The following is a 70,149-nucleotide window of genomic DNA, read 5'->3' as shown; positions in this document are numbered from 1 at the left end:
GATACTGAGTGCTAACTGTGCACCTTCTCTGAGACTGCCGCACCGCGGTCTTCTAGTTACTGTTTCGGGGGTTGCTACTGACTCCAAAATCAGCCTCTCAAAGTGAGAACTAATCCTCTCAAGTAGGCTAGAGGCCAGCAACTGTGGGCACCAAATGCTAGCTCTCTAGGGTGACCACACCCTAGGGTCTGGGAAGGAAAACACAGCAGCTGGAGAGGGAGGGGGTTCGAATGAGCAGAGGAGAACCCCATAATTGCTCTCTTATTCTCCACTGACTGTGAATTGTACCATCACCAAAAGATGCTAGGATTCCAGCATCCTCCTAGACTCTCTCTGAGCCTTCCTTATGTAGCCTAGGTACAATCAGGACCCTTGCCCGTGCTGTTGGATCAGGGATGCACGAATGTTTAAGAACTACCCCAGAAACATTCTCCTGTTTCCCCAGAAACACGCCTGCACACTGGTGACCCCTAAGGATTGTTGACAGCAGCAGCTGTTCTGCAGACCAACTAATGTCCCACCCACTGGTATCCTACTACAAGCCCCGCCTCTTCTCCTACGCACTTCCGGGGACGCCTTGGAACTGACAATCTCTGTGCTTTGCAGACCTAGCAAAGCCCAACTCACCCTTGCTAGAATCCCGCGCCCCCCCCCCCCCCCAGCAAGCCCGGCCACCAAGTGGCGAGATCAGCGGAAAGAGCGCAGCGCCATGGAAGGCAAAGGCAAGGTAAAGAGGCCGAAGGCCTACATGGTTAGACACAACCGGCGTCGCCGCCGGCTGAACCCCATCCCCTTCCCAGAGCTGTTTGATGGCGACATGGACAAGCTCCCGGAGTTCATCGTGCAGACCGGCTCCTACATGTTGGTGGACCACAAGATCTTCGACACCGACGAGCTCAAGGTGACTTTCCTCATCACCCGGCTCAAGGGCCGGGCCCTGCAGTGGGTGATCCCCTACATCAAGATAGAGAGCCCCCTGCTGAACGATTACACCGGCTTCCTGAATGAGATGAAGCGGGTATTTGGGTGGGAGGAGGATGAGGACTTCTAGGCCTCTGGCAACCCTGGCCTGGGGTTGGGGCGCCTGGAGGGTGGGCTGCTGCTCTGTTTGTCCTGTGGCTGAAGCCAGGGTCGCTGTGTGCCCCCCCTCCCCGCGCCTCCCTCCTGCTCTGAGAACTCCCCCACCTAGATCTCGCATGCGTGCCCCTGTCTCCTCCTGTGTCCTACCTTTGTTCCAGGAATAGCTCCCCAGGCTCCTGCTGCTCTGTCCCTGCCAGGTCTGGCTCTGGAGACCACAAGGCCTCCCACTGTTGACAGCTCAGCCCAACCCTGACATATTTGGACACTGTACTGGGCTCCAGCTGCAAGATGGGCTCCTGTCACCTAATGAGCAAATCACCTGCCACCTGATGGACAGATCACGATGTCCACTGCCTCCTATATGATGGACAGACTGTACCCACCTGCCTTCAATGCCTGCGCTGACTCTGCCATTTCAAGCCCCTTCACAAACCATCTGTGGACTGACTGCTGCCCTTAACTGATCTGGACTCACCTGGGAGGTACCTGGGCTTCCCACAGCCCATGGACATGGATTCACCTTCAGCGGGACCCATTCCCTCCCTGGTCCCAGAAACCTCTTGTCTCTCATTTTGTCTTGTGGACCACTTGGTTTTCCTGAGAGGCCGGTTTTCTTTCTCAATTTGCAGCTGTCTCTGTGATGTGTGTGCCTTTGTTCAACACAGTAGCCCCTGGACTCTTTCCTTCTTGTCTGCTCTACCTGTACAGAATCCTTTTCCTCACTTTGAATAAATATCAGATGCTATTTCAAAGGCCATGGAGTCTTACTTAGTATAGCATCTTACCATCCCTCCCCCACTTTTACCAGTTTTGCCCCTGCAGGTGTCTGCACATGGGATCCATGTCTAGTTCAGGGGGTGAGCATGTCCTGAGGTTCACTCTTCCAGCATGCTGCAGAGACATGATTCAGCTGGGAGCCAGGCTGGTGGCAGCCTAACCGACAGGCAGTCACAGAAGGTGGACCTTTATGTCGTTCAGGACCTGGGCCTTCATCTAGTTCTCCCCAAAGCAGGCTAAAAGTCATAAAGGTGTCCTTGGCTCCTTAGACAAAGAAATGGTTCCTTATAGAAAAGAGAGTCAAGTCCCTGGAAGAATAATAGCTAAGTGACAAACCAAGAACCACCAAATTTGTCCCTGAAATTTGAAAATGTATTTGAGCCACCATTCAGGGGTCCAGCAGAATTGACCTGTTGTGTTAGGAAGACCGTGGACATACAGGCTAACTTGCTTCTGTAGGGCATGGGAAATTGAATGCCAGCCTCCGCTTAACCCTGCAGTTACAGATGTTATTGATTATCCCTGGGGTAATACACGGTCTTTCCCTATAGTGGGACGGGGCAATAATGTTCAGATTTCCTTGAAGAATCAGTAAATCTATTATGGCAAATAAACTCTACTCTCTCCTATATTACTAGAAAAATTAGTTTCCCAATACAACCAGACAATCCTGAATCACCTTGCAGTATCCAACGTATTCAGTTTCTAATATTTTTGGTGGATCTCCTGAGCCTGTATGATTGAGCAAATACCTTAGTGCGTTTCTTCATGTTTATTCCTTTCTTTCATTTGAACAGTGACACTTTGGTCATTTTCCCATGCAGTGGTGCATACATATCCCATGGAGTCTCTACTAGAATATATCATATTTTGTCTCAGAAACACCCCCATCGGCAAATTGCACCTTCAAAATGTCCACAAATCCGAGTATTATTCAAATTAAATGGAAACTTCAAAGTGTTTCATTGAATGGGCTCTGTGGTGTACAGGATTCTTTTTTTTTTTTTTTGGTTCTTTTTTTCAGAGCTGGGGACAGAACCCAGGGCCTTGTGCTTCCTAGGTAAGCGCTCTACCACTGAGCTAAATCCCCAGCCCCCGGTGTACAGGATTCTTAAGATTTGGGGTTTCGTGTGTTTGCCTTTATAAAAGCAAGCTTGTAGACATGTCAGAGTGTGGTGCACTAGCATACATGTGGTCCTCAGTTTAGTCAACCCCAGCATAGAAACTTGAAACCCAACTCGGGTTAAGGGTGCATAAACATGAGCCTGCGTTACACTTGGTGAAGAGTTAGGACAGAGGATTATTAATCATGCTTTCAGTTTTAAAGAGATCCCCTAGACAGTTTGGGAAGCCTCTGTGGAGTCTGGCACATTGTCTATGAACTACCCAGGCCTAGCCCGTCTTTACAGGTGAGTGGAGTGGCTACAGATCTGCCAGCCACCCTTTGGGTAATGCTGGGTATCTCCTATTCTCTTCCCCAGCAATGCAGCTGAAGAGACAGCTCTGCGGTGCTCTTCCTAGTCCTGAATGGTTGAGTGAGGGAATTTTCCTAGTCTACAGTGCTCCTTTCTTACAAAACTTCCATGATTCTGCAGGTGTCCTGCATGGGGTGACAGTCCAGGTGAACCATTCAGGTTCATGGGAGCAAGATTAAATAAATATGGAACAAACAAAAAGGATCTCTAATATCATTTAGGAGTGTTTTGCAGCATGAGAGTCAGTGCACCATAGGCATGTAATATGCATTAAACCCAGAAGATGTGAACACACACACACTGAAATTTGGCTTCCAGTCCCTATGTGCAGCCAAGAGTATATTGAGAAGGAACCTGATTGCTTTGGGAGAGCAGTGGGTGCTTTGGCCTGCTTAGCTGTGTTTCTACCTCATAAAAATTATACTGTTCTACTTACAAATGTCTTTCTGCCTTTGTTACACACTCTTACCCTTACAATTTTTCTTAGCTGTGTTTCTACCTCATAAAAATTATACTGTTCTACTTACAAATGTCTTTCTGCCTTTGTTACACACTCTTACCCTCACAATTTTTCTCTGTTTATTTGAGATTCTATTCTTTTTGATTTTATGTGAGCTAGTGTTTTCCCTGCATGTCTGTCTTCAACACATTCCTTCAGGTCCCTGGTCTCAGAAGAGTGCATTGAAGTTGGAGAGGGCTGTTAGATACCATCCGGGCTCTGGGAACCGACCCTTTTCCTCACTGCAGTTCTCAGAGGCTGCTTGTTCTTAAAGGCTGAGACAGGAACCCAGTTTCTACTGCACTTGTTACCCTGGGGTTCCCTTTGCTTCTATGTTCTCCAAGCCACCCAGGTTTTAGCCCGGGAACCTTGCTTCACAAGCTCAGAGGAACAAGAGGTCTGTGAGGAAGGATGATGAAGTAAGAAAGAAGCACATTTAATATGTTTTGTTTGGTTGAGGCCAGAAGTGACCTGATCCCTACAATTGACATAATTTTCAGGCCAATTTTGTGACTCTAAAATCCTCACAAGTTTAAGTAGTAGTGCAAAGCAACCTTTCATGATTCAGGATCTTTAGGTCCTGTTTCTCGGGGGACTCTGACAAAGATACTTTAAAAGTGCTTAACTTGGCCCTTAGTCCCTGAAGTCAGCTGTTCCCATAATGTGACCTTCAGGACAGAGTTTGAGTAAGCCAGAGCATTCCTGTATAAGGAAACCATCTGCTTGTGCCTAGGAGCCTGTAACAATCCAGGGTGGGGAGGTGACAGAGACAGATGAAACAGAATCAGATAGAGAAACAGATATGAAGGGAGGAAACACACACACACACACACACACACACACACACACACACACACACACACACGGGGGCGGGGAAGAGAGAAAGAGAGACAGAGATACAGAGAGAGAGACACAGAGCAAGATAGAGAGAGAGAGAGTGAGAGAGAGCATGGAAAGACCCTTTCCCATTGAGAGCAAATAGATATAACGACCTTGTGGCTCCTCTAGGGGTTTTTCATGTACAGCTCTGTTTTCTAGTGTGGGAGACTTGGAGACCACCTACTTCAGCAAAGCATTCCAGACAGGAAGGACAAAGATCTGTAAGGCACACACACACACACACACACACACACACACACACACACACACACACACACATCTAATGGAAGGAAATGAGTTAATGGAAGCCAAGCCTAGTGTGGTCCCAAAGGGTTGCACAGCATGGGAGTGGCCACAGCAAAGAAGGGAGGGAGAGTAGGAACACAGGAAATAGTAAAAGCATTGTGGGAACAATGTTGGCCCCTACACAGGGCTGTCACAGCAAGCAATCACAGCCCCTGAAAGTGCTTGGATTTCACTTGAGGGGAGGAGAAAAAAGCCTGACTTGTAGTGGAGAGAGTGGGAGAGAAGAAGATTTGCCTGCAGTGTGAGGACCTAGCTACTGGACTGTAACTGGAGTCCTGTCCAGCCCACTGTTGTCCATGCTGGTGACTGCATTCCCTCAGTCTTTCGGTCTTGCTCTCCAAGCTCTCACTCATCTCAGGGTCAGCAAATACAGAGTGCCCAATGGTCTCACTACAAGCCAAGCCTGCTGCTCAATGCCCAGGTGTCTTCCCCAATCGCCACTGCCACCTTATATAGCAGAAAGCCCAAAGGAGCCTGCAACCTCTTACCCTCTGTCTGCTGTGGTTGTTTCTCTGTCAATAAAGCAGGTTTCCTCCTGACAAGAAGGAAGACTGCCAGATTCTCACAAGCCTGTTGAACAAGCAGATGGTATGTCTGTCAACTGGGGTTTGGGGTAAAGACAACTGTGGGCTGTGGTGTGCAGTAGAGGAACATATAATCACAGCAGAAAGGGGTATATTTTAGGGGAATACATGAGGTTGTGGGATTATGGAGGGGAAGGAAGAGGGTGGGCAAGAGGAGCTGATGAACAGAAACAATCACAGGATCTGTCAGATGGCTCAGTGTACAATGGCATTTGCCACCAAGCCTTGAGTTTGACCAGTGAATGCCTTGAGAGAGAAGGAGAGAACTGAGACATGAAAGTTGTTCTCTGAAATCGGTGTGTACTGTGCCATGGGTACAACTCCACCACACACACACACACACACACACACACACAGAGGAAAACCACATACACACATACACACAACACACACACACATGAAACACACACACAAACAAACAAATACAAACACATGAAAACCACACACACCCACACACAACACACACAAGCACACATGAAATACACACACACACACACGAAAACCACACACACCCACACACACAACACACACATGAAAACCACACACTCACACACACAGGAGAAAAACACACACATACACACACAAAAACCAAACATACACACACACGCACACAAGAAAACCACACACACACACACATGAAAATCACACACACATACCCACACATACATACACATACACACACATACACACACATATGAATACCACACACACAAACACACATGAAAACCACACACACACACACACATACAAATGAAGGCCACACAAGGGCACACACACATACACACACATACACACACACACATGAAAACTACACACATACACACACACAGGATAGGCCACACACACACAAAAACAACACACACACACAAGAAAAACTACACATACACACAGGAACACCACACACACACATACACACAGAGGAAACTCCACACATGTACACAAACACACAAGAAAACCACACTCACACACACATACACACACAAATGAAACCACACACACACAGGAAAACCACACATACACACACCCACACACACAACACACACAAGCACACATGAAATACACACACACACATATGAAAACCACACACACACACACACACATACACCCACACACATGAAAACCACACACTCACACACACAGGAAAAAAACACACACACATACACACACAAAAACCAAATACACACACACACGCACACAAGAAAACCACACACACACATGAAAATCACACACACACATACCCACACATACATACACATACACACACATACACACACATATGAATACCACACACACAAACACACATGAAAACCACACACACACACACATACAAATGAACCCACACAAGGGCACACACACATACACACAATACACACACACACATGAAAACTACACACATACACACACACAGGATAGGCCACACACACACAAAAACAACACACACACACACAAGAAAAACTACACATACACACAGGAACACCACACACACACATACACACAGAGGAAACTCCACACATGTACACAAACACACAAGAAAACCACACTCACACACACATGAAACCACACACACACAGGAAAACCACACATACACACACATACACACACATACACACACATTCATACAGATACACACATACACACACATATGAAAACCATACACACACACAAACACACATGGAAACCACAGATACACACATACACACACATGAAGGGCACACACACGCACACACACACACATGAAAACCACACACAGGCCCAAACAAACACACACACACACACACAGAGGAAAAGCACACACACATACACACAAAAAACACACACATATGAAAACCACACACACACACACACACACACGAAGGCCACACACGGGCACACACACACATACATGAAAACAACACACACACACACACACACACACGAAACCAAACACATGCACACACACACAAGAAACGCCACACACACACACACACACACACACACACATGAAAACAAAACACACACACGAGGAAACTACACACACACACACACACACAGGAAAACCACATACACAAACATACACACAGAGGAAACTCCACACATACACACAAACACACAAGAAAACCACACTCACACACACATAAACACACAGGAAAACCACACACACAGGGAAACCACACACACACACAGGAAAATGACACACACACGCACACACACACACACACGCACCACACACACAGAGGAAACTCCACACATACACACACACATGAAAAACACACACACACACATGAAAACCACACACACACATACATACACATATACACAGATACACACACATGAAAACCACACACACAAGAAAACCAAACACACACACACACACACACAAGAAAACCATACACACACACATGAAAACTACACACACACATACACACAGATACATACAAATATACACACACATACACACACATACACACATATGAAAACCACACACACAAACATGAGAAAAACCACACACGTACACACAAACACACAAAAAAACCACACTCACACACACATACACACACAGAAGAAACACACACAAAAGAAAAACACACACACATACACACACATGCATACACATACACACAGATACACACACACACATGAAAACAACACACACACAAGAATACCAAACACACACACACACACATACACACACATATGAAAACCACACACACAAACACACATGAAAAACACACACACACACATGAAAACCACACACATACACACACACATGAAAACCACACACATACACACGAACACACAAGAAAAACACACTCAAACACACATACACACATTAAAAACACACACATACACACACATACATACACATATACACAGATACACACACACACACACGAAAACCACACACAAGAAAACCAAACACACACACACACACACACAAGAAAACAAAACACACACACACACACACACACGAAAACCAAACACACACACACACACACACACACACACACACACACAGGAAAACAAAAGAACAAAGATAAGGATATAATATCAAAGAGCTGGTGTATGATAACACCCTTATTTTAAGTTCTTCTGAGCATGAGTAGAATTATTCTGCACTTATCTGTTCTTCTGTGTTTGAGTGTAGACTACAAACTGCACATGTGGAGGTCCCAGGACAGGTTGGGGGAGTGGGTTCTCTCCTTCCACCAGTAGGTTCCAAGGACTGACAGCACCTTGCTGAGTTTGGAGCTTGCCTTTATCTGGGCATAGCCATCAAACCTGCCACAGAAGCACATTCTTAAGATAGACTCCAGATTCTATTGTCTAAAGCACAGTACATGGAAACACTTACCTGTTTGAACCTGTCAGGATCTCTGCTCAAAAAGAACATATTCAAATTTTCATTCTCATAAAAAATATGAATGACTACACACTTTTTGCTGTTACAATGGTGGACATTTTCTGTGATAACCTGAAGGTTTTGCTTTTATTTTGTGGCGTTTTGTTTCTTTGTTCATTTTGAAACATGGTCTTGCTCTGTAACCTTGACTGTCCCGATGCCCATAAATAAGTCCAGACTGGCCTGAAACATCTGTGGTTACAGGCCTCACAAATGTTGGGAGTATAACTGTATCCCACCACACTGACTATACTTTCAGTGAGGAGAAAATATTCCCAACAAGTTCATTTCTCAAGAATAATGGTCCCCTCTGGTTTGGGGCATGGTTTTGAGTGCACCTCCTTTCTCTCTCCAAATGGATAAAACTTTAAGGATTTTTTAAAATTTGTTTGTATTCCTCCTTCTGCCATACCAATTGTAATATATATGTACACACACACACACATATATGTACATGCATATGTGTGTTTATGTCCGTGTATGTAGATAGGTTTATGTAGATCTGTGTATTTACTTATATATCTATGTATATACGGATAGTTGCACATTTCACCCACTGTGATCCTCCAAATCATGTCCTTGAAGCCCATCTGAGAGTAACAGAGGAGTCTGGCTCTTCTGGCACACGTCTGTAATCCCAGCACTCTGGACTGGATCCTGAGGCAGGAGAATCTCGGGTTTGAGGCCGGCCTTGGTTACATACTAAGCAAAGCCAGCACTGGGCTGGGGAGATGACCTGGTGTATAAAAGCACTTGCTGTGCAAGAATGGGGAACTGAGCTTGAGAACCCAGAACCAGTTATAACCAGACATTGGCATAAGTACATGCAATCCCAGCATTCCTGTAGAAAATGAGAGGTCTAAATGGGCAAATCCCTTGAAGCTAACGAATGACATAGCCTGGTGTCCAAAGTGGGAAAACCACAAAGAGAGCCCAACCTGTCTCTCCCCATCCACAGTTGCTGTGGCCTCCATGTGAACCCTGTTGTACAAACAAGCTTGCTTCCACACACATGAATATACACCCACCCCTGAACCCCCACAGAGAGAGACAGACAGACTGAGAAAGATGGAGAGACAGAGAGACAAAGGAAGAGAGAGAGGACTTATAGTGGCTACATTAGCATGCATGAGGGGGAGGCAGAAGGACCAACAGTTTAAAGGAACCCTGGCTTCAATCCCATCACTCAATGAGACAGAGACCAGCCTGAATTACAGACCAAGTTCCAGGGCAGTAGGGTTACATAGAGAAAACCTGTCAGTGGTGGGGTAGGGAGACATTCAAAGGACTCCAAGCCTAGTGACCCATGCCTTTGTTCCCAGCACTTGGAAAGAAGAGGCAGGCAGATCTCTGTGACTTTGAGGCCAGCCTGGTCTATGTAGTGAGTTTCCAGACAGTCAGAGCTACATTGGGTCTCAAAACAAAGCAATCGAACAAATAAGAAAGAGTTAAGGTCACCTTGTTTACACAGCAAATTTGAGGGTAGCCTTGGCTATGTGGGACAGTGCCTAAAAAAGTCAGGAGAGGGGCAAACAAAGGTAAGAGACTGAACCAAGGAGGGCTGTTTGCTGTTTCCAAAGAAGGTGGGGAGGGGTCAGGGAGATGGCTCAGCAGGGAAAGAAAGCACTTTTCATGTGAGTGTGATTTCCTGTCCATTTCATGTAGTAATTTAAGCAGCTGACGCTATAAAGACGAGGAGCAAAATTCTTGCTGGTGTGGCTGTAACAGGACAGCCCACCTTGGCCATTCTACCAAAACTACAACATCTTTATTTGGGGAATTGTGGGGTTTCTTTTCACTGTTCTGGTTTGCCTTTAGATGGGATTTTGCTGCATTGGCCAGGGTGCTCTCAAGCTTGCTGGGTGCAATGGGCTTCTTAGGTAGCTGGGGCTATCTGTATCCTCACCCGTGACAAAACATGCCACTGCATAATTCGTGAAAATGATGCAGGGAACTATGTTGGTGGAGGCCGAAAATCTCAGATCTCAGTAAGTGGAGGCAGGAGGATTGTATGATCATGACTAACCTGGGTTCTATCATGAGTTCTAGATGAATCTTTGTGTGATGCCTAGCCTCGGTTGTAAACTCAACCACTTCTGTAATCAAAGAAACCCCAGGTTACTGGGCCCACTTGGGAAGGGTTTTTTCTCCTTTGGGTTATTTGAGGTAGGAAGACCCACCCTCCATTTTGCACCTTCTGAGATTAGATCCTGAATTTGGTCTTTTTTGGATTAGTTTAGGCAACACCTTCTGATGGCTGCCTACCCAAAAGGACATGGGAAAGAAATGACTTTGTTTTTTGTCTGCTTTCTCTGACTGTAGCTTGTGAGTATCCTCCTCAGTGGTGTGTGAATCTACGTTTTCTGCATTTCAGTATACACTGGAGAGCACTTGAGGCAGCCAGTCTACTAGATTAAAGTGTTGGATTCTTGGAGTTTCTCCATTTTGTTGTTGTCTGTTTGTTTGTTTCAAGACAGGGTGTCTCCTGTAGACTTTTCTGTCCTGGACCTCTGTCTATAGACCAGGCTGGACTTGAACTCATAGAGTCTCTCCTGCCTCTGACACCAGAGTGCTGGTCATAAAGGCATGAGCCACCTCCACCTGGATGATACTTGGGATTGCTGTTGGGAGCTAGTCATTCTTGGATCAGCTAGAACAGAGCATATAAGGTATCATAATAATTTCCTTTCATATCTTGATAGATTGTTGATAAACATTTACCTAGATGGGCAGCTGGGTAGATAAGTAGACAGCTGATAGAGAGCTGATAGAGGGATAAAGGTAGATTTGCTCTATCAGTTCTGTGCCTCCAGAGAACTGTGACTAATATGTTTGGCTATCTGTGCTTAAACTCACAACGTGACCCAGACTGGCCTTGAACTTGTATACATTCTGCTCACCTCGTCCTCCCAAGTGCCAGGATTACAGGCATGTGATTCCACACTCAGTTTGGTAATCCTAAAATCATAATATGCAGAAAGGTATGCTAGCTGTGCCTTACATACACAATTATCATCTTCAGATGAAAGTTGTTTTCATGCCCGTTCCTTGATACCAGTATGGATACATATTTGCAAACCAGAGAATACAACCCTGGTAACAGAAATACCTTATTATTGCTGATGATTGTTATAAACAGGGTAGAGGGGACAAGATCTAGCTGTCACAATGTAAAACTGGGGCTTACTCTTGTGAGCATAATCAAGTATATAAAGACAGAATTACCTTAGCCATTCAGAACTCTACATTTTTAATTTTTCTGAGATTGTAGTATAATTACATCATTTCCATCCTTCTATTTTCCCTCCAACTCCTCCCTTGCATCCGTCCTTGCTCTCTTTAAAAGTCACTGCCTTCTTTTATCTTGTACAATTAAACACACACACACACGCGCGCGCGCACACACACACACGCACACACACATATATATATATATTTGAACATATAAATACACCCTGTTCAGTCTGTATAATGATACTTGTATGCATGTTCTCAAGGTTAGGCCTTGTGAGAAATGATAACTTTGGTGACACATTATTCTGAAAGCTTCTCTTACATTGTCAGAGAAGGGCATTTTGCTGGGCACCACAACCAATGTTAATAAGACACCTTGAAGTCACTTAAGAGGTAAGACTGCTAGACTACATGTACTCAAATGGTTTAACCTGCCTTTAAGAGAACAGTATAAAAACCAGTCTTACTTGCGTTTCATTTACCATGGGATCAACTTTTACAGCCAAGCTGATACATAGCTGCCATCTGAAGTTTTTTCCTGTTGCTTGCTCCTGAGGGCAAAGGCAGAAGTTGAAATAAGCTTCTGAACATCTACCTTACAGGTTGAAAGCATCCGTCCACTTAAGGATACAGGTTGGTGAAAGATAATGTTAGCTTTCTGGCTCAGTTGAGATCCTTTGGATCCATGGACTGAATCCCTTGTAAAACTCTGCTAATGAGTCCTGTAAACTCTCCTCTTTCCTTCCTCATGTGATGCTTTTCCCTCAGTACTATTCAATAACACAGAGGGGAAAGTACATCCCTTTAATACCAGCACTCAAGAGGCAGAAGCACACAGGTCTCTGTGAGTTTAAAGGCCAGCCTGGTCTACATAGAGACTTCTGGGACAACCAGGGCTCCATAGAGAGACCCCATCTCAAAACAACAATAAACTAAGAAAAAAACTACATATCAAACCCTTTCTAAGGAACAGACACATATGGCTCATACAAGAGGCAGACATATAGGGGACAGAAAAGAGACAGGTACACACAGGGACAGACACACAGACTCAGGTACAGACAGATCCACAGGACAGTCTTCAGGAAGGCACAGATTCAGACTCATACAACATTCGACAGAAGACATGGGAGCACGAAGTACAGAATTCTAGCATGAAGTCTAGACTGGCTCTTAGCTAAATGGTTTCAAAATGTAATTGCTTTTAGTTCTTTCCTTAAGGCAACAGCGATGTGCTGTTGGTAACTGGGACTTAATCACTAGTGCCTATAATATATGCATATAACCAATTCGTGGTGCGCTCTTCCTGGAGAAGAGCTTCTGCTCCCAATGTTTCTTTGTTACCTCTGGTTCTGTCTTTAGCACTGGCACCTCTGGAGTCCCCCACTTTTCCCTAGCAAGTCTATTGATGTCCTCCTTGATGTTTCCTGTTTTTGGTGAGACTTAATGGGCGTGGCTTCTGACATTTCTAAGGGACAAGACCTCACAGCCTATTTCCTGTTCCTCTGGCTCTTACAAGCCTTCTGCTTCCTCTTCTGCAATGGTCCCTGGACCTTGGGTGCAAATGTTAAGTTATGGATGTAACAGCTGAGACTGGGCTCCACAGTTCTGCATTTCGGTTGGTTGTGGAGTTGTGATGATCTCTGTCTGTAGCAGAGAGAAGTCACCCTGCTCAGGGGTGAGGACTACACTTCTCTGCGGGTATCAAAATAAATATTTAGAATGTTGTTAAGTAGGGATCCAACTGGTTTATTAAAGTGGTGTTTTTAGGTTTCTTTCCAAGGTCCATGAGTTTGACAGCCCTGGGTTTCCAGTACCAGGCATGAATATTCTTGATATGTTTTGTGCTCATTTAATTTTTTGTGGTTTTTCTCTGACTAGCATATAGCTGTGTCACTGTTCCACACTACTGTACATCTTGTATGTAAAGACGCATAATGAGCACCTGGGAATTAAAGTCCCCTGGACAGCAATCAATGTCACTTAGTAAGTGCTGTATATGTAAGTATAAATCCGCATCCCCCTGGCTTCTGATCACTACAACTTTGTGGTGGAATGTATATTGTCCCCAAAATCCCATTATTGGATTGTGCCAAAATGATCCTCAATACAATCTTGATTCACCACCATAACATTGCATAGCTTCCTTTCCTTTCAGGCTCTACTCTCCTATAGTTGGGAAAGTATGGTTACTGGAGTTTCACTTGTACTACTTCATATATCACTTGCATTGAATTCTTGGTCAGAATCAACATATGAAGTGATCCAAACTCTCATGGTTTGAATGATAAATGGCTCCCATAGTCTCTGGCGCACTTGATCCCCAGTTGATGGTCCTGTTTGGGGAGATTTCGGAGGTATGGCCTTCTTGGAGGAGGTGTGTTACTGGGCGTGGGTTTTGAAAGCTTAAATATTTGCCCCATTATGAGTTCCCTCCCTGCTTCCTGCATGTGACTTCTCTGCCATGCTCCCCCACCTTGATGGAGGCTGATGAACTCCTATCCCTCTGGAACCTTCATCCAACAGTAAAGCTTTCTTACTGTAAGTTGCCTTGGTCCTGGTGTTTTTGCATAGCAATAAAAAATTACCTAAGACCCAGGCCAAGGCTAGTATACAGTTGTTTTCCAACATGATTTAAATTACACTCTTGTCTTTAATATGTCCTACCACTTTCTTGCCCTTACCTGAATTTTGGACAATTTTTATGTCATTTCTAATCTCCTAATGATAAACTCAATTATTAAGTGTACATGTCAACTTCATAAAGCCATTTAAAATAGAGCTTATCATCTTGAAAATTTTGCTTTAAAAAGTTTCTGTCTATATGTGTATGTGTGTGTGTATGTGTGCCTATTGTATTCATGGAAACTGTGTTCATATAGTGTCTGTGGTGGTTAAAAAAGAGCATTGGACACTCTGGAGTTGGAGTGCAGACATTTATGGGCTGTCTTAAATGGGTTCCAGGAAATTCACAGGTGCCCTCAGCAAGTGCTCGTAGCCAATGAGCCATCTTCCAGACCCAATTTTTAGTTTTAATAATGTGTGTATCTCTGTCCATGGGTATATGCACGAGTGTATGGGTGTTTATAGTGGCCAGACAGGGACATGGGATCTCTTGGGGTTGGAATTACAGGTGCCCTGCTCAATCTGGGTGTATTGTCTGGTCCTCCAGAAGAGTTATGTGTCCCTTTTACCATTGAACGTCTTTCTAGTGCCCCTGCAAAGCTATTTTAATCTCACTGTTTTTTATTCTTGTTGATAAATTTAATTTTAATTTTTGAGACCATCTACATCTCTTCGTTTTGACATATCATTGTGCTATGTGCACTAAAACAGGAGCAATGTGATGTTCTGTAACTGAAAAGACATTCTTCCTTCTTGCATTTTCTCCCTAATCCATGGGCAGTGTCTGCAATCTTTGTGGTTTTAACATTTGCAGAGGAGCATACAGTAACTACATGTCACTACAATTAAAGTATAATTGCCTATAGGAAATACTATGATATGAGACATTTTGAAATGTGAATTGTTGGTTAAAATACTCTTTTCTGGGGTCTTATATAACTTATATTCATGGTGTTTTATTTATGCTGTCAGCATACCTTAGTGTTTCCTCTAATTCTTTTGAAGATTTTCACGCTGGCTGTTCTGTAGATTTTCTGTCATATATGTGAACATGCATTCCTTTGGTTTTTCTGACATGTAATCCCAACAGTTGGCAAGCATGAAGATTGCCATGAGTTCGAAGTCATCCTGAGCTACACAGTAAATTCCAGACCAGCCTTGGGTATACAGGGAAATCCTGTCTCAAAACCAAGAGAGAAAATATAATTATATGTAGTAAAAATGAATATCATTGACATGTATCCAGATAGATTTTACATAAGAATACTCCAGTGTAAGTAACGCCCAGATCAACCTGTAAAAAAATTGACTTCTGCAAGTTTTCCACTTGACTTTCATATTTGTACCAAGGCATGCATATACCCTTCCTCCCCAAATCTCTACAGACATTACAGTTTTGAAGCCTGGACCTTATGGTTGGGTTTAGTGGGGAGAACAGATACATAATATGCACACACTCTGAGTTTGATCTCCACACAAAAGAACCACACATTAAGGCCTCCTTCCTACATCATTTAAAAAGTATCTTTAATTATGTGTATGTGGGGCTGCAGAGAAGTCTTAGCAGTTAAGAGCACGTGCTGCTCTTCCAAAGGAACTTAGTTTGGTTTTCAGTCCTTATACCAGAGAGCTCACAACTGCCTCTACTTCTAGTCCAATGCATCCAATGCCCCTGGCCTTTGTGGGCACCTCCTACCACCACCACACACAACACTAATAAGACACACAATTCAAAAGAATAAAAATACAATTTGAAACTTATGCTTGTGTAGTTGGCTGTGGTACCTGTAGAGACCAGAAGAAGGCCAAAGTTCTTTGAAATTACAGGCAATTGCAACCTGTGGATGTGTGTGCTGAGAACCAAACTCAGGTTTTCTGAAAGAGTGCTATGTGATCTTAACTGCTAACCTGTCTCTCTAACAATGCACATGCTCCTGCTTTTTATAGTAAATAGTCTTTTGTAGACACGAGTTATTAGTTAAAGTGCTTTGGTTCCCATCGGGTCACATGCACACTGCACCCGCCCAAGAGTTCTCTGGATTCTTGAATGAAAGACAACACAGGCCAAGTAATTTTAATATGCCTTGACTAGTGTTCAATGGCTGGGCACTTCTAAACCTCCCCATGGCTAGCAAACACTGCCCTCCAGAATTCCTGAGTTAACATCTTTTAAAATCTATATTTCATCTCTGTTACCACAGACCCAATCAGGAAAGTAGCTCCTAGGGACCCTCAGGTCTGGAAGTGTGGCTTTTGGGAGCTGACATAAGACAAAGCATTAGGACTAATTCCTATGTGTCTTTATTTTTATTATTTTTATTTTTTCATGTATATCCCTCCTTTCAAAGGTCATATTCCAAATCTGATACTAACCATTCCCCACTTCTTGTCACGTATGATAATACAGTGTGTGTGTGTGTGTGTGTGTGTGTGTGTGTGTGTGTGTGTATGAGTGTAGACCTTTGGAGGGAGCTTAATATTTAACAAAAATGATTAAACAGTTGCAGTTTTCTGCATGTGAATTTTTTTTAGATACAAAAATATTTATTAAGTTATTCAATAAATTAAATGCACAGCTTTTAGGAAAGGATTTCTATAATATACATGTTTAGAAACTTTTAAGTGTTTTTTATACTTTTAAATGACCATCTTTTCCAAAACTTTTATATATAGGAAAGGAGATATTTACTGATCTTGTTATTACCAAGGAGACATTTCAAAGATAAGGAAAAGGGACTTCAGGATGGATATATTTAAAGCAAAATGTCAGAAAATATCAACAAAATAAAAATTAATAAATTTGAAAACTTGATTTTTAATTAACTAGTTCCTTTTATTTTTGCATTGTCAAAAGATTATCAATGCATGTCCTAAATATATGAATACTTCATTTTTCTTAGTATTATCCTAAAATCTTGGAGCCCTTGCAGTGCAGCGCATAGCTAGTACCTTGTCTTGAGGCAGCTCGATTTTGGCAAACAGTAAGAAAGCACCTGGAGGCCACACGTTAAACGTCATACTTTATTGAGTTTCTGGCTTTGCCTTTCTTCCAGCATCACTCCCCGGGAGATCCAAGTTCCTCTAGTTGTTTTCTTTGTGTAGTTTCTAGCTCTTCCAGTCTTTTGCGAAGGAGAGAGAGTTCTCTTTGATGCTGTTCTTCCTGCAGATGAGGGGGAAAGGAGAGTTCCACTCCAGGAACTATAGCTGAGGACTGGAAGTTAGCAGGATTGACCGATGCTGCGGGAGGCATGTTAGGAACCAAGATTAGACTTCGAAATTCATTATGTCTTCTCTGTATGTCCTTTAGTCGTTTCTGAAGCCTTGTATATTCTTCAAATGGAACATTTTGTCTATTTAACACCTGGTTTTCTGTCTCTAATTCTTCTTTCTTTGCCTCCAAGACTTCCACTTTCTCCTGCAGTCTCTTCAATTTATTCTCATGAAGAGATTTTCTCTTTTTCTGAGCAGTTGCTGCCCGCTGCAGTTTCTCTTTTGCTTGATTGTACTTTTCCTCTCTGTCTGTGATACGCTCATGAAGCTTATGCTTTTCTTCCAACCACTGTATCTGCTTTTCCTCCAGTGTCTTTTCAACTTCTAGTTGCACTTTTTCAGCTTGGCTTCTTAAATGTCGGCACTCTTGCTTTAACCTCTCCACCATGTCCTTCAGCATTTGGTTTGAATTCAGCAAGTCATTCTCTGACTGCGTCAGTGAGGTCACTTGGATCTGTAAATGACTGATTTGCTGTTTCAGTTCAGAATTTTCAAGTTTTTCTTTCTCTGCTTTTTCGGTATTCACAATTTGTTGTTGAAGTTTTAACCTAATGCTCTGCAGTTCCCTCCGGGCTGCCTCCTCTGCCGCCTGGGAGGCCCGCAGCTTCTCTTCACACTGATCCTTTTCCGACTGCCTCCAGACATCATGCTCCACTTTCATTTTCTCTAAGTCTGATAATCTGTTCTCAAGTTCTAGCTTTTCATCTTGCAAGACCACAAGTTTCTGGTAACCTTCTTCCTTGGCAGCTTGTACTTTACGTATTAATTCACGATCTTTTTCCACCAAGAGCACTTTGTGGTGTTCAACAGTCGACTTGAGAATTTCATTGTCTGACTGCAGTCCATCGAGTTCACTTTGGATCTTATTCCTCTCTCGCTCTAGCTCACTCTTCGCTCTTGCAGCCTCCAGTTTGACGTCAGTTATTTCGAGCTTGTTTGCATGTTTAAGCTCTTTCACCTGACTAGTCAGCGTGCTTATTTCTCGGTCAGCCTTATGCAATTTACTAATTAAACAGGTGTTTTGTTCGTTGCTTGATTGTAGCTCTTTTTCTAGGCGTTCAGCCTGTAGTTTAGCTGACTGCTTTTCAGCCTCCAAGGATCTGAGAGTGGCCTGCATCTCAGCCAACTGCCTCACTTGTATTCTTTGGACATTTTCTACCTGAGCACCAGAATTCTCTTTCTCAGCCCTTAATTCTGCTACTTCAGCCTCTAAACTTTTCAATTTCTGAAGCAAATGGGTTTTTTCTCGAACAAGTTGCTCCACTCGTTTGCTATCTCTTGTGGGATCAACACTAAGCAGCTGGTTATGTAGTTCCTCTTTATCCTTCTCCAGTCGTGCAACCTCTGACTTGTATTTCATTTTTTCTTCTTCTGCAATACGAGTAAGCTCTTCCTTCTGGTGTTCAAACTCTGACTTGAGGAATGTGTGCTCGTAGCGGAGCTTGTTGTACTCAGCTCTGTACCTTTCCACTTCTTCATCAAGAGTCCGAAAACGTTCTCGCATTGGAGCTTCTAATTCTTGTTGTAGTTGGGCTTTTACCAATTCCAATTTTTGTGGTGTTAATATCTGCAGTTTCATTGCTTCCATGTCCTTAACTTTCTCTACTAATTCCCCCCTTAACTCTTCAAGGAGCAGTTGGAATTTTTCCTGGTTTGTTTGTTTTTCATTTAACACACGCTTAAGTTCATTTTGTGATTTTACATATTTTTCCTGCAACCTTTTGTGTTCAATTTTCAGAGCCTGATAATTATGTTTATGATGTTCACATCGTACCCTTTCATCTATTAACATACTTTGGAACTCAGGTTCAGGATTCAGCCTACTGTCTCCTCCGGGTGGAAATATGCTAGGAAATGTGTCCATATTTGTAAGGTGGCTGACATGTAAGGACTAAGCTGTGGCGTTTGTATTGTGTTAGTTCCTTCCAGGAAGTATTTCCAACTTCTTTCCTGCTAAGGTAGAATCCCAGGGGACCAAATCATGCCAAATTTACACACGGTCCTAGCAGCGTGCCCTAGCACAGCAGCCGCGCTCGCCCCCCTGGGTCCCCGGCACAGCTCCGACCACCGCCACCCACACCGCTCTGCTCGCTCAGGCATTGGGGCCGAGGGGTCCAGACGGTCCCACCGGCTGGGGTGTCGGCCCAGCCCGCCACGTCTGGAGCGGTCCAGGCGGCCGCTCCCGCCGCGGGGGTGGAGACAAGCCAACGAGCCGGGCTGTACCCGAGGGCACCCACTCCTAGGGAAGGTTGAGGTAGCCCGGGAAACTCGGAGGGCCGAGAGGGCGGCGGCTGCAAGCCCGGCTCCTTCTCTGTGGCCCGGCCTCCTCAGCAGACACGCCGCCCCCTCAGCCCGCCGCCCGCCACTCCGGAGCAGACCTGGTCCCGAGCCGCGGCGGCGCGCCTGTGAATTTTTTTTTAACAAACATCTAAAAATCTCTCCACAAATAGAACATGTATCTCTCTTTTTATTTTATTTTTTATTTTTATTTTTCTTGGAAATTTTATGTTTACATTTCAAATGTTACCCCTTTCCCCCCTCCCCCTGCTTCTATAAGGATGCTTCTGCTCTCACTCATTCCATTGTTTTATTCACACTGTAATCTAGGGTCTCCTAGAACTTACCATGTAGGCCAAGCTTGCCCCAAATTAACAATTCTTCTGCCTTAGCCTCCTAAATGCTGGAATTAGAGGCATGAACCATAATGTCTAAATTTCTTATTTATCATAAATTTTATTTTATTATTCTTTGTTTTCTTTTTTTCGGAGCTGAGGACCGAACCCAGGACCTTGTGCTTGCTAGGCAAGCGCTCTACCACTGAGCTAAATCCCCAACCCCTATTTTATTATTCTTTACATTTTTTACACTCCAGACTTTATCCTCCTCCCGGCCCACCGTCTGACTGTTCCACATTTCCCCCATCTGTTGGTTCTGGCCTTTTTATGGGTAAAGGCCTTACTATGTTGTGCTTCCCCAGTTCCTACCTTTAGGAACTGAGAGACAAATTACCCCAAATGTTGGGTGTGTGGGCAGCTCAAAGTCACAGCAGAATTGCTGCCAATACATTCTAGCTGTAGCAAGAAATATTATTGCCTCCAGATAAAAACAATAACTAGTTAGTGTGGAAGTGCAAAAGTGGCTTTTCTCAATTCAAAATATTGGAACGGGCATGCCAGCATTGAACATCTCCATGTGGCTAGGGAGGCCTGCATTCCATGTTTCTTCATGTTTTCTGTTTGTTCAATCCTACTTTCCTTACTCAATACATATGTTGTTAGTGACAGTCTGTTTCCAAGGGAACTAAATTTAGCAGATTATGAAATAGGATTTTGGAGCTTAAACTGCTGGAGGATAAGAAGCAAACAGTACATCACTGTGTTGTTAAGGAAGTGATAAAAACAAGTAGAGGTACAACTGTTAAAAGGCTCACCAGCAGTAAACCAAAATAAAATTTGAAGGAAAGCAAGTTTACTAGCAGGTAAAATAGTTCAAGTTATAAAGATTTTAAATTATAAAGATTATATAACTGAATGATTGTTACCAGAGGCTATTGACAAACTTAACAGGTTCAATGAAAGACTAAGGATGATTGACAGTTAAAGTGAAGTGGGAAGCCAAAGAAAACACTCAGTTCTCTGTAGTAAATGACTCTAAAGCTAAGGACTGGGCTTGTGAACTCTCCTTTCCATCCAGCACCATGCTAATCTCTCCATGAACCAGGCTTTTTCCTACCTCTTCTGATCTGTAAAAATCAGCGAGTTTACAAATAATGCACCGTTGATTGGATATGAGACCCTTTTTATTTCTTTGGAAGAAAAGGTCTCATTATGCAATTGAAACAAAACTGAGATGAAAGTCACAAGGAGCCAGTGTTGACAATGAACTCAAATCCTTTTGCCTCGGATACCTGACCAAATGCTGGAATTCGAGGCATACATTGCCATGTCCTGTATCTGGTACAGCAGTGTGCACCACCACTGCACAGTGCTATCTTAGAAACCCATCAGAGGAAAATCTGAAGATGCCAATCTATCTCTATCTCTATATGTATATTAGTGTGTTTTATAATTAGCATACAAAGCTATGGCTTTCACTTAGGTATGTTCATATATTGTTGTTGTTAGAAATATAGTACATTTACACAATAGAACTTCATTAGGACATTAAAATTTAGTAAACACTGGTTAATGTTTTTTTTGCACCACTGTACACTAAAGAAGTTAGCATCTAGAGAAATCGTAAGAAATATGACTTGGACCTTGTGCCATAGCTCTTTGTACCCAGATCGCGCTGGGAGAAAGCCGGTCTCCCAGGAGTGCTGACACACTTGAGAGCACAGCTGAAACCACTACTTTTGCTCTGAGGGACCCGATCAGAGCCAACAGGACACAGGAATCAAGGAGCAGTCTGGGGCAGGAGCCTTCTGGCTTCCACTTACCCTTGGACCTGACCCTGTGACACAACTCTCTGGACACAGATCCCACTGGGAGAAGGCCAGTCTCCAGGAGTGCTGACATAGAGGCTTACAGGAGGGTCAAGCCACTGTCAGAGACAGCAAGGCCAGCTAACGCCAGAGAGAGGCAAATGGCAAGAGGCAACAGAAACCAAGGCCACTTGGCATCATCAGAACCCAGTTTTTCTACCACAGCAAGTCCTGTATACCCTAACATATCAGAAAAGCAAGATTCTGATTTAAAATCACATCTCATGAGGATGGTAGAGGACTTTAAGAAGGACATAAACAACTCCCTTAAAGAAATACAGGACAACACAGATAAACAGGTAGAAGCCCTTAAAGAGAAAACATAAAAATCCCTTAAAGAATTACAGGAAAACACAACCAAAGGGGTGGAGGAGTTGAAAAAAAACCCAGGATCTAAAAATGGAAATAGAAACAATAAAGAAATCACAAAGGAAGACAACCCAGGAGATAGAAAACCTAGGAAAGAGATCAGGAGTCACAGATGCGAGCATCACCAACAGCATACAAGAGAGAGAAGAGAGAATCTCAGGGGCACAAGATACCATAATAAACATTGACACAACCGTCAAGGAAAACACAAAACGCAAAAAAATCCTAACCCAAAACGTCCAGGAAATTCAGGACACAATGAGAAGAGCAAACCTAAGGATAATTGGTATAGAAGAGAACAAAGGTTCCCAAATTAAAGGGCCAGTAAATATCTTCAACAGAACTCCAAATAGATTGGACCAGAAAAGAAATTTCTCCTGTCACATAATAGTCAAAACACCAAATGCACTAAACAAAGAAAGACTATTAAAGCCATAAGGGGAAAAGGTTAAGTAACATATAAAGGCAGACCTATCAGAATTGCAACAGACATCTCACCAGAGACTATGAAAGCCAGAGGATCCTGGGCAGATGTCAAATAGAGTCTAAGAGAACACAAATGCCAGCCCAGGCTACTACATCCCGCAAAACTTTCGATTACCATAGATGGACAAACCAAGATATTCCATGACAAAACCAAATTTACACAATATGTTTCCACAAATCCGTCCCTACAACAGATAATAGATAGAAAACCCCAACAAAAGAAGGGGAACTGGGGTTGGGGATTTAGCTCAGTGGTAGAGCGCTTGCCTAACAAGCGCAAGGCCCTGGGTCCCCAGCTCCGAAAAAAAGAAAAAAGAAAAAAAAAAAAAAAAAGAAGGGGAACTACACCCTAGAAAAAGCAAGAAAATAATCTTTCAACAAGTTGAAAAGAAAGAGAGCCACCCAAACATAATTCCACCTCTAACAACAAAAATAATAAGAAACAACAATTATTGGTTCATAATATCTATCAACATCAATGAACTCAACTTTCCCAAAAAAGACATAGACTAACCAACGGGATACATAAACAGGATCTGGCATTTTGCTGTGTACAGGAAGCATACCTCAGTGATAAAGACAGCCACTTCCTCACAGTAAAAGGTTGGGGAAAAAATTTCCAAGCAAATGATCCCAAGAAACAAGCTGAAGTAGCCATTCTAAAATCAAATAAAATTCACTTTCAACCAAAAGTTATCAAAGAATATAACGCAGGATAAATCATTCTGGTCAGAGGAAAAATCTACCAAGATGAACTCTCAATTCTGAATATCAATCTCCAAATGCAAGGGCACCCATATTCATAAAAGAATCCTTACTAAAGCTCAAAGCACACATTTCACCTCACACAATTAGAGTAGGAGATTTCAACACCCCACTCTCATCAATGGACAGATCATGGAAACAGAAACTAAACAGAGACACAGTGAAACTAACAGAAGTTATGAACCAAATGGAGTTAACATATATCTATAGAATATTTCATCCTAAAAGAGAAGAATATACCTTCTCTCAGTTCTTCATGGTACCTTTTCAAAAATTGACTATATAATCAGTCACAAAACTAGGCCTCAACAAATACAAGAAGATAGAACTAATATCATGCATCCTATGAGATCACTATGGACTAAGGCTGGTCTTGAATAACAACAAAATCAACAGAAAACCCACATATACTTGGAAGTTGAACAAAGCTCTACTCAATGATAACCTGGTCAGGGAAGAATTAAAGAATGAAATTAAAGACTTTTTAGAATTTAATGAAAATGAAGGTACAACATACCCAAACTTATGGGACACAATGAAAGCTGTGCTAAGAGGAAAACTCATAGCGCTGAGTGCCTGCAGAAAGAAACAGGAGAGAGCATATGTCAGCAGCTTGACAGCACACCTAAAAGCTCTAGAACAAAAAGAAGCAAATACACCCAGGAGGAGTAGAAGGCAGGAAATAACCAAACTCAGAGCTGAAATCAACCAAGTAGAAACAAAAAGGACCATAGAAAGAATCAACAGAACCAAAAGTTGGTTCTTTGAGAAAATCAACAAGATAGATAAACCCTTAGCCAGACTAACCAGAGGGCATAAAGAGAGTATCCAAATTAACAAAATCAGAAATGAAAAGGGAGACATAACTACAGAAATTGAGGAAATTAAAAAAAAACCATTAGATCCTGCTACAAAAACCTAAACTCAACAAAACTGGAAAATCTAAATGAAATGAACAATTTTCTAGATAGATACCAGGTACCAAAGTTAAATCAGGGGCAGATAAACAGTCTAAATAGTCCCATAACTCTGAAAGAAATAAAAGCCGTAATTAAAAGTCTCCCAACCAGAAAAAATATTCCACAAAATAGAAACAGATGGAGCACTACCCAATTCCTTCTATGAAGCCACAATTACTCTTAAACCTAAACCACACAAAGATCCAACAAAGAAAGAGAACTTCAGACCAACTGTCCTCATGAATATCGACGCAAAAATACACAATAAAATCCTCACAAACCGAATCCAAGAGCACGTCAAAATGATCATCTATCATGATCAAGTAGGCTTCATCCCAGGGATTCAGTTAATGGTTCAGTCATCCATCAACTTAATATAAACAAACTCAAAGAGAAAACCCACATGTTCATCTCATTAGATTCTGAGAAAGCACTTGGCAAGATTTAACACCCCTTCATGTTAAAAGTCTTGGAAAGATCAGGACTTTTCAGGGTCCATACCTAAACATAGCAAAAGCAATGTACAGCAAATCAGTAGCCAACATCAAACTAAGTAGAGAGAAACTTGAAGCAATCCTACTAAAATCAGGGAGTGGACAAGGCTGCCCACTCTCTCCCTACCTATTCAATATAGTACTCAAAGTGCTAGCCAAAGGAATTAGACAACAAAAAGAGGTCAAAGAGATACAAATTGGAAAGGAAGAAGTCAAAATATCACTATTTGAAGATGACATGATAGTATACATGACCCCAAAAGTTTCACCAGAGAACTCCTAAACCTGATAAACAACTTCAGCAAAGTGGCTGGATATAAAATTAACTCAAACAAATCAGTAGCCTTCCTCTCTAAAAAGGATAACAGGCTGAGAAAGAAATTAGGGAAATGACACCCTTCACAATAGTCACAAATAACATAAAATACCTTGGTGTGACTCTAACCAAGCAAGTGAAGGATCTGTATGACAAGAACTTCAAGTCTGTGAAGAAAGAAATATAAGAAGATCTCAGAAGATGGAAAGATCTCCCATGCTCATGGATTGGTAGGATTAATATTGTAAAAATGGCCATTTTGCCAAAAACAATCTACAGATTTGATGCAATCCCCATCAAAATCTCAAGTCAATTCTTCATAGCATTAGAAAGAACAATTTGCAAATTCCTTTGGGATAACGGAAAACCCAGAATAGTGAACACTATTCTTAACAATAAAAGGACTTCTAGGGGAATCACCATCCCTGACTTCAAGCAGTATTACAGAGCAATAGTGATAAAAATTGTATGGTATTGGTACAGAGACAGGCAGGTACATCAGTAAAGTAGAATTGAAGACCCAGAAATGAACCCACACACCTCTGGTCACTTGATTTTTGACAAAGGAGCCAAAACTATCCTGTGGGAAAAAGATAGCAATTTCAACAAATGGTGCTGGTTCAACTATAGGTCAGCATGTATAAGAATGCAAATTGACCAATTCTTATTGCCCTATACAAAGCTTAAGTCCAAGTGAATCAAGGACCTCCACATAAAACCAGATACACTGAAACTAATAGAAGAAAAAGTGGGGGAAGAGCCTTGAAGACATGGGTACTGGGGAAATTTTCCTGAACAAAACACCAATGGCTTATGCTCTAAAATCAAGAATTGAAAAATGGGACCTCATAAAACCGCAAAGCTTATGAAAAGCAAAAGTCAATAGGACAAAATGGCAACCAACAGATTGAGAAAATATCTTTACCAATCCTACATATGATAGAGGGCTAATATCCAATTTATACAAAGAACTCCAATTTATATAAAGTAGTTAGACTCCTGAGAATCAAATAACTCTTTTGAAAAATGGGCTACAGAGCTAAACAAAGAATTCTAAACTGAGGAATATCAAATGGCTGAAAAGCACCTAAAGAAATGTTCAACATCCTTAGTCATCAGGGAAATGAAAATCAAAACAACCCTGAGATTCTACCTCACACCACTCAGAATGTCTAAGATCAAAAACTCAGGTGACAACAGATGCTGGCAAGGATGTGGAGAATCAGGAACACTCCTCTATTGTTAGTGGGATTGCAAGCTTGTGCAACCACTCTGGAAATCAGTCTGCCGGTTCGTTAGAAAATTGGACATAGGACCCAGCTATACCACTCCTGGGCATATACCCAAAGATGCTCCAACATACAACAAAGACACATGCTTCACCATGTTCATAGCAGCCTTATTTATGATAGCCAGAAGCTGGAAAGAACCCAGATGCCCTTCAACATAGAAATGGATACAGAAAATGTAGTACATTTACACACTGGAGTACCACTCTGCTATTAAAAACAATGACTTCATGAAATTCTTAGGCAAATGGATGGAACTAGAAAATATCACCCTGACTGAGGAAACCCAATCACAAAAGAATACACATGGCAGGGTTTGCAACCCCGTAAGAATAGCAGTGCCAACCAACCAGAACTCCCAGGCACTAAAACACTACCCAAAGACTATACATGGACAGACCCTGGGCTCCAACTGTATAGATAGCAGAGGAAGGCCTTGTTGGGCACCAGTGGAAGGAGATGCCCTTGGTCCTGCTAAGGGTGGACCCCCAGTGTAAGGGAATGTTGCAGGGGAGGGAGGGAATGGATGGGAGGGGATACCCTTATAGAAGAATGGGGGATGGGATTGGGGGCTTATGTCCAGGAAACCGGGAAAGGGAATAACATTTGAAATGTAAATTTTAAAAAATCCAATAAAAAAGGAAACAAATTTTAAAGTTTTTCTTAAATATTTTCTGTGTCTTTAATATTGTGAGGATTATTTTCCAAGAAAAAAAAAAGAGAACACACATGGTATGCATTCAACGATACGTGCATATTAGGCCAAAAGCTCGGAATGCCCAAGATATAATCCACAGATCACATGAAGCTCAAGAAGAAGGAAGAGCAAAGTGTGGATGCTTCAGTCCTTCTTAGAAGGAGGAGCAAATATACTCACAGAAGGAAATATGGAGACAAAGTATTTAGCAGAGACTGAAGGAAAGGCCATCCAGAGACTGCCCCACCTAGGGAATACATCCCATATACAGACACCAAACCCAGTCACTATTGTGGATGCCAAGAAGTGCTTGCTGACAGGAGCCTGATATATCTTTCTCCTGAGAGGCTCAGCCAGAGCCTGACAGATACAGAGGAAGATGCTCATGGCTAACCATCAGACTGAACACGAGGACCCCAATGGAGGAGTTAGAGAAAGGACTGAAGGAGCTGAAGGGGTTTGCAACCCCACGGGAAGAACAACAATATCAACCAACCAAACACCCCAGAACTCCCAGGGACTAAACCACTAACCAAAGAGTACACATGGAGGGACCCATGGATCCAGCCACATATGTAGCAGAGGATGGTCCTTGTCAATGGGAGGAGAAGCCCTTGGTCCTGTGAAGGCTAGATGCCCCAGTGTAGGGGAATGTCAGGGTGGGGAGGTGGGGAGGGGTGGGGTGGTGGGGGAGCACCCTCATAGAAGCAGGAGAGGGGGTATGGGATAGTAGTTTCTAGAGGGAAACCAGGAAAGGAGATAACATTTAAAATGCAAATTAAAAATCCAATAAAAAAAAGAAATAACTATTATTCTACTCTTGAGGGAAACATTTCTGCATTCATCATTTCATATTACTTTATTTTGCTTTGCTCAAACATATTTGCAAACTCTGTTCCTTAATTAATTGTGTACATAAACCTTTGTTGTCCATCAACACATACTTGGAAATTTATCCATTTCAAATAGATTTACAAATGAATTATTTTTCAAGAAACTTTCCTATCTCTCTTCAGGACATGTCAACATCATATGAAATTCATTTCCTTAAGATTGTGAAACAAACTAGGCAGTGTTCCTCTGTGCCTTTAATCCTAGCACTTGAGAGGCAGAGGCAGGCTGTGAGTCTGAGGCCAGCCTCGTCTACAGAGCTAGTTCCAAGACAGCCAGAGCTACACAGAGGACCCTGTCTCAAACAAACAAACAAACAAACAAGCAAGCAAACAAACAAACAAACAAGAATAAAGAGTGTGAAATGGATTGATTTTAGAAAGTTCATAATAAGAGACTGCACAGTTGCCAGTGAAATCTCCATCCCAAATTCATCATAAAGCTCAACTGTGTCTTTGATAGAGCAAGAGTCAATAAAACCAGCTGTCGCAGAGCAGGACATATGACCAACAAAAGGATTTCATTTAAAGGACTCTGAAGGAACAGTGCCAAGCTCACCAAGAATTAACTTATAATAGTGCCCAGCATTTGCTGAAAGTAAGGAAAAGGCTTCTGGACAGTAGTGTAGAAGAACTGGAAAAAGCACAGGGGTTACTGTGCTGAATAAAAAAACACATCAGAAGGGCAGCTGCAAATTCAGATGAAAACTAGATTCTGGGGAAAGCTACCTGGTACACTGGAGAAGAAAAGGACAAGAGGCCTCTGGGAGTGGTAGGAAATGAAAGGCTGGCTGGTTCCTTCAGAGGAGAAGAGCCCTCTGAATTAATATTCATGAACTGTGGTCAGTTCGATTACCTCCAAGGTGAGTCCATATCATTAAGAGTAGTCAATCCAGGGTTGGGGATTTAGCTCAGTGGTAGAGCGCTTGCCTAGGAAGTGCAAGGCCCTGGGTTCGGTCCCCAGCTCAGAAAAACAAAACAAAACAAAACAAAAAAAAAAGAGTAGTCAATCCATGTATGGTAGGTATAGACAGCAGAGGCAGGGCAGACTATCAGAAGATCTGTACATTCCATTGGTGTGGCAGGAGGCAGTGGGCAGCAGGAGGCAGTGGGTGGTCTGTCTAGTGTATAGTGGGATGTCAACTTGCTCCTTGTGTCTGGGATAGAATCCAAATGTTCATAGGAACGGCCAGGCTGGTAGCACTGGAGATATGGTGCACTTCACAACCAGACCAAGAGATCAAAGCAACAGGCCTGGACCAAAAGTAGGAAGGATGCAAGAAGAGACAGATGCACAGGAGGTGACTCCAGATGAGGTGCAGGTATGATGGAAAGGCACCTGTGATGATTGGTGCAGCCCGCCTTCCTAGAACCCAGGGACGGGGAGGCCTAGAAGTCCTTGTACTTGTCCTATCCAAATACCTCCTTCATCCCAGCCAGTAAGTTTCTGTAAACGCTGAGCAGGGAGTTATCCTTTTGCAATGTAGTGGATCACCCACTGCAGGGCCAGGCCCTGAAAACTGGTGATGAGGAATGTCACCATGAGCTCATCCGTGTAGAAGATCTTGTCTGCATGATGAACTCTGGGAGCTTTTCAGGGTCACTGTCAAACAGCTCAGGGAAACAAGATGGGGTTCTGCTGATGCCTGAAATGACAGCCGGATACGGCTAAGAGGTCTTAGCACTGCTTTGTGCTTGTTCTCTGGACTTGAGTGTACTGTGCTGCACTTGGCAGAAGTTAGCCTAGAAGGCTCTAGGGGCATGCTTCTTAAAGGCGGTGTGTGTGAACACTGGTTAGGCACAGCTAGAGAAGAAAGTCCGGCACTGGAGCCTGTTCGGATCAGAAGAAGTAGTGGTGAAATCACAGAGGCAGCTAAATGATTTGGAGCAGTCTGTGTCTTGATTTGAGAGGCAGGACTAAGATTTTCCAAGGAAATCCACCCAGGGGAGGCTGAAGAGCTGGGGAGGAGTTTAGGAACTGTGGAGGGGTTATTAGGATGGGGCGTGCTGCTAGTGGAGTGTAAATAGGAAAGTTCCAGAACTGCACGCTTATGGGCCTTCCCCAACACATCCTTCCCTGTATATCCTTGAGCTTACGCCTTAAGTATTTCTTTGTGGAAGCTCAGCTTTGGCTGCCAGATGGATTAGATACTGTGAACATGTTTTCCTTCTCCATATGTCCCTTAGCCAGAGAAGTATTGGCTCCCTGACTGTGGATATGGTAGTTTTGCAGCATCAGTAGGAACGACCTAAATATTTGGAAACAATATAAAGCAGAATAGTCAAAGAATATACTGCACGGAAGCTATTATAACGAAGGAGAGATAAGTGTCAAGAAAGCTAAATACCTTTTTATACCTGCTGCTCTGCCATTCTGTGAACTGTTGCCCTGTGCAGAGTCAGTTCCCAACAATACGTCTTGATTCTTTGTGAGCAGCAGGAGAAAATATGATTTTGCTTACTTCTTCTATATTTTATTGCTAACTTTTATAGGTCACAGTTCACAACCACACTCTAAAATATAATTGCCACACACCCTGATTTTCTATAGTTTATCTGAAGAATATGAAGGTGTTTTTCGTTTGTTTGTTTGGTTTATTTTTGGTTAGCTCTCTAAGGGGCTTGCATGTTAGGCTTCGGTGCTACTAGAGACAAATGGAGACAGGGTCTATGTGGCTCAGGTTAGGCGTGAATCACTATGTAGCTCAAGTTTTCAGTGAATGTCCAATGGTTCTCTAAGTGCACGAGATTACCACACACAATTTATATAGGTGTCAAGCTTAGGACCTTGTACATATGAGAGTAGGCAAACTATCAACTGAGCTATATTTTAGCTCAGCATTTGCATATATATTGTACTTCATATATTGTGTATATATAGTTACTGTTATTGTATTTGTGTATATGGTGTGTTGGGGGTCAGGCATATGCATGGGGAGCATGTAAGGGTCAAGGCACTATTACTTAATAAGTCATTTCACTGGCCCAGCATTTGTTTTTTTTGAGATAGACTAATTATGTAACCTGGCCTTGTCTCAACCTCAAGATCCTTCAGCTTTTGTTTCCTCTCAATGGGGTTCCAGATTAAAAACCATCATGCGTGATACAAGTTTAATTTGTCAAGGAAAAATCAGTGAGAAATAACTACTTATAAAAAGGAATCTAGAATATCTTTGAGTCAGAGTTACCTCTGTCCTAATCCTCAGAAAAGGAAAATATAATGCTAATAGGAATTAAAATTATAAAACTATAGGTACAAATGAATTTTAAGAAGATAATCCTAGATTATCTAATCACAAGAACTCATGATATTAGAAGGAGATTGAAGAAGCCTATTACGTTATGGATTGTAATTTATAGAGCAACAAAATATCTCAATTTATGCAACCCAATGAACTGAGTTATGAAAATATGAAAATGAACATGGAAGTGCTTATCCTGTAAGGATCCTTAATGGAGCATGCCTTCCCAATACTGTTTTACTCTGATAAAAGCCATACCAAAGCTTGGCATGGTGGCTCACGCCTGGAAAATCAGAACTTAGGAGCGTGAGGCAGGACTACGGAAGTAGGAAAGACCCTACTTCAAAAATAAATTAGTAAAAAATAAAATATAGATACCAGGAACAAACGTACACAGACACAGAGACATAATTTTTCACTGATGTGCCAAGCAAAAGCAAGCAATTTTAATTATAAGGCATCATCGCATAAATTAAGTTATGTCTAGGGACATATTAGAAAACCATTGAGATGTTCCAAAAACAATGAGTTAAGGACTAGGTTGTTTGAAGGAACGCATAAGGGAAAACAGCACGAGATGGGATTATTCACACTAGAGTAAATTTAATTCCAGAGTATATGCATGCTCTCCAACACAGTGCAGTCAGTTGTGACCTTAATGCAAACTTCCAAGGTCACACTCTCCTAGGAAACTAAGGCCTCTGGTCGCCCCTACACACCCACAAAGTAAGGGTCTGGACAATGAACTAAAGGATCTTCAGCATACCAGGAAAGCCCTTTGAGCTATAATCTCAGCAATCTTCCTTATCTGAAACAAGAGTTCCATTCTGTAGACAGAGTGACCTTAAACTCTGGGTAATCCTATCTCAGCCTCCGAAATACTGGGAATACAGAATGAGCGCCCACATTCTCTCCACACTACCTTGGTGACAGCCTTGGGCACAAATCACTTTGCTCCACTAACCCTGTTAATGCTTCTCCTGGACGGGCGCCTGAAATAGCACACACCCCAGTGGGCTGAGATCACTAGAGATCTAAAGTTGGCCCAAGGTCCCGCTCAAAGGCCACTCCCCTTCCTGAGGTCTTGGCCACGCCTTTTCTCCTACGCACTTCCGGCGACGCCTTGGAACTGACAATCTCTGTGCTGTGCAGACCTAGCAAAGCCCAGCTGACCCCTGCTAGAATCCCGCGCCCCGCCAGCAAACCCGGCCACCAAGCGGCAAGATCAGCGGAAAGAGCGCAGCGCCATGGAAAGCAAAGGCAAGGTAAAGAGGCCGAAGGCCTACATGGTCAGACACAACCGGCGTCGCCGCCGGCGGAACCCCATCCCCTTCCCAGAGCTGTTTGATGGCGATATGGACAAGCTCCCGGAGTTCATCGTGCAGACCGGCTCCTACATGTTGGTGGACCATAAGATCTTCGACACCGACGAGCTCAAGGTGACGTTCCTCATCACCCGGCTCAAGGGCCGGGCCCTGCAGTGGGTGATCCCCTACATCAAGATAGAGAGCCCTCTGCTCAACGATTACATTGGCTTCCTGAATGAGATGAAGCGGGTGTTTGGGTGGGAGGAGGATGAGGACTTCTAGGCCTCTGGCAACCCTGGCCTGGGGTTGGGGCGCCTGGAGGGTGGGCTGCTGCTGTGTTTGCCCTGTGGCTGCAGCCAGGGTTGCTGTGTGCGCCCCCGCTCTGCGCCTCCCTCCTGCTCTGAGAACTCCCCGACTTGAGATCTCGCATGCGTGCCCCTGTCTCCTCCTGTGTCCTACCTTTATTCCAGGAATAGCTCCCCAGGCTCCTGCTGCTCTGTCCCTGCCAGGTCTGGCTCTGGAGACCACAAGGCCTCCCACTGTTGACAGCTCAGCCCAACCCTGACATATTTGGACACTGTACTGGGCTCCAGCTGCAAGATGGGCTCCTGTCACCTAATGAACAAATCACCTGCCACCTGATGGACAGATCACGATGTCCACTGCCTCCTATATGATGGACAGACTGTACCCACCTGCCTTCAATGCCTGCACTGACTCTGCCATTTCAAACCCCTTCACAAACCATCTGTGGACTGACTGCTGCCCTTAACTGATCTGGACTCACCTGGGAGGTACCTGGGCTTCCCACAGCCCATGGACATGGATTCACCTTCAGCGGGACCCATTCCCTCCCTGGTCCCAGAAACCTCTTGTCTCTCATTTTGTCTTGTGGACCACTTGGTTTTCCTGAGAGGCCGGTTTTCTTTCTCAATTTGCAGCTGTCTCTGTGATGTGTGTGCCTTTGTTCAACACAGTAGCCCCTGGACTCTTTCCTTCTTGTCTGCTCTACCTGTACAGAATCCTTTTCCTCACTTTGAATAAATATCAGATGCTATTTCAAAGGCCATGGAGTCTTACTTAGTATAGCATCTTACCATCCCTCCCCCACTTTTACCAGTTTTGCCCCTGCAGGTGTCTGCACATGGGATCCACGTTCAAGAGGTGGTGATTGTGGCCTGCTATTCAGTGACTTATGTTAACCCCTAAGATAAAATATTTGTGATCCAGCTTACAGCCACTAAGTAAGTCTTTAAGTCATATCAGGGTAGAGCAATGTGACTTTTATGATCCAGAAGACTTCTTAGAAAAGACTCCTGATTTCCAAAAATGTTAAAATGGAATCCCCTAATTAGTGTTAAGCACAAATACTACTCTTGTTGTTGGCAAATGTATATCAAAGTTATTTAACATGTTACTCAGGGAACTCATAGAAAGAATAGTCTTTTAAAAAGCATTTACAGGGTCCTGATTATATCAGGCAATGGGGAAAATACATAATGGGATTGTGAATTTCAGCCCAAATTGGTTGATAATTTGCAGATGAGGAAGATATATAATAAAGTCCTGAGGTAGACATGTTATACATGTTTAATTCCAGAACTTTGGAGGCTAAGGTACAAGTATGAGAATTTCAAGCTTTACCTGAGCTATATATTTGGTATTGTCTAAAATTTTAAAATAAGCATGCAGAAGACCTGTACAAGTTTAAAGCGGACTGTATTCCACCACAGAGTAGAGGAACTACACATAACATTCCACTCCAGCTAAGAATGTATTTTCAACTGATACCTTCTTGAAATGGTAAAATCAGTTGTTCACCAATGGAGAGTCCTAAGTTTAACATCCACACTCCAGGACAGACTCATGCTCCGGAGTAGTTGATAGAGAGATAGAAAAGAGTAGGAAGGAGCTGTGGGAGGGGTAGGAATAGGACTATTCCTGATTCCACTGATTTAAAAGTGAGTTTCTAGGGCAGTATTGTGTTTGAGTTAAGAGATGTGATTAACTTTTCACTATAGGTTTTGGAGATTTTCCAGAATATGAGATAGAGAATCAAAATCTGTAATTTTTAACTATTTTCTTTTGTCTTCATGGGAAAAGGTAAGCTTTTGATGTTTGTCTTAGTTCATTTTGTACAGCATATTACATATCGAGTAACTTATAAAATGTTATTTTATTGGGGTTGAAGAGATGGCTTCATAGTGAAGGGCACTGACTGCTCTTCCACAGGACCCAGGTTCAGTTCCCAGAACCCACATGGCAGTCTCTAGCCATCTGTTACTTCAGATCTGATGCCCTCTAAATAACCCCCCACCATCAGCACTGCAGGCATGTGTACATAGACTGTGTGGTGCATGCAAAACATCCATGCACATAAAAATAAAATTAAAATATTATCATTTTTTAGAAAGGGTCTCAGTGTATATGTGTGCATGTTTGTGTATATATGTGTGTGTGTCTGTGTGTGTATTTACCTTTCTAATGCTGTATCAAAATACCATGACCTTGGGAGCCTTATAATTTTAGGAGATTAGAGTTCATGACCATAATGATGCAGGCTTGGTAGGGAGGCAGGCACGCAGACGTAATACTAGAGCTAGAGCCATTGCTGAAAGTTTATATCTGAGTCACACTCATAGGGCACAAGTGCTAACTGGGAAAACCACAGTCTTTTGAAACCTCAAAGCTCAGCTCCAGTGGCATACCCCTCCAACCAGGATGCACATCTACACCAACTAGGGACTAACTATGCATTCCAATATATGAGCCTATGGGGGTTGAGGGGTATCGGGGGATTCTCATTCAGAACATCACAGTGTGTGTTCTATAATTCCTGTGGACTGAATGTTTATGTTTTCAAGTCATTTCAAGTACTTACTGTGACCCCCATGCCCAAGGTACCTTTGGAGATTTGACTTTTTAGAGGTAATTACCTAAAAATGAGATTATGGGGGTAGAGCCTCCAGGATTAGATTATTCTTTTAAAGATTTATTTATTTATTTATTTATTTATTTATTATATATAAGTACGCTGTAGCTGTCTTCAGACACACCAGAAGAGGGCATCAAACCTCATCATAGATGGTTGTGAGCCACCATGTGGTTGCTGGGATTTGAACTCAGGACCTCTGGAAGAGCAGTCAGTGCTCTTAGCTGCTGAGCCATCTGTCCAGCCCCAGGATTAGATTATTAATGTAACTCAGTGCTTTCATCTTTTGAGACAAGATGTCAGTTTGTAACCACCATCACTCTGTCAGCAGCTCTCAGCCTGTGGGCTGTAACTCTCTTGAGGGTTGAATGACTCTTTCCCAGAGGTTGCATACCAGATATCCTACATATAAGATATTTACATTATGATTCATAACAGTAGCAAAATTGCAGTTATGAAGTACTAACAAAAATAATGTTATGGTTGGGAGTCACCACAAGTATTAGAGGGTGACAGCATCAGGAAGGATGAGAAGCAGTGTTCTATATAGACCAGTCTGGTTTGGAACTCAGAAAGACCCACTGCCTCTGTCTTCCAAGTAATCCATCCAAAGTGATACATACATTACCATGTGTGACTGGCTGCTTCCTCTTATTTTTTTTTTTTTTTTGTTTTCTTTTTTGAGACAGGGTTTCCTCTGTGTAGCCCTGGCTGTCTTGGAACTCAATCTGTTTGCTGGGGTTCAGCCTCAACACAGGATTGGGGTTCTCAACTGGAAGCAGGGATATCTGGAAGGCGCATAATAAATATACACAGACTACTCTTTTGGGTACAGACTGACAGGCAATTTCAAGGCTTAAACTCTTTCTCTCTCTCTCTCTCTCTCTCTCTCTCTCAGAGCTTGAGGCTGCACTCACTCTTCATTCTCTTGTGCACTTTGCTTTTCTCCATTGAACTTTGCTTTTCTTGAACTCCCACACTCATACACACCTCTGGTCATCACCCTTTCATTCTCACACACACTCCATACACACCTCACACATATCTCACACACACACCACATGTACTCTCCTTTCACTCACACACACAATCTTCATACACACCTCACATTCTCTCTTCACTCACTCTTCACATGCTCTTCTCATGTTCTCTCACTCACTCTCAGACTTGCTTTCACATTTGCTTTCTCATTCACTCTCACATTTGCTCTTACCTTCACTCCCTCATGCTCTCTCTAATTCACTCTTCACATGCTCTCTAGCCTTTCTCTTGGCCCAGTCTCTTATTGATAATCCAAGAGCAAGTAGAAAAAAGACATTGTATAATCATTGCCAAACCAAATTCAAAAGAATAACCACATCCCACAAAGAACTAAGAATTACAATAGTTCCCCCAAGTTTCAAGCTTCCCTATTCCCAGGCCTGTGGCCAAAATAATAATAATTGTAAATTTGTCATTATTGAAACTTTAACTTTTGACTTATTATACTTCAGAGCTCAAAGCTCCGAGGTCAGCTACTTGCATTTTCCTGTGCAGCTCTAATGATAAATGACATGGGCAAAGCTGCCAGGCAGTGGCCAGAAAGAATCAAGTTAACCCTTAACTCAGTGGCTCTGCTAGCTCTCTGTTCCTTGCACACAATGACTCTCGTAAGAGTCCCAGTATTTTGACTTAGTTTACTAGTATATAATTTTATATATTCTATACTTCCTTATCCAGGAACCACTCTCAAATATTATGTAAAACGTATTGCCTAATGTCAATAACTTTTTCCTTTCTTAGGGTCCCAATGTTGGCTCTAGTTCATTTTCTAATAATTTCTTTAAAGTTTCTTTGCAAGTCAAACATTAATCTGGAGTTACCATTGTGCAGTTATTACATTGTTTCCAAGATGAGAACACACAGCATGCACCTGGGCCATTAGGGCTGTGCTGTGCTGTGCCCCTATGCCTCAATTTCCAATTGTTTAAGAATCATTACATCAAAGGACATCTAGTTTCACAGAATTCACCAGAGCAGAAGGAGAAAGAAGTAGGAAAGTCAGGTATAATAGAATAATTATGTACACCAAGGCCAACTGAAAGGCTATTATGCACAAATAAAATCTATACAGCCGTTGTCCAGGGCTAAGGGTAGGAGAAATGGGAACAACCAGTTTTTACAAAGAGCTGCTGCGGGCTACTGAGCTGTCTCCATCCCGGCCTACTGCTGGCAGTCCCTGTCATCATATGTTGTCCCCAGCATCTGGTGACCAGGCTGTTCTTGATCTCAGAGCTCTACCTCTGCCTCTCAAGTGCTGGGATTAAAGTTGTGTGCCACCACTGGGCTTCTCTTATTATTCTTTGGACCTTTTTCCCTCAAATTTGTTTTTATCATTCTCTTATCATCCTACACCAGGGAGCTCTGCCTCGAGAATCAATATCAAAGCAAAAAACAGACGATAAAAAGGAGATAAATATAAGTGGTATAAGAAAAAATGAATTAACATTTCTCTCCTTTAGAAAAAATTTAGTGGTTGGGCACAATGTTGAAGTGATCAGATAAAGTGACACAGATTTTGTTAACACACACACACACACACACACACACACACACACACAGATCTTAATATGCAAGATGCAAGCTCAGAATGAAGGCAATGTGATATTGAGTGGTTTAGTGACCTGGGTTCATGGCAATCCTTGTAGAGAGGTTGTGTAATGAGAGGTTTGAAGGTGTGCTTTTGAAGTTGTTTTATAAACCATTTTGGGTTTTGTTGTTTTGGTTTTGTTGTTGTTGTTGTTGTTGTTATATTTTTGAGGCAGTGTTCCTAGGTTCTTCAGGCAGTCTTCAAATTCCTAAGGACTTCTCTCCGGCTCCAGCCATCTGAGCAGTTGGGACTACGGGTGTGCAACATCAGAAACCGAGAACTAGTTCAAAAGCACGGAAATATCTCTGGAGGTAAATGAATGTAGTGATTGTGTTTTTAGCCATGAACCTTTTAAATGTTCATAAATAGAACTTCTTATACTATTTGTACAAATTTACTTTTAACTGTTCTTGTCACACTTGAGATTGAACCTAGGGACTTTTTCACATGCTAGGCAAGCACTCTATCGCTAACCCACTCACTGACCTATATATCCCTAATCCTCTTTTTGTTAACTTTTTGAGACAAAGTCTCATTAAGCAGTCCAGGATAGCCTTGAACGTGTGACCCTCCTGCCTGGTCCTCCTGAGCCAGTGAGATTACAGGCCTGGTTTTCCAGGCCCAACACAATTTAACTGTTTTTGTTTCGGTTTTGTTTCTTTCTCCAAAACAGAACTTGATCTGTAGACCAGGATGATCTTGAACTTGAGATCTGTCTTCCTCTGCCTCCTCAGTGCTGAGATTAAGGTGGGAGCTAATATGCAGGCTGTGGGACTGGCTGTGGGATTTTTTTTTACAAGTATTACTACTATAAATTTAAAAAGTTGCAACTAGATTTCATGTTTGGATTCTAGTTCCAGAAAATGTTGAGTGATTAGTTTGTGCCACAACAGTATATTTTTCTTTTCCTTTCCATTTCTGTCTAGTAAGTAAACTTTGCTATCATTTTATAATGTGTCCTGTGATATTAACCTTGACCTTCTCCTACCCTGGTCCACAGATAAGATTGGGAGCTATGGGCAAGGGAAAAAAACCCATCTTGCCTTCATTTTAAGCCGCCAGGTTTTTGGCACAGTGACAGTTTTGTCTCCTGTCCTTATCTAATGAGCAAGCCCTCCTCGGCCCACAATGGAAAGCTATTGTCTGATTTTTGGTTTTCTTAAGTACTTACCGCCCCAGTGAGTGACACTACTGAATACACTTCCCTTTCTCATAGAGATCCTTTAAATCATATCTCTGCTGAAAGCACAGTGGGTTCCTTACTAGGAAGGAAAGGCATTTTTTTTCTGCTGATCTTCCAGTGGACATATAACTTGGGCCTCACCAGCATATGATTAGAAATAGGATGTGGAGGTTACTGGAGAAATCTTACAAAGTATGAGCTGCGGGAGATGTCTCAGTCTATAGTGTGCTTGACGCTGAATCGTGAGTTTAGATCACCAGTACTCATAGCGAAAACTAGGTATGGCACCAAGCATCCATGCTCTTAACACTAGGGCAGCAGAGACAGAAAGATACCTAGGGTTGCAGGCTAGACAGTCTAGCTGAATTGGTGAGTTCCAAATTCAGTGAGAGGCATTGTCTCAAAACTAAGGTGAAGAGTTATTAAGGAAGGCACTCCACATGAATCTCTAGCCTTTATATGACATACTCATATACACATATATGCACATATACATGTAAATGCATAAATAAAATAAATCTATGGAAATATAGACCAATACATGATTAAAAAAAGAGAAAATCACCATGGATGACCAATTTAAGAGGTTATATTTTTTTTCTTCAAGCCTTGCCCATACAGAGCTAGTGGTATACATAGTGGTAAAGTGCCATGGACATGCAAGAGGAATGACAAATGACTTTAGAACCCATACAATGCAGCCCACAGTTACCACAGCCACATGAATGGGCCTTGGTTTGACACAGCCCTGAGGACCATGTGTCTTGAGGACTCCATGCTGTTGTGGAGTTCTGCTCTGCTTGCTGCCTTTACTTCCCTCTGAATCTGTATGAAAACTCTAAGGGGCTTCCAGTCCCTTACTGGGCAATGTCTCTGGCATTCACAGTACTAATGCTTGATCTCCTTCAGGCATTGCTGCTAGAGCACATTACGATTCTACCACCACCCTAGGAAAGAACTTAGAGATGGAGATTTTCAACAATGACCACCACACTTAGGAAAAAGAACATTTGGAAAAATAAAGTTGTTAGTGAAGCTAGGCTGAGATGTTTTTGCTACTGGCTCTGATGTAAGAGAACAATCTGAAGTTCAGAAAGGCACACTCTTATTAATTAAGCTAGGGACCTTTATGGTCAGGGAACAAGAACAATGGCAGCACTGGCAGATGTGACTCTCACTGAGACTGGACAGATAATGATTCATTTCTTTTTTTTTCTTTTTCTTTTTTTCGGAGCTGGGGACCAAACCCAGGGCCTTGCGTTTGCTAGGCAAGCGCTCTACCACTGAGCCAAATCCCCAACCCCGATTCATTTCTTATATCCATTTTTGCCCTCAGTTTCCTGACATGATTTAATAAGAATTACGGATGAGTATATATGCATTCTAAGGATTTAAGGTAGATATGACTGATTTTTATATAAAAGGTTAGATTTGTGACTCTTAAAAGATTCTTGTAAGATTACTTTTGAAAATAAATAATAAAATAATTGCTCCTTTCTTTGGAACTGCAGATTACTGCCTGCCAGGAAGAAAAACACTACCTGAGGAAAACCCCCTTGCTTGCTTACACTTCATTAACCTATAACAAGTTGCTTAGTTACAAATGTATGTGGGTTTTGGCGCATAATTTGTTTTCTTTGCCTGTATTACATAATATTATTTCTTGTAAACGTATTGCAGAACACATTGCCTTTTCATAATCATTCACTAGAAGAAAACTAAAATGAAATCACATTATAATTGTACACTGCTTGAAAGATTTTGCTGGAATATGTAAGCTATGGAAGAAAGAGTAAAGTATGAAGGCTGGAACATTGTTCCTTCCACACATCAACTATGTGTATGTGTGTATATTTGTAAGCTATATGTGAGTGGAGTGTTGGGACATTGTTCCTTTCATTTCTTGTCTATGTGTATGCATATATGTAAAACTTGTCTGGGTGTGTGTTAGAGCTTTCTATGTATTTATTGTATGTATGTGTGAAATGCTTGGAGCCTACTTGCTGGAGCTTTTCTCTAACCATTGTATCTGTGGATGTGTATATGTCTGTCTATAGTTCTGTATGTATGTATACATACATGTATGATATATTTGTATGAAGTTATTGGACTCTGCCTTTTGTTTCATATTCTCTCTCTCTCTCTCTCTCTCTCTCTCTCTGTGTGTGTGTGTGTGTGTGTGTGTGTGTGTGTGTGTGTGAATTTTCTTTTCTTCTCTTTCTCACTGGCCCCAAGGACTTAAAAACATTCATCGTTTTTCTGCTGGCTACAGGGAGTGCATACCCAGTATCATGGTTTGTATATACTTGGCCAAGGGAGTGGCACTATTTGGAGGTGTGGCCTTGTTGGAGTAGGTGTGGCAATGTGGATGTGGGCTTTAAAACCCTAGTCCTAGCTGCCTGGAAACCAGTATTCTGCCAACAGCCTTCAGGTAATGATGTAGAACTTTCAGCTCCTCCTGCACTGTGACTGCTTAAGATGTTGCCATGCTCCCACCTTAATGATAAAGGACTGAACCTTTGAACCTGTAAGCGAGACCCAATTAAATGTTGTTGGTCATGGTGTCTGTTCACAGTAGTAAAAACTAACTAAGAAAGGAGTTGGTGCCAGGGACTCGAGTATTGTTGTGATAGTCCTGACCATGCCTTTGTTTGGAAGAATGTGGATTTGGGGACTTTGGATTTGGAAAGCAGTGGAATGCTTTAAATGGGGCTTCATGGGCTATCCTAGTAGGACTATGGAAGACTTTGTTACTGAGAGTGATTTGAATTTTGTAGACCTGGGCCAAGGGGTTTCAGTGGAGAATTTCAATATGTGGCCTAGAGACTATTTGGGGGTTATTTTGGTGAAGAATGTGGCTACATTTTTGCCCTTGTCTGAAGAATCTGCCTCAGGCTAAGGTGAAGAGACTCAGACTGCATTGACAAAGGAAGTCTCAGAGACACCCATCATAGACATTGTTCTCTGATTAAGTCTCATGAAGAGTATTTTAAACAAGCATAGCAAGTTGAGAAAGAAAAAAATATAGAATATATGGTTCTACTATTAAAGGGGCATCAGAAAGTGAAATGGAACTGAATCCTATATTCTAGGAAATAATGGATTAAGGAATTTTGGGGCAAGATCCTACCCAGCTAAGTTTAGATCCAGGCATGGTTGTGTACACCTTTAATCCCAGGAGACAAAACCAAACAGATCTCTGAGATCAAGGCTAGCCTGGGACAAAACAGGTTCTAGGTGAAGAAAAGTTTAAATCCAGGCATGGTAATATACACATTTAATCCTTGAATTATAGAAGACAGAGTCATGCAGATCTCTGAGTTCAAGATCAATGTACAGAACAAGTTCCAAGCTTAGGCAGAGAGGGAGGTGGAAGACAGAAAGCTGATAATTGTATAAGGGGTGCATGTTCCAGCTCCAGCAAGCAGCAGAACTTGGCAGCTTTGGCCATGTATCTCTTCTTTGGCTTTAGTGTGAAAAAATAGAAGAGAATACTGGAACAATTGGTGCTGATTAGCTGAAACCAGGAAATTGGTGGTGATTAAGAAGAGACCAACATCACTGAGGTGACATCTTCTGGGAAGTGTTTTCTGAGAGCACAAAGAAGCTGTGTTCCAGAGATAGCCAAGGTTGTACCTCATGCTGTGGTTGGACTTGGTAATGTATAAGAGTCCCTCAGGTGGTACTGGTTTTGAAAGCATGGAGGGATCATGAAGAACAGCTTTGGCTTGGCACTGTGAGAGGTCATGGGAGGTCATTGGTGAAGGTGCAGCCTCAGTTAACAGTTGATGGCCCAGGACTGAAGGGGTCATGAAAAGGATTTAAGGCTTGGCACCATGAAGAGAGCCTATGATTGGCTTTTGGTGAAGCCTAGTTGAAGCAGATGATCCCAGTGTATTGTAGATGCCAGTACCATGGGATGATCACTAGGAACAGCAGCTGTAATGAAATGCATCAACCTGAGGTTAGAGTGCTACAGAGGGGAAGAGCTAGAGAAGTAACACCAGGCCTTTGGAGGATCCCAAAAGATCATGTGTGGATGCTAGACATTGAAACAAGAAACTGTAACATTGAAGCTGCCTTGGGGACCCCAAGATTTTCGAGATGCCACAGCCATAGGATATGTCTTGAGGAAAGCTGCTAACAAGGAGTGGAACCAGCCCAGAAAAAGAAGTTTGTTGCAGTGGTTCTCAACCTTCCTAATGCTGTGACCCTTTAGTACAGTTCCTCAGGATCAGTTGTGCTGATCCCCAACCAAAAAAGAAAAACATTTTTGTTGCTGCTTTATAACTTCAATTTGCTATTGTTATGAATCACAATGTAAATATCTGTGTTTTCTGATGGTCTTTGGTGACCTCGTGAACTGCTAAGTTGAGAACTGCTGCTCTATTGACATGATCCTGATCCCTATCTCATCTGTTCAGTGTCAGTTATGTGCTTAGCTAATACTTAGTATTCACTTAAAACTAGAGCTGGACTTTCTCCTTATGAGGGTGGTGAAAAGGAGACAATTTGGACACTTTCATATGTTAAAAAGACATGTATATATGTATACATGTATACATGTATATGTGTATATGTGTAGAAGTTCTTTCTCCCAGCCCCATGCTCCCAGAAGTAAGAATCAAACTCAAAATATGCTTATAAATAACTTAGCTAGGCCCATCCCTGACTGGATCATAGCTTAAATTAAACCATTCTTATCTACATTCTGCCATGTAGATTGGCTGGCTGGTTACCTGTACTCAGTCAGGTTCAATGTGTTCATCTTCACCCATCTTCCCCAGTGAATCTCCTGCACCTGCCAAGTATATACAAACCACGACCCTGGGTATGCACTCCCTGTAGCCAGTGGAAAAACTATGACACGTGATACATCCATACAATACACAAGATAGTCTCTCTACAATTACCCTTTTTTAGTTAAATAAAAGGCTTTTCTTTTCAAATATATCTTGAATAAATAACTATTATATAAGCTACTAAGTACTATTTATATTCATAATGTCCAATCCATAGGATTTGGCAAATTTAAAAATTATTTTATTATCTATCCTATCTTAGTATGCCTAAAGTTTTGTATTTAACTCAATTTTATCCTAATTTGCATAACCAGCCTAAAAGCATCTTTTTAGGCCTACATCTTCTTAAATCTTAAACAATTCAAGTTGAATTGTGAGACTCTAACTGTCTAGTCTTCAATCCCATCAGATGCCTGTGAAGGAATAATTATTTCCTGAGTAAGTAGACAATGCAGATAAGCAACTTCCAAGATTATGGAAAAGACAGACATTGTTTGCTGTCTGAACAATTTCCCAGAATTGTCTCTATAATGTTGGAGTATCCATCTTCAGTCTTCTGGCCCAGTATATCTGACAGACCTTTTGTGAAGCAGGAATTATGAAAGACTTGCATAGCCTGTCTTGGCAGAGCTTGGCAATCAACTTCCCTGTGTTCTTTCTGGATAGAATTTTGTCTGTAGTTGAAACATGGGTATTTTGATTGCCCAGTGGCTAGCTTGCCACAGTTGAAGCGACTCCGTATCGAGGTTATTGATGTTCATCATCTTCTTTGAAGTAGCATGCATGGGATTCTTTCATGAGCAGGCCTGTCATAGCCTAAAAAAGGTCTTTTAATAATGAAACAATTTTAAATGCCACATTCTGTGGATTTCTGGGGTTTTTGAAGACCAAATATCTTTCCATAGATTATCTGAATTGTCAAAAATTATTCTTAGCTATTTGCTATCTTAATAACTTTGAAATCATCTTATTATAATAAACTAAACTAGTATCTAATATGACATGAGTTTGACTATCTGACTATTATTTTGTGTCTTTCTATTTATTCCTAACAGTTCATAACACTAGTAGCTTTTAAAAGAACTAGAACTTTATATTGTGTCTTTAAGAATTATATAGGCGGCTGCCGCCGCAGAGAACTCGTGGGCAGCACCCCGCGAGCAAACTTGAGCCTCGGGATCACAGGTAAGACCAACTTTTCTGCTGCAAGAGACCTGCCTGGTGAACTCGGGACACACAGAGGCAGAATTCCTCTAGGACCGGCACTTCCTGTGTTTACCGGGAGTCCCACACCCACAGATCCCGGACCCCAGCAGCTCTCTGCACCCAGACCCCGTGAGAGAGAGACCTCACCGCCTGGTCAGGTGGGCACTCCTGAGGCTGCAGAGCGGAAGAGACCACCAACACTGCCCACCCCTGCCCACATCCCTGGCCCAAGAGGAAACTTTATAAGGCCTCTGGGTTCCCGTGGGGGAGGGCCCAGGAGCGGCAGGACCCCTGTGCCTGAGACACCACCGGAACCTGAAGGAACAGACCGGATAAACAGTTCTCTGCACCCAAATCCCGTGGGAGGGAGAGTTAACCTTCAGAGAGGCAGACACGCCTGGGAAACCAGAAGAGACTGCACTCTGCACACATTACTGATTCCAGAGGAAAACACCAAATGCCATCTAACCCTGGTGCACTGAAGCTCCCGGAAAGGGCGGCGCAGATCTTCCTGGTTGCTGCCACCACAGAGAGCTCGTGGGCAGCACCCCGCGAGCGAACTTGAGCCTTGGGACCACAGGTAAGACCAACTTTTCTGCTGCAAGTGACCTGCCTGGTGAACTCAAGACACAGGCCCACAGGAACAGCTGAAGACCTGTAGAGAGGAAAAACTACACGCCCGAAAGCAGAACACTCTGTCCCCATAACAGGCTGAAAGAAAACAGGAAAACAGGTCTACAGCACTCCTGACACACAGGCTTATAGGACAGTCTAGCCACTGTCAGAAATAGCAGAACAAAGTAACACTAGAGATAATCTGATGGCGAGAGGCAAGCGTAGGAACCCAAGCAACAGAAACCAAGACTACATGGCACCATCAGAGCCCAATTCTCCCATCAAAACAAACATGGAATATCCAAACACACCAGAAAAGCAAGATCTAGTTTCAAAATCATATTTGATCATGATGCTGGAGGACTTCAAGAAAGACGTGAAGAACTCCCTTAGAGAAACACAGGAAAACATTAATAAACAAGTAGAAGCCTACGGAGAGGAATCACAAAAATGCCTGAAAGAATTCCAGGAAAACATATATAAACAAGTAGAAGCCCATAGAGAGGAGACACAAAAATCCCTGAAAGAATTCCAGGAAAACACAATCAAACAGTTGAAGGAATTAAAAATGGAAATAGAAGCAATCAAGAAAGAACACATGGAAATAACCCTGGATATAGAAAACCAAAAGAAGAGACAAGGAGCTGTAGATACAAGCTTCACCAACAGAATACAAGAGATGGAAGAGAGAATCTCAGGAGCAGAAGATTCCATAGAAATCATTGACTCAGCTGTCAAAGATAATGTAAAACGGAAAAAGCTACTGGTCCAAAACATACAGGAAATCCAGGACTCAATGAGAAGATCAAACCTAAGGATAATAGGTATAGAAGAGAGTGAAGACTCCCAGCTCAAAGGACCAGTAATTATCTTCAACAAAATCATAGAAGAAAACTTCCCTAACCTAAAAAAAGAGATACCCATAGGCATACAAGAAGCCTACAGAACTCCAAATAGATTGGACCAGAAAAGAAACACCTCCTGACACATAATAGTCAAAACACCAAACGCACAAAATAAAGAAAGAATATTAAAAGCAGTAAGGGAAAAAGGTCAAGTAACATATAAAGGCAGACCTATCAGAATCACACCAGACTTTTCACCAGAAACTATGAAGGCCAGAAGATCCTGGACAGATGTCATACAGACCCTAAGAGAACACAAATGCCAGCCCAGGTTACTGTATCCTGCAAAACTCTCAATTAACATAGATGGAGAAACCAAGATATTCCATGACAAAACCAAATTTACACAATATCTTTCTACAAATCCAGCACTACAAAGGATAATAAATGGTAAAGCCCAACATAAGGAGGCAAGCTATACCCTAGAAGAAGCAAGAAACTAATTGTCTTGGCAACAAAACAAAGAGAAGAAAAGCACACAAACATAACCTCACATCCAAATAGGAATATAACAGGAAGCAATAATCACTATTCCTTAATATCTCTCAACATCAGTGGCCTCAACTCCCCAATAAAAAGACATAGATTAACAAACTGGATATGCAACGAGGACCCTGCATTCTGCTGCCTACAGGAAACACACCTCAGAGACGAAGACAGACACTACCTCAGAGTGAAAGGCTGGAAATCAACTTTCCAAGCAAATGGTCAGAAGAAGCAAGCTGAAGTAGCCATTCTAATATCAAATAAAATCAATTTTCAACTAAAAGTCATCAAAAAAGATAAGGAAGGACACTTCATATTCATCAAAGGAAAAATCGACCAAGATGAACTCTCAATCTTAATATCTATGCCCCAAATACAAGGGCACCTACATACGTAAAAAAACCTTACTAAAGCTCAAAACACATATTGCACCTCATACAATAATAGTAGGAGATTTCAACACCCCACTCTCATCAATGGACAGATCATGGAAACAGAAATTAAACAGAGACGTAGACAGACTAAGAGAAGTCATGAGCCAAATGGACTTAACAGATATTTATAGAACATTCTATCCTAAAGCAAAAGGATATACCTTCTTCTCAGCTCCTCATGGTACTTTCTCCAAAATTGACCATATAATTGGTCAAAAAACGGGCCTCAACAGGTACAGAAAGATAGAAATAATCCCATGCGTGCTATCGGACTACCACGGCCTAAAACTGGTCTTCAATAACAATAAGGGAAGAATGCCCACATATACGTGGAAATTGAACAATGCTCTACTCAAGAATAACCTGGTCAAGGAAGAAATAAAGAAAGAAATTAAAAACTTTTTAGAATTTAATGAAAATGAAGGTACAACATACCCAAACTTATGGGACACAATGAAAGCTTTGCTAAGAGGAAAACTCATAGCGCTGAGTGCCTGCAGAAAGAAACAGGAAAGAGCATATGTCAGCAGCTTGACAGCACACCTAAAAGCTCTAGAACAAAAAGAAGCAAATATACCCAGGAGGAGTAGAAGACAGGAAATAATCAAACTCAGAGCTGAAATCAACCAAGTCGAAACAAAAAAGGACCATAGAAAGAATCAACAGAACCAAAAGTTGGTTCTTTGAGAAAATCAACAAGATAGATAAACCCTTAGCCAGACTAACGAGAGGACCCAGAGAGTGCGTCCAAATTAACAAAATCAGAAATGAAAAGGGTGACATAACTACAGATTCAGAGGAAATTCAAAAAATCATCAGATCTTACTATAAAAGCCTATATTCAACAAAACTTGAAAATCTGCAGGAAATAAACAATTTCCTAGACAGATACCAGGTACCGAAGTTAAATCAGGAACAGATAAACCAGTTAAACAACCCCATCACTCCTAAGGAAATAGAAGCAGTCATTAAAGGTCTCCCAACCAAAAAGAGCCCAGGTCCAGATGGGTTTAGTGCAGAATTCTATCAGACCTTCATAGAAGACCTCATACCAATATTCTCCAAACTATTCCACAAAATTGAAACAGATGGAGCACTACCGAATTCCTTCTATGAAGCCACAATTACTCCTATACCTAAACCACACAAAGACCCAACAAAGAAAGAGAACTTCAGACCAATTTTCCTTATGAATATCGATGCAAAAATACTCAATAAAATTCTGGCAAACCGAATGCAAGAGCACATCAAAACAATCATCCACCATGATCAGGTAGGCGTCATCCCAGGCATGCAGGGATGGTTTAATATATGGAAAACCATCAACGTGATCCCTTATATAAACAAACTGAAAGAACAAAACCACATGATCATTTCATTAAATGCTGAGAAAGCATTTGACAAAATTCAACACCCCTTCATGATAAAAGTCCTGGAAAGAATAGGAATTCAAGGCCCATACCTAAACATAGTAACAGCCATATACAGCAAACCAGTTGCTAACATTAAACTAAATGGAGAGAAACTTGAAGGAATCCCACTAAAATCAGGGACTAGACAAGGCTGCCCACTCTCTCCCTACTTATTCAATATAGTCCTTGAAGTTCTAGCCAGAGCAATCAGAAAACAAAAGGAGGTCAAGGGGATACACATTGGAAAAGAAGTCAAAATATCACTATTTGCAGATGATATGATAGTATATTTAAGTGTTCCCAAAAGTTCCACCAAAGAACTACTAAAGCTGATAAACAACTTCAGCAAAGTGGCTGGGTATAAAATTAACTCAAATAAATCAGTAGCCTTCCTCTACACAAAAGAGAAAGAAGCCGAGAAAGAAATTAGGGAAAGGCCACCCTTCATAATAGACCCAAATAATATAAAGTACCTCGGTGTGACTTTAACCAAGCAAGTAAAAGATTTGTACAATAAGAACTTTAAGACACTGAAGAAAGAAATTGAAGAAGACCTCAGAAGATGGAAAGATCTCCCATGCTCATGGATTGGCAGGATTAATATAGTAAAAATGGCCATTTTACCAAAAGCGATCTACTGATTCAATGTAATCCCCATAAAAATACCAATCCAATTCTTCAAAGAGTTAGACAGAACATTTTGCAAATTCATCTGGAATGACAAAAAACCCAGGTAGCTAAACCTATCCTCAACAATAAAAGGACTTCAGGGGAATCACTATCCCTGAACTCAAGCAGTATTACAGAGCAATAGTGATAAAAACTGCATGGTATTGGTACAGAGACAGACAGATAGACCAGATAGAACAGAATTGAAGACCCAGAAATGAACCCACACACCTTTGGTCACTTGATTTTTGATAAAGGAGTCAAAACCATCCAATGGAAAAAAGATAGCATTTTCAGCAAGTGGTGCTGGTTCAACTGGAGGTCAACATGTAGAAGAATGCAGATCGATCCATGCTTATCACCCTGTACAAAGCTTAAGTCCAAGTGGATCAAGGACCTCCACATCAAACCAGACACACTCAAACTAATAGAAGAAAAACTAGGGAAGCATCTGGAACACATGGGCACTGGAAAAAATTTCCTGAACAAAACACCAATGGCTTATGCTCTTAGATCAAGAATCGACAAAGGGGATCTCATAAAAGTGCAAAGCTTCTGTAAGGCAAAGGACACTGTGGTTAGGACAAAACGGCAACCAACAGATTGGGAAAAGATCTTCACCAATCCTTCAACAGATAGAGGCCTTATATCCAAAATATACAAAGAACTCAAGAAGTTAGACCGCAGGGAGACAAATAACCCTATTAAAAATGGGGTTCAGAGCTAAACAAACAATTCACAGCTGAGGAATGCCGAATGGCTGAGAAACACCTAAAGAAATGTTCAACATCTTTAGTCATAAGGGAAATGCAAATCAAAACAACCCTGAGATTTCACCTCACACCAGTGAGAATGGCTAAGATCAAAAACTCAGGTGACAGCAAATGCTGGTGAGGATGCGGAGAAAGAGGAACACTCCTCCATTGTTGGTGGGGTTGCAGGCTGGTACAACCATTCTGGAAATCAGTCTGGAGGTTCCTCAGAAAATTGGACATTGAACTGCCTGAGGATCCAGCTATACCTCTCTTGGGCATATACCCAAAAGATGCCCCAACATATAAAAAAGACACGTGCTCCACTATGTTCATCGCAGCCTTATTTATAATAGCCAGAAGCTGGAAAGAACCCAGATGCCCTTCAACAGAGGAATGGATACAGAAATGTGGTACATCTACACAATCGAATATTACTCAGGTATCAAAAACAACGACTTTATGAAATTCGTAGGCAAATGGTTGGAACTGGAAAATATCATCCTGAGTGAGGTAACCCAATCACAGAAAGACATACATGGTATGCACTCATTGATAAGCGGCTATTAGCCCAAATGCTTGAATTACCCTAGATGCCTAGAACAAATGAAACTCAAGACGGATGATCAAAATGGGAATGCTTCACTCCTTCTTTAAAAGGGGAACAAGAATACCCTTGGCAGGGAAGAGAGAGGCAAAGATTAAAACAGAGACTGAAGGAACACCCTTTCAGAGCCTGCCCCACATGTGGCCCATACATATACAGCCACCCAATTAGACAAGATGGATGAAGCAAAGAAGTGCAGACCGACAGGAGCCGGATGTAGATCGTTCCTGAGAGACACAGCCAGAATACAGCAAATACAGAGGCAAATGCCAGCAGCAAACCACTGAACTGAGAACAGGACACCCGTTGAAGGAATCAGAGAAAGAACTGGAAGAGCTTGAAGCGGCTCGAGACCCCATATGAACAACAATGCCAAGCAACCAGAGCTTCCAGGGACTAAGCCACTACCTAAAGACTATACATGGACTGACCCTGGACTCTGACCTCATAGGTAGCAATGAATATCCTAGTAAGAGCACCAGTGGAAGGGGAAGCCCTTGGTCCTGCTAAGACTGAACCCCCAGTGAACTAGACTGTTGGGGGGAGGGCGGCAATGGGGGAGGGTGGGGAGGGGAACACCCATAAGGAAGGGAAGTGGGGAGGGGATGTTTGCCCGGAAACCAGGAAAGGGAATAACACTCGAAATGTATATAAGAAATACTCAAGTTAATAAAAAAAAAGAATTATATAGGCATTAGTTTCACAAAACATTGAATATATATATATACACACACATTATATGTATCAAAACTAACATTAAATTAATTTCATATACAATAACATATGCCAATGTATGAAAAATAACTTTACTTTTGTATAAATATACAAAATTCTATACCAATGTATCAAAATATAACTTCAATTTTGCATTAAAATACAAAGTTATCTACCAATGTAAGATTATGGCTATAAAATGTTTTTGTCTTTTTTTTTTTTTTTGGTTCTTTTTTTTCGGAGCTGGGGACCGAACCCAGGGCCTTGTGCTTCCTAGGTAAGCGCTCTACCACTGAGCTAAATCCCCAGCCCCTGTTTTTGTCTTAAGAGTAGATTCATAATCTACCTCATCTTTGTCTATACATTTTTTATCTTTATTAACTTGAGTATTTCTAAAAATATGGAATGCTTCACGAATTTGCGTGTCATCCTTGCTCAGGGGCCATGGTAATTTTCTCTGTGTCGTTCCAATTTTAGTACATGTGCTGCGGAAGCGAGCACTAATTTTTTACAACACATCCACATCTCCCCTTTTCTTTTCAATCCCCTTATCTAATGAAAAAGGAAGAATAAGGAAAAGGAATGAGAAAAAGACTTCATGCTAGAATTCTCTAATTCATGCTCCCCGTGTCTTCTGTTCAATGTTGTATGAGTCTGAATCTGTGCCTGCCCAAAGACTGTCCTGTGGATTTGCCTGTGCCTGACTTTGTGTCTGTACCTGTCTCTTAGGTATCTGTCTCTTATATGAGCCATGTGTGTTTGTCACTTAAGAAGGGTTTTGATATGTAGTTTTTCTTCCCTCATCTTGAGGGATAAGCAAATACATCACGTTTGTTTGGTCCTTTTGATTTTCTCCTTTTCTGTAGCCAAGATCTTCAGGGGGTTCTCCTATCAAAACTGATTCTTATTACTTTCGATGGAATCCAAGGGTTTTTCTTCTTCTCTACTGACACAAAACCCTCTCTCCCCATATAATATGTTGAAGTCATCATAAGAGTAAACTGATCCAATCTAGCAGCCCCATTTTTTTTTATCCAGGTCTGCTCCATTTTGACTTTTCTCAAAGAGAATGTGCAGTATCACCATTACCATTGAACAAGTAAGTATATTCATGGTGATAAATCGAAACAAGACTTACGGAGTCCAAATATACTCTTCTACAATGATTTGTATTTATTATCATTTATTCAGAGAGGTTTTCTCTGTGTAACCTGGGCTCTTCTGTATTTGCTCTGTAGATCAGGATAGCCTCCAATTCACAAGAAACCTTTCTATCTTGTTTCTCAAGTATTGGGATAAAAGGCATGAGTTTATTTATTTAGTACCTATGTTCCTCTGAGGGGAAAATTATATATAAATTTATCTTTCTCCCCTTTTCTGAAGATTTACTTTTTTCCCAGAACAAGGGCTTGTTTTATTTCCCCATAGATCTTTTATTTTTATTTTTTTCATATTGGTCTGTTTAATCCTGCATCACAAGGGATAAAAGTGACAATACAGAACTGTCCTAGCAAAGGACACCATTTGAGTACAAGAGCAGGACAGGACAGACCCACCACAGGCTTTGACTTTTGAAACCCACTAGAAGACCAGACCCCACGACACCTCCCTCCCTACGCAGTCTGTGAGCAGTCATGAGCCGGATGTCGGAGACCCCGGACACCAGCCTGGCGCCATCCCCTTAGTGTGGTTCCTGCAGGCTCAGTGGCCCGCTGGACAACAGTTTTCCAATTCTGCTGACATTTCCTTTCCGAGAGCCCCACAGATCTTCTTAATATAAAACAAAGTTAAAACACATCTCAATTCTTCAGTTTGCCAGCATGTCTTGTTTCTACAAAGTGCATGCTAGACTGAAGACTACATAGCAAAAAGTCTTTAAGAGCATTGGGTTGGGAAAAATAGAAAATGCAGATCTCAGAGAAGCCTGGGTTTGGCTGAGCACTAGAGCAGTTCTTGCCTTTTCAGATCCTCGTATGTCTTCTTGTTCGCATTTCCACTGGAGTCTTCATATTCTTCCTCAGTGTCAGATTGCCATCGTTCTGAAGCCTTCTGCAGTTTTAGCTTGGCCTACAAGGAGACAGCACTTTCAATCTGTGTTACATTTACAAAGTGAACAGTGTTTGGGATGCCCAAATACCTCATGCCATGAGCTTGACGCCATTCAGCAAAGTGCTGGTGGAAGGCTTTTGGCCCTCCGTAGGTATAGGTTCCACAAATCTCGCAGTTGTACTTGATATTTGAGGCATGATGCTTATACAACTAGTAGGGGATGGGTTTGCCATTCTAGCCCAGAGGCAGGTTTTTGTGGTTGTAAATGATCTCATTCTCTTTGTTCTCACTTTTGCTCTTGCTGATTCTCCTACCTGCCCACCCCCACCCCTGTCCTCACCCTCATTACCTGCCCTGGCCATCACTGTTCCCAGAGAAATCTCCATGTACTCATAGGTCTGGGCTTCCAGAAAAGCAATGTCTTTGTTCCTGATAGTGAGAGACTTACTTTTTAATGTGGATTTTTTTAAATCCTTTTTTCTGTCCTAATTTATCATTCCTTCTTGTACTCAACTTCATTTAAATTCTTAGTGTCCAAGTAGACCCTCAAACATATTGTAAAACAATCTCACATTGTCTCCATGACATGTGTGTTTATTTGATTTATTTATCTCCTCTGACAAAAGGCATTTGTATTCTGTATTGCCAAGATGATAATTAACAGTTAATAAGATTAACAGTATTATTCTTTAAATATTTCTCTTGTCTAAGGTCTCTGAATTCCTTAGTTGGATGCCTTTCTTCTCTTGGAAAGACAAAAGCAAATAACTATGCCCCAACCCTAACTCTCGGTCCTTACATTGACCAGCAGAGTATAACTTTTCTAGGGCAAAATGCTTTTTGGCAACTGAAAAGGCATTATCACATGCCTTATGTGGCTAAATATACCTATATTCCCCCTTTCTCTTTATATAAATTTAAGATGGATGTGTATTTATTTTTTAAATCATTAAGGACATTCCTATTTATTATTAAGCAAATACCTAATAGTACCTTTAAGGAAAATTATGTCATTTAGTATTTTAGACTGTCATTAGTAAGGGGCTATATTAGCAGACGGTCTCTCCCTGATTTAATTGGTTTGTGGGATCCCTTTGGCCATTCTGCTGTTTGAACTTGGACAGTGCTGGACTGCTCTCTTGATGCTCCTGCCTGCCCACAGTCTCAAGCCCATGTTGTTGGGAGCAATGCCCTTGAAGCCCTCCATTATTGATGTTATTATTATGGTTAGAATTAAGTATGACTGGGTTCATGGAAAATCCCCAGCCAGCTGTAGAAGACTAACACAAATCTGGTGGTCAAAATGAATAATAATAAGATAAAGACATCCTGTTGACTAATAGATATGACAAACCTGTGACCTTTCTGACATCTTGTCAACATCAGCCTACTCCCTGACCACACGGATATTGTGTCCTTGGCCTGTGTAAATGTTTCTTACTTCCCCCCTCCCTCTGTTACCCATGTTATGGTATAAATTTAGCCTTGGGGAAAAATAAAGTTGTCGCCTTGATCAGACTCTTGTCTTGGCGTCCTTCTTCGTGTCTCTTGTTCCCCATTCTCTTCCAGGTACCCTCAGACACCTTCGCTTACAAATGGCACCCAGCGTGCGGCTGTTTGGAGGTCTTCTGGGGGAGAACGTCATCCCCGTGAATAGGCAGGCCTGTCTTCCTTGTTTGTTGGAGCCTTTGCTTCCCCTCGGAGCCTTTGCTCCCCCTCAGAGCTTTTGCTCCCCACCACTCGGAGCTTTTGCTCCCCCACTTCTGGCAACCATGGTCTGCCCGACCTTGGTTCAGAGGCTTGGTGTGTGTTTCTCCCCGGATGACGCAGATCTCAGTGATGAGTGATGGGACAAGCATTCTACAGTCACCTTTTGTGACAGGACTCAGGGAGTCACTCAGGATGCGAAGAGTAGGGTTAAATTTTTTTAAAAAAAATTCTTAAATTTTGTAGGAAATATTTGTCCATAGTTCCCCCAGGAGGGAACAATTGATACAAAAGATAGTGCAGAATTAGTGATTGTTTAATGGATGGGCTAACCTTGTTGCTGAAGTCTGCCCTCTGTAATGAATAAAAGTTGTGTGCTTTTTGGGTTTGAGGTTGCCTCTCCCTGCATGGATGAGCAACCCCACGTATGTGGATTAAAAACCTTATACCCTCATGCTATTGCAGCGGTCACTTTGTCAATCTGTGCTCTGCGGGTGGCGCTCCTGAGGTACGGCCATTATGGGGTCTTACAACATTTTGGTGCACCTGCCAGGAATTGCGCTCCCCACAGACCACAATTGGCGAAGAGATCGGAGGTAAGCTCGAGCAAATCTGTGTTTTGTGTTCTGTGTTACTTTCTGTTTTGTCTCTGTGTCATGTCGTGTCTTTGTTTCATGTTGTCTTGTGTTGTCTGTGTCCGCTGTCTGAAGGATTTGAGTCACTTCAGAGGGGGTTTAGAGTCCCCTAGGTGGTTGCTATGGGTCCTGTGAGGGGCTTACGGCTGTGACAGGCAGACATGGAGGAGAAAGGAATCTAGAGGACACTCTGAAATCCCGTTGAGAGGTGGGATCAGACAGTCTGCCTCATCCCAGAAGCAGCTAAGGTTAAGCTGCAGTTTGGGCCAGGTACTGAAGGTATCAGACATCTGTGAAAATCGCTTATAGGACACCTTGTCTTGGTCTTGTTTGTCTAGTTTGCTTTCTGTGGGATTGACGAGTGTCTTTTGGCTTTTGTTTCGCTTTTGGACTTGGACTGATGACTGTGTTTGAAATTATGGACTGACAACTGTGCTTGAAATCATGGAACTTTTTGCTTTGTTTGTCAAGGAGTTTTACTTGGTCCTCTTGGTGCTTAACTTGGAAATAGTTTGCTTGAGAGAAATTGTTTTCTGCCAGGGAGTTTTGTTTTTCTCTCTTGAGCCTCCTCCCCAAGGACAGATGACCCTCCCTTTGCTTCCCTTGTCCAGCCCAGCTGCTGATAACAGTTGTGTATGAAGGACTCCAGGTTAGCGATTGATCATGTCTGAAGCAGGCATTAACAAGAACCTAAAAGCTTTGCCTTGGATCCTGAAGGAAGGATCTCCCTGTTGCTTAGACATTCACCGTTTCTAAGGAAGGGACAGCACAGAGTGAGGAAGTGTGGGGCTGAGGGTGGCAAGAGAGCGGGCCCGCTAGCAAGCAAGCTGCAGGCTGCATGCGGCCAGTGGTGCAACTCAGGACAAGTCAGCGTAAGAAGAGTTTCAAGGTGATGAGACCGGCTGGGGCTGAAGCTTTAACAGCAAAAAGATAGACCATTGTGAGACTTTTGGCCCTGAAAAAAAAATTCCAGTTGCTGCCTTTACTGGCCAGACCTTCAACACTTGCTCACAGGAGAACCTTCATTAAGGGAAGTTCTTTGAGGGAGCCTGCCTTATCTGCTGACACTATTCCAAGAGAGGAGTCAGTCTCCACCTTTAAGTCACCTTCCCCGTTCGTCATCATTGACATAGACAGTGCCTCTGATCCTATCCCTGCAGCAGTCAGTTCCTGCCCCTGTGGTCAAAACACCCCAGGTTGGGGGCAAGGGAGCCCCTAAAGTAGTTTCAGAAAGACTCTGCAGCAGACAGTGAGGAACTTTGTTTTGCCAGACAGAACAGGCTTTACTCTAGGATGATGAGAGGAGAAAGTCTTGGCACGGGCTCTTCACCTTACTCCAACTGGAGGCTGTGGCCAAGGTCAGGATCAATGTTTTCTTCTCCATGGCCCTCTAACCCAGTGAGACAGTTTGGTAAAGGGCTGCTACTGAGGTCCTGAAAGTCCCAGGTAACCCGGTTACAATTCTTATGTCAGCCACTTGGCATCTAGATGCTTGTTAGTAACTGTTACAGGTCTTCTTTACCACTGAGGAGAGACAGAATCCTACTAGAGGTCAGAAAGAATGTTCCAGACATGGATGGAAGATCCTTGCTCCTGACTGTTGACTTCAATACCCCTGAAGGCAGGGAGTGCTCCAGGTCTACCGCCAGGCTCCAAGGGTGGGTCTCCGAGGGGCTGGAAAATGCCCCACCAATCTGGCTAAGATAAAGAAAAGATATAAAGAGAGAAAGTAACAGAAACTTGAGGGGTTAAGTTAAGTTGCTGAGAGAGTTAGTGTAGGTTGCAGAGAAAGTAAGATCGAAGTGTAGTTCAGGGTCTGTGCACATAAGTGGACAGCATCTAGTAGCTGTAGAGGAAGATGCAGAAGATAGCATAACAGAGAGACTGAGGAAGAGAAAGAGGAAAGAAGGTAAAAAGAGCAGGAAGCTAGGGAAGAAAAGAGACAAAAAGAAGAGGAAGCTAGAGAGCTAAAGAGAGATAAAAGACCAGGACAGGTAGAGAGAATAAAAAAAATTCTAAAAGAGACCCTGACCAAATTGACCATGGAGGCTGGCACAGACTGGGTGGCACTCCTTCCCTCTTGCTCTCTTCAGAGCAAGAAATGCCCCTTCCAGATTCAGCCTTACCCACGCCCCTGAAGAGACTACAGAGTTCAGGGCAGGTAAAAAAGATAAATAGAACTCTAAAAGAGACCTTGACAAAATTGGCCTTAGAGACTGACGGGGGAGACTGGACCATCCTCCTTCTTTCCTGACCCTTTTGGCCTCTCTTGAGAGGCAGAGCCACCAAGCTGACACTGAAGGGAGGTACTCCTTAAAGGAGAATCTAAGTCCAGAGAGACAGCCGGTAACAGACCAGCTGCCCCTCTGCTTGCCTTTCTGTTTCACAGGCACAAAGCTTGCATTTATTTTACAATGGCCTTTTCATCCCAAGAAAGCTTCCTCGTTTAGCTGTGTGACTGAATGCTATTTGTCACCTGATCTGGTTGTTCCACCAGCTCTCAAGGGGCCACCCCCTAGCTTTCTTGCCTGGGCCCCTTTCCTCTGTTCTTAAGAATTTTATCACCTAATACACTGTGTTGTTTTGACTTATACTATCTCCTATCCTACTAATATACATGTCCCAGATTCCAGTCGTGAAGGTTCTAATTCTAAAACAAGGGGATGGTACATCCCCCTAAATATTAAATTTACCTCCACGGGTCGAAACCCGGATTGGACACGTGGATATACTTGGGGTCTTAGAATGTTTCAGTCAGGTGCTGATACAGGGATTATATTTACCATAAAATTATTAAAAGGACCTGGACATTCCTACTCCTCTGCTTTTGGGCACTCATACCAAGAAGGAGACCAGGGAGGCACTGAACACGGTGCAGGGCACACTCAGCTTCATCTAAAGCCTGCACTCCACCTAGAGGAGCTGCTTGCTCAAAGAACTTCACCACTTCGAGTCCATTGTCATCACACAAGAAGAATTGAAAGCTTTGCCACCCACTCCAGGACAGTTGAATTATGTATTCTTCTACAATGTGATGCCTTTTGTAGGGTTTGGATTTTTGGATAATGCAATTATGATTGTTTCAGGAACCCAAATTGTATTGTCTATTTAATTTATTTTGTGAATGTCAACAATGTCAATCAACATGTTATTTTTTCCTTCTATGTATCAATATATTATTTAACTTTCAGTTATTGATACTGTACTGTACTGAGTTGGGATTTGCTTATTTCTGACATAACATGCATGGGATACCTATTAATGTCTTTATTTTTTTCTGATGGTTATAATTCAATGCTGAGGTTTCTCCATATTATTTAAGATGTTTAATATGAGTTAAAAATTGTAAACATTTACAATTCACGGTAAACATTTGGAGCAATGTTTTAAGCATATCTCACTACTTTAATTTTGAACCACACTGTCTTTAAGAGTCAGAGGTTAATAAAAAAAAACCAATTGTCTGGCCCCCCTTTTACATAACCTGTATATGCTAACAAGTGTACTTCTTTCTGATTGGCTTTTTATCTTTAATTTCCCATCTTTGAGCAATCACAGTGAATTCTGGTTGGTGAGAGAAAGGCAGTGCTTGGATACTTCCTGTGTGTTAAAATAGGGCTAAGGAGAACATAAAAAAGGTCAGAGAAGGATTAAAAAAGAGAAAATGAGGAAGAGAAAAAGCTGAGAACTGTTATCAAAATTGGTCTCTGTTGGGCCCCCTAGTAGGCCTTCTTTTGCTATGTCTTTTGGCACTTGGACATTTAATCGTGTAACCAGCTTTATTAAACAACAGTTAGATAATATAGCAGCAAAACCTATTCAGGTATATTATCATAGGCTAGCTATGGAGGATGCTTTGATGATGGCCAAGCTCACCTACACATCTCCTCCCAGCCCAGGCAAGGACAATTTTGTCCTTCAGCCAAATGAGGCCAACATTCTTTTCTGCCTGTTGTCCCAATGTCTTTGCTGAAACATCAACAAATCGTCACCCCTGCGTGCTGAGCTGGACAGTCAATGACAGGTAAGAGAGTGATATGTTCACGGGATAAAGGGCTTAAGACAGGAGGGCCACCATTAGCTGCTGCCTTATCCTGGCCACAAGATTCTCTTGGCCATGTGACAAATATCACTCCAACCTAAGACAGACACAGTTCCCGAGGGGTTCATTCCAGGACAAGCACGGCCTTTTGGTCACTTTTCATTTGACTATAAGGAAGGGGACGATGTTGGGAGCGATGCCCTTGAAGCCCTCCATTGTTGATGTTATTATTATGGTTAGAATTAGGTATGACTGGGTTCATCCCCAGCCAGCTGTAGAAGACTAACACAAATCTGGTGGTCAAAATGAATAATAATAAGATAAAGACATCCTGTTGGCTAATAGACATGACAAACCTGTGACTTTTCTAACAACTTGTCAACATCAGCCTACTCCCTGACCACACGGATATTGTGTCCTTGGCCTGCGTAAATGTTTCTTACTTCCCTCCTCCCTCTGTTACCCATGTTATGGTATAAATTCAGCCTTGGTAAAAAAAATAAAGTTGTCGCCTTGATCAGACTCTTGTCTTGGAGTCCTTCTTCGTGTCCCTTGTCCCCAGTTCTCTTCCAGGTACACCCCTCAAACCCTTCGTTTACACCATGTGTCCTGCCATGCTTGCCTAGGTCAGAGCCTCTATCCTCTTCTCAGTCCACGAAGATAGTGGGCTAGATGCAGGATAGGGCAGGAGCCTTTATAGTCCTTCCCAACTCTTTGCGTGGAGCTCCCCAGCTAGCGTGCTCTTCTCTCGGCAGGGATACGCAGTGCTTCCGAGATCTGCTTGCCTCTTGTGAAAACCTTTAGGCCATATTTGCTTGAGTCCACAGTGGTTTGGTTTGTGTTTCTCTGGCTACCTGCTGTTTACAGGTATAGCAACAGCTTTCCTATAAGCAGAGGCCTTCTCTAAAATGTTTTAAAACACTACTTTTTTGCCTCTTTTCCTAAAGAGACAGAAATTTAAAGCTGTTTTGTTTTGTTTTGTTTTCAGAGAGAATGGTGCCTCTATATGAACAATCATTTCAGCTTAGCTTGGTTCCATGCTGTAGTTGGGTGCCATTTGTAGAAGTTAAGTCTGGTTCTTCTCCCAGCCTCATGCTTCCAGAAATAAAACGCAGACTCAAAATATATTTACGAATACCTGGGCCATATAGCTAGGCTTATCTCTCACTAGATCATAACTTAAATTAACCCATTTATTCTAATCTACATTCTGCCATGTTGCTGGTTACTTGGGCTAAGGTACCATGTGTCCTTCTTAAAACATCTTCCTGGGTGAATCTCCTGCACCTGGCTCTATCCCAGAATTCTTCTGCCTCTGCCTCCTGGATTCCTACCTTTTACTCTACCCTTTCCTATAGGTTATAGGTTTTTTAATTGACAGGTGATAGATCCAAACAATACACAAGATATTATCTCTACATATATGTGTATATAAGTATGATTACATATTATATTATATATGTATGAATGTACATATGAATACAGTATGTATTTATATATGTATAATGCATATACATATGTATGTACATATGTATATGTATATATTATATTATATATGTATGATGTACATATGTATATAGTATTATTTATATATGTATAAAGCATATGTGTGTATATGTACATACGTATATGTGTACATAGACATATGTGTATCTGTGCATATGTATATATGTATGGTAGATTTAAATGTTCTTTCTCCTATGTTCCTACTGTGGTATAAACAGACCCTGGGTCAGTATCATTTATATAAAATGTAAAAAACTCTTTTGGCATTGTTAATGAATGCCATGGGAATCATATGCTAGTTAGCACTTCCTCACGACGATAAATGCTTGAAAGAAATAGTTTAAAAGACGAAAAGATTTATTTTAGTTTTGACACTGAGAAGTTTCAGGTAAAAGTCAAAGCAATGGAAGCGTGTACCAAAAGCTACTCATCTAGTGGCATCTAGAAAGCAGAGAAAGGCCTGGGGTACAATACATTCTCAGTTGGACAATGTGGCAAATGCCTATAACTCCTCCAGAGGCTGAGTAAGAAGGATGACCACTGACTGGTTTGAGGTAAGATGGACTGACCCACATCGTGAGTTTTAAGAAATCTTAGACAACAGAGCAAGACACTATGACCCACTTTCTGCAACCAGGCAGTATGAATAAAGTTTCCATAATGTCCCAATAACCTTATCTAAGGAAGGAATAAATTATATATTAATCCATTGATCAGGTCAGAGATTTTATGACCCAGTCATATCTCTGTGACTGGATCCATCTGGGGGTCAAGTCTTCAATACATTTGAAGTTGCAGACACTTCATATGCAAATCATGACAAATTCAATATATACAAGTACATTAGCCATTTTCTATATAAGAAAATATTGAACTATGAAGTTTGAGGTTTGTATAGTGTTGTACAGCTGATTTCACCCACCACAGTCTCAAACCATTCTTAATGTACTTCATATGATTTCTTACTAAAGTAAAAAATGAGTGTAAATTCCTTAAGGGCATGGACTATAGTTTTACAATTATGAGTCCACAAGTCAGACTATAGTTCCTAAGATAGAAGTATTTTATAAACAAAAATTGAAAATGTTGGTGTTTCTGTGGGGTTGCAAATCATCACAGCTACCTAAGTCCTTTCTTTACTTCCTCCACTGGGGACCCTGTTCTCAGTCCAGTGGACGACTGTGAGTATCCACACCTCTGTATTTGTCATGCTCTGGCAGAGCCTCTCAGGAGACACCTATATCAGGCTCCTGTCAGCATGCACCTCTTGGCATCCCCACCAACCAAAGAGTACACATGGAACAACCCATGGATCCAGCTGCTTATGTAGCAGAGGATGGCCTCATCAGGCATCAATCAGAAGAGTGGCCCTTGGTCCAGTGAAGGCTGGATGCCCCAGTGTAGGGGAAAGCCAGGGTGGGGAGGCTGGAGAGAGTTAGTGGGTGGGGGAGCACCCTCAAAGAAGCAGGGGGGGATGAGATGGGGGACTTCTGGAGGGGAGTCTGGGGAGGGATATAATATTTGAAGTGTAAATAAAATATGCAATAAAAATGAAAAAAATGTAGGCTAGTACAAACATAAATATTAAAACTATAAAATTTCTTCTCTCAAAAGTTATTTAGAGAAACCATTGTGCCATAAAATTACCTGAAGCTACATTTAAGTGGGATTAAAATTGTTATGACCAAATGTACTGTTTGCTAATGATAAAAAAATCTAATAATTTAAAAAATATTGATATATATTTTACTGCACTAACTTACAAGCAAAAAATATTTTGTGGCATTATCCTGAAGTTCTCATAGTTTTGATAAGGTTTTAATTTTGTAAATGAAGAAATTTAATCAAATATCAAAAAAAAAGAATTGACAAATGATGGAATCAGTCATTGAACAAGGTTTCAAAGAAAACTAGACAATGAATTATGGAAGATCATACTAAATTAAGTATTAGTTATCATGTTAAGATGTGCTAATGTTGGATATATTTCTTTATTTACATTTCAAATGTTATTCCCTTTCCCAGTTTCCTGTCCATAAGCCCCCTATCCCCTCCACCTCCCCTTCTTCTATAAGGGTGTTCCCCCCATCCACCATCCCTTCCCACCCCCCATTCCCCTGCACTGGGGGCCCAACCTTGGCAGGACCAAGGTCTTCCCCTTCCACTGGTGCCCTAAGAAGGCCATCATCTCCTACATAAGCAGTTGAAGCCCTGGGTCAGTCCACGTATAGACTTTGGGTAGTGGTTTAGTCCCTGGAAGTTCTGGTTGGTTGGCATTGTTGTTCTTATGGGGTTGCAAGCCCCTTCAGCTCTTTCAATCCTTTCTCTAATTCCCCCAAAGTGTGTCTTGTTCTCAGTTCAGTGTTTTGCTGCTAGCATTGACCTCTGTACTGGACATGCTCTGGATGTGTCTCTCAGGAGAGATCTATATCCGGTCCCTTTCAGCATGCATTTTTTAGCTTCATCAATCTTATCTAGTTTTGGTAGCTGTATATATATGGGCCATATATGGGACAGGCTCTGAATGGCCATTCCTTCAGTCGCTGCTCTAAATTTTGCATTCATATCCCCTCCTATGGATATTGTTGTTCCCCCTTTTAAGAAGGAGTGGGAGCATCCGCATTTTGGTCATCCTTCTTCTTGAGTTTCCTGTGGTCTGTGGATTGCATCTTGAGTAATTCAAGCTTTTTGGCTAATATCCACTTATCAATGAGTGCATACCAAGTGTGTTTTTCTGTGATTGGGTTACCTCACTCAGGATAATATCTTATAGTTCCATCCATTTGCCTATGAATTTCATGAAGTTATTGTTTTTGATAGCTGAGTAGTACTCCATTGTGTAGATGTACCACATTTTCTGTATCCATTCCTCTGTTGAAGGACATCTGGGTTCTTTCCAGCTTCTGGCTATTATAAATAAGGCTGTTATGAGCATAGTGGAGCATGTGTTAAAAAAAAGATAAGAAGCTAAAAACAAGTGTGAGAATGAGAATTAGGATCTCTCCCCACCCATGTAATGTCAGGCAAGTATGGCAGCCCCATGTCATCCAGGTCCCAGGGAAGCAGAAGCAGAATCCCCTGAACAAGCTGGCTAGCCAGACTCACCCAAACTGGGAGTTCTGGGTTCAGAGAGAGACTGTGTCTCAATGTACAAGGTGGGAAGCAACTGGAGAAGGTACAAGATATCAACCTCAGAACTACACACACACACACACACACACACACACACACACACACTTGAGTCCATGCCATGAGAACACACATGCACACATCACACATACATATCCAAATAAAAATCCAAATGATTAAAAAAAATAAAACAATTATAGACACATCTAGAAGTTTCAACAGGAATTTCTAACAAGTGCTATTCACTTTCTGAATAGTGTCATTTCCTACTCATTTATGAGTCAATAAGTCATACTACCATGTTCCATTGTGGATTTTGTGTGTGTGTGTGTGTGTTTGTGTGTGTGCACGCACGTGTCTGCACGCATGCACACGTGTGTACATGCTAAAGTGATCAAATCAAGGAGCTGACTATACCAGCATAATTTACCACTAATGTCTCAAATTTTTATATGCTAATGTAAAAACTCTTACATAAATAACCAGACAATCTCTTCTGTCTCTATAAAGTCATATAAAAAATTAGAATGGATTACAAATGATTAGGGCAACTAATGGCATCAATAAACACTCAGGTCCCAAGAACAACACATAGAACTGCTTTCTGGCATATAATTACAATGGAGAGATGATTTCAAAGTGAGTATTCTCATTGATCATTTTGTTCTGGAATCATGGATCTCTTAACTATGCTTCTTGAATGCTGGTATTGCAGACACACAGCGCCATGCCCAGACTAACTTAAGTTTCAAAAACCTGTGTAAGACAGACCAGGAAAAATTGCATATATAACACAGGAGGAATTAAACTTTAATTTATTTTTACATTTATATTTTGCTGGGTCTAGTGGTGTACACCTTTAATATCAGCACCTGGGAGGTAGATCTCTGTGAGTTTGAGGCCAGCCTGGTCTACAGGATGAGTTTCAAGACAGCCAGAGCTACAAAATGGGACTTTGTCTTGAATAATCAAAACAAAGAAACAAATAACAGGGTTGAAAAAGCTCTATTTATGTTTGAATATTTTGCCTGCACGTATGTCTGCACATCACATGCATGTTCCGTACCTGCATATGTCAAAAGAAGGGTTTGGATCTCCTGAAATTGGAGAGACAAATGGTTGTCAACCACTATGTGGCTCCTGGGAATTGAACTCAGGCCAAATTCCTAACTAACAACATTCTAAATATTTATTTTGATACCCGCAGAGAAGTGTAGTCCTCACCCCTGAGCAGGGTGACTTCTCTCTGCTACAGACAGAGATCATCACAACTCCACAACCAACCGAAATGCAGAACTGTGGAGCCCAGTCTCAGCTGTTACATCCATAACTTAACATTTGCACCCAAGGTCCAGGGACCATTGCAGAAGAGGAAGCAGAAGGCTTGTAAGAGCCAGAGGCTGTTACATCCATAACTTAACATTTGCACCCAAGGTCCAGGGACCATTGCAGAAGAGGAAGCAGAAGGCTTGTAAGAGCCAGAGGAACAGGAAATAGGCTGTGAGGTCTTGTCCCTTAGAAATGTCAGAAGCCACGCCCATTAAGTCTCACCAAAAACAGGAAACATCAAGGAGGACATCAATAGACTTGCTAGGGAAAAGTGGGGGACTCCAGAGGTGCCAGTGCTAAAGACAGAACCAGAGGTAACAAAGAAACATTGGGAGCAGAAGCTCTTCTCCAGGAAGAGCGCACCACGAATTGGTTATATGCATATATTATAGGCACTAGTGATTAAGTCCCAGTTACCAACAGCACATCGCTGTTGCCTTAAGGAAAGAACTAAAAGCAATTACATTTTGAAACCATTTAGCTAATAGCCAGTCTAGACTTCATGCTAGAATTCTGTACTTCGTGCTCCCATGTCTTCTGTCGAATGTTGTATGAGTCTGAATCTGTGCCTTCCTGAAGACTGTCCTGTGGATCTGTCTGTACCTGAGTCTGTGTGTCTGTCCCTGTGTGTACCTGTCTCTTTTCTGTCCCCTATATGTCTGCCTCTTGTATGAGCCATATGTGTCTGTTCCTTAGAAAGGGTTTGATATGTAGTTTTTTTCTTAGTTTATTGTTGTTTTGAGATGGGGTCTCTCTATGGAGCCCTGGCTGTCCCAGAAGTCTCTATGTAGACCAGGCTGGCCTTTAAACTCACAGAGACCTGTGTGCTTCTGCCTCTTGAGTGCTGGTATTAAAGGGATGTACTTTCCCCTCTGTGTTATTGAATAGTACTGAGGGAAAAGCATCACATGAGGAAGGAAAGAGGAGAGTTTACAGGACTCATTAGCAGAGTTTTACAAGGGATTCAGTCCATGGATCCAAAGGATCTCAACTGAGCCAGAAAGCTAACATTATCTTTCACCAACCTGTATCCTTAAGTGGACGGATGCTTTCAACCTGTAAGGTAGATGTTCAGAAGCTTATTTCAACTTCTGCCTTTGCCCTCAGGAGCAAGCAACAGGAAAAAACTTCAGATGGCAGCTATGTATCAGCTTGGGCTGTAAAAGCTGATCCCATGGTAAATCAAACGCAAGTAAGACTGGTTTTTATACTGTTCTCTTAAAGGCAGGTTAAACCATTTGAGTACATGTAGTCTAGCAGTCTTACCTCTTAAGTGACTTCAAGGTGTCTTATTAACATTGGTTGTGGTGCCCAGCAAAATGCCCTTCTCTGACAATGTAAGAGAAGCTTTCAGAATAATGTGTCACCAAAGTTATCATTTCTCACAAGGCCTAACCTTGAGAACATGCATACAAGTATCATTATACAGACGGAACAGGGTGTATTTATATGTTCAAATATATATATATATATATATATATGTGTGTGTGTGTGTGTGTGTGTGTGTGTGTGTCTTTAATTGTACAAGATAAAAGAAGGCAGTGACTTTTAAAGAGAGCAAGGACGGATGCAAGGGAGGAGTTGGAGGGAAAATAGAAGGATGGAAATGATGTAATTATACTACAATCTCAGAAAAATTAAAAATGTAGAGTTCTGAATGGCTAAGGTAATTCTGTCTTTATATACTTGATTATGCTCACAAGAGTAAGCCCCAGTTTTACATTGTGACAGCTAGATCTTGTCCCCTCTACCCTGTTTATAACAATCATCAGCAATAATAAGGTATTTCTGTTACCAGGGTTGTATTCTCTGGTTTGCAAATATGTATCCATACTGGTATCAAGGAACGGGCATGAAAACAACTTTCATCTGAAGATGATAATTGTGTATGTAAGGCACAGCTAGCATACCTTTCTGCATATTATGATTTTAGGATTACCAAACTGAGTGTGGAATCACATGCCTGTAATCCTGGCACTTGGGAGGACGAGGTGAGCAGAATGTATACAAGTTCAAGGCCAGTCTGGGTCACGTTGTGAGTTTAAGCACAGATAGCCAAACATATTAGTCACAGTTCTCTGGAGGCACAGAACTGATAGAGCAAATCTACCTTTATCCCTCTATCAGCTCTCTATCAGCTGTCTACTTATCTACCCAGCTGCCCATCTAGGTAAATGTTTATCAACAATCTATCAAGATATGAAAGGAAATTATTATGATACCTTATATGCTCTGTTCTAGCTGATCCAAGAATGACTAGCTCCCAACAGCAATCCCAAGTATCATCCAGGTGGAGGTGGCTCATGCCTCTGGTGTCAGAGGCAGGAGAGACTCTATGAGTTCAAGTCCAGCCTGGTCTATAGACAGAGGTCCAGGACAGAAAAGTCTACAGGAGACACCCTGTCTTGAAACAAACAAACAGACAACAACAAAATGGAGAAACTCCAAGAATCCAACACTTTAATCTAGTAGACTGGCTGCCTCAAGTGCTCTCCAGTGTATACTGAAATGCAGAAAACGTAGATTCACACACCACTGAGGAGGATACTCACAAGCTACAGTCAGAGAAAGCAGACAAAAAACAAAGTCATTTCTTTCCCATGTCCTTTTGGGTAGGCAGCCATCAGAAGGTGTTGCCTAAACTAATCCAAAAAAGACCAAATTCAGGATCTAATCTCAGAAGGTGCAAAATGGAGGGTGGGTCTTCCTACCTCAAATAACCCAAAGGAGAAAAAACCCTTCCCAAGTGGGCCCAGTAACCTGGGGTTTCTTTGATTACAGAAGTGGTTGAGTTTACAACCAAGGCTAGGCATCACACCAAGATTCATCTAGAACTCATGATAGAACCCGGGTTAGTCATGATCATACTATCCTCCTGCCTCCACTTACTGAGATCTGAGATTTTCGGCCTCCACCAACATAGTTCCCTGCATCATTTTCACGAATTATGCAGTGGCATGTTTTGTCACGGGTGAGGATACAGATAGCCCCAGCTACCTAA

The 70,149-nt window shown here is 42.0% G+C and overlaps 1 protein-coding gene, 1 non-coding gene and 1 pseudogene across 3 annotated transcripts; 1 reads left to right on the top strand and 2 right to left on the bottom strand.

Moving 5' to 3' along the window:
• Nucleotides 1-17,360: 17,360 nt before the first annotated feature.
• On the bottom strand, nt 17,361-20,386 carry Cep83l1 (centrosomal protein 83 like 1; annotated as a pseudogene). The gene has a single exon (XR_015646775.1). The product of XR_015646775.1 is annotated as a centrosomal protein 83 like 1 (transcript).
• Nucleotides 20,387-33,206: 12,820 nt separating this feature from the next.
• On the top strand, nt 33,207-34,474 carry Rtl8a (retrotransposon Gag like 8A). The gene has a single exon (NM_001100998.2). The coding sequence runs from the start codon at nt 33,346-33,348 to the stop codon at nt 33,685-33,687; it is 342 nt and encodes a 113-aa protein (NP_001094468.1). The 5' UTR covers nt 33,207-33,345; the 3' UTR covers nt 33,688-34,474.
• Nucleotides 34,475-53,145: 18,671 nt separating this feature from the next.
• LOC120099390 (U6 spliceosomal RNA) lies at nt 53,146-53,252 on the bottom strand. The gene has a single exon (XR_015647227.1). It is a non-coding gene; the product is annotated as a U6 spliceosomal RNA (small nuclear RNA).
• Nucleotides 53,253-70,149: the final 16,897 nt, after the last annotated feature.

Source organism: Rattus norvegicus, chromosome X (genome assembly GCF_021556685.1).
Source record: "Rattus norvegicus strain SHRSP/BbbUtx chromosome X, alternate assembly SHRSP_T2T, whole genome shotgun sequence".
In the NCBI taxonomy this organism is placed as follows: domain Eukaryota; kingdom Metazoa; phylum Chordata; class Mammalia; order Rodentia; family Muridae; genus Rattus; species Rattus norvegicus.
Note: the sequence above shows the minus strand (reverse complement) of the source record. Positions and strands in the feature narration are given on the sequence as shown.

Coding starts and splice junctions, on each gene's coding strand:
- Rtl8a (NM_001100998.2), top strand. CDS start 33,346: ATGGAAAGCAAAGGCAAGGTAAAGAGGCCGAAGGCCTACATGGTCAGA.